This window comes from Quercus robur, chromosome 6, assembly GCF_932294415.1.
Source record: "Quercus robur chromosome 6, dhQueRobu3.1, whole genome shotgun sequence".
Classification (NCBI taxonomy): domain Eukaryota; kingdom Viridiplantae; phylum Streptophyta; class Magnoliopsida; order Fagales; family Fagaceae; genus Quercus; species Quercus robur.
In genome coordinates, this window is record NC_065539.1 from 21,185,347 (window position 1) to 21,257,435 (window position 72,089).

At 34.8% G+C, this 72,089-nt stretch overlaps 4 protein-coding genes and 1 long non-coding RNA gene across 5 annotated transcripts; 2 read left to right on the forward strand and 3 right to left on the reverse strand.

The window, feature by feature from the left end:
• Positions 1-407: 407 nt before the first annotated feature.
• LOC126733221 (WEB family protein At3g51220-like) lies at positions 408-3,524 on the forward strand. The gene is made up of 2 exons (XM_050436435.1): positions 408-670; positions 2,901-3,524. Exons 1-2 carry the CDS (start codon positions 524-526, stop codon positions 3,375-3,377), a joined length of 624 nt encoding a protein of 207 aa, XP_050292392.1. The 5' UTR covers positions 408-523; the 3' UTR covers positions 3,378-3,524.
• A 26,756-nt stretch (positions 3,525-30,280) lies between these two features.
• On the reverse strand, positions 30,281-37,314 carry LOC126689673 (uncharacterized). The gene is made up of 3 exons (XR_007644574.1): positions 37,169-37,314; positions 30,809-30,985; positions 30,281-30,704 (listed from the first exon to the last, which is right to left on the reverse strand). It is a non-coding gene; the product is annotated as an uncharacterized LOC126689673 (long non-coding RNA).
• A 9,317-nt stretch (positions 37,315-46,631) lies between these two features.
• LOC126733222 (protein ANTHESIS POMOTING FACTOR 1) lies at positions 46,632-51,626 on the forward strand. Its single transcript, XM_050436436.1, has 11 exons — positions 46,632-46,812; positions 46,919-47,010; positions 47,498-47,598; positions 48,417-48,517; positions 48,593-48,659; positions 48,770-48,869; positions 48,949-49,062; positions 49,158-49,295; positions 49,491-49,575; positions 50,561-50,610; positions 51,017-51,626. Exons 1-11 carry the CDS (start codon positions 46,806-46,808, stop codon positions 51,158-51,160), a joined length of 999 nt encoding a protein of 332 aa, XP_050292393.1. The 5' UTR covers positions 46,632-46,805; the 3' UTR covers positions 51,161-51,626.
• A 3,214-nt stretch (positions 51,627-54,840) lies between these two features.
• Positions 54,841-56,719, reverse strand: LOC126733223 (protein WUSCHEL). Its single transcript, XM_050436437.1, has 3 exons — positions 56,142-56,719; positions 55,895-55,989; positions 54,841-55,329 (listed from the first exon to the last, which is right to left on the reverse strand). The coding sequence occupies exons 1-3, from the start codon at positions 56,527-56,529 to the stop codon at positions 54,967-54,969; spliced, it is 846 nt and encodes a 281-aa protein (XP_050292394.1). The 5' UTR covers positions 56,530-56,719; the 3' UTR covers positions 54,841-54,966.
• A 10,695-nt stretch (positions 56,720-67,414) lies between these two features.
• On the reverse strand, positions 67,415-71,742 carry LOC126733224 (RNA demethylase ALKBH9B). Its single transcript, XM_050436439.1, has 6 exons — positions 71,399-71,742; positions 70,662-71,237; positions 69,186-69,271; positions 68,734-69,044; positions 68,508-68,579; positions 67,415-68,401 (listed from the first exon to the last, which is right to left on the reverse strand). Exons 1-6 carry the CDS (start codon positions 71,574-71,576, stop codon positions 68,110-68,112), a joined length of 1,515 nt encoding a protein of 504 aa, XP_050292396.1. The 5' UTR covers positions 71,577-71,742; the 3' UTR covers positions 67,415-68,109.
• Between the last annotated feature and the right edge of the window lie 347 nt (positions 71,743-72,089).

Below are 72,089 nucleotides of genomic sequence, written 5' to 3' on the forward strand. Positions count from 1 at the left end.
TGATGTTGGGTCTGTTGATTGGGCTGTTGTTATGACAAACCTTGTTGCCGTTGAGACCTTTTTGAGCCTTCATTGATTTGGGCCTACTAATTTGATATAACCCAAAACAAATGAGGTCGGACCTATGTTCACAGTTCTTGACACGATAATCACGAAGCTGAGCCCCACTTGAGCTGTGATGGAGCCCATGGGCATGGGGTGAGTGTCCACTACAAAGTAGGCAAGTCTTAATCAAGCCACGGGGTGCTTTCACATAGAACTAACGGAATCAAGATAGTTCCAACAACTCATGTCAACTTCAATTAACAGCATTCTAGTGAAGTGGACGCGAAGATAACGAAGCCCCATGTTTTGATTAAGCAAGCAAATTAAGAAAAACCACACCAGCCCCCATTAGCAACGACCACTAAGTCGAGCTAGCTCATAATCTTAACTTTTAGTAACTCTGTTGTACACTATTAAAAGGAGAACCTTATCACTGCTACTTCATTCATTCATAGCGAAGAGAGTGGAGTGCTAAAAAATGGATCATAGCGAAGAGAGTGGAGTAGTGGTCATGGGACGAGCAGAGATTGACACGCGAGCGCCTTTCAAGTCAGTTAAAGAAGCAGTAATGTTGTTCGGGGAAAGAGTTTTAGCTGGGGAAATCTACGCCAACAAGCTCAAAGAGGTCCGCTCTACTCATCTCCTCCTCTAATATTTGTTTTAGTAATCTATATGAATGAATTATTTATTGAAATTAAAACTTTTAATTAGGAGCTTGACCCTTCAAAAACTATAAATTCATCTCCAAATGTAAAGTCAGATAATAAAGTGTATTGATTTTGTACTGCCTTACCAAAATATACAGTGAAGGTCCTTTGAATTTATTTGATTGAACTCATTTGTACATATGAAGCGTTTTAGATAAACATAAAGAGTTTGAAATTCTAAATATAAACAGAAGTTAATTTTTTTAGAGAAAAATAAACAGAAGTTATTGATATTTTTATTTGAATTAGTTGCTATAAATTATGATGCTATATGTTGCTGTACTTATCATTATCCATTGGATCCTTTGAAAAAACTTTATTTTTTAAGAAATAAATATGCACACATTCAAGGGAGAATGAAAGAGGTTATAATATAAAAGTACACTACAAGCTCCACTCAAATGTCATGATAACTTTTAAGGGAGGGTGAAGCAAATTAGACTTTTAAAAAACTTAGTAGTTACGTATAAAATTATATTCAAGGCATGAGGCTAAACTTTTCTTTTCTTTTTTTTGTGAAATCCAAAATAAAATACATATTTTGTATAAGTATTAAAATGTTGTTTAGCGAATTTTAGGTTTTGTTGTATGTGTTCAATATGCTTAGTTTTTGTAATTTTATTGAGTAATCAATTTTTTTTTCTTTAATATATTTATTGATTTCCCCTTATTTTCTAGTATTTTGTTGATATTTGGAGTAGGAAGTAATGCAAATTCACAAATATGTCAATTACGAAGAGTTGAATTTTTTAAGAGATTGATTGAAATGATAATTTTCTAAAACGATTCTTGGTTAGTATATTATTTTATTACTTGTGGGTCTAATAATTGTTGTACTCCAATATGCTAGGCATCTAATGTATTTCACAAGGTTTTTAGTGCGGTAATTGAAGTTATTATTTGAAGTAAAAATTCAAATAAGAGGTCAAAAGATTTAATCAAGCAAAAAATTATCTCATAAAACGTGAATAGAGCTAAATGTTATATTACACATATCATATAAATACTCAATTTAAATTCAAATTTTTATATAAATTTATAAAATTTTCAATTACACATATATAACTAATTTCAATTTTATATGAAAGATAGTATTTAATTAATATTTATGATCAAATCTATAAAATTAATTGAATCAGCCAATCAGGAACATTTTCTTCGTGATATTATTTTAATCATATATCATAAAATCTAAAAAATTTCACTTACTTTTCAAGCAAAATGAAAAACATTCTGCCTTACCCCAATCAAAAATAAAATAATTAAAAGTGGTTTTGAAAAATGGGCCCCTTCCATGCGTTAATGATTTCTCCTTGCAATCACATTGTGAAGCAAGTGAAAGAAGCTACATTTTGAACATAAAAACATGATTCTATAGAATATATACCCTACAAAAGGAATTACAAAAAAAAATAAAAATGTTTTAGCTAGTGACGTGCTTAGAATGCTATCACCATTCAATAAAAGAGGTCTTAAATTCGCACTCACTGTCTCACAAAGTGGAAATCTCCTCTAGATGAAAGGAAATTCACAAAGTAAAAACCAACCTTAGATGGATCGGAAACAAACTTTTCTGGTCTCTTCCTTTCATTAGTAACTTTGAGATCAAAGATGAGAATTGGACTACTTGTGCCTTTTAACTCTCTTTTAAATTTTTTTTTTTTTTTTGAGAAACATAACTCGTTTTTAAATTGAAATAAGGAAACTGTGTTAAATTTATAATAATACATACATAGGTCAAATTACACTTTACTACTTTAAACTTTTATATAATTTACAATATCCCTTTAAACTATTAATTTACTTGATTGATACCTAAATTGGAAATAATTGTATCGATATATCCTAGATACTCTAAATTGACAGTTAAATTAGTGGGAATTGTATTTTTTATTGCAACTGATGAGTGATGAATGTAATTTCATAATTATACTCAAGTTTTATCTCATTTAACATTCGATTTAGACAGCATGTGGCACATTGATATTATTCTTTCAAATTGATGTGTCAATCAGAGCAAATTGATTGTTGTGAATATTATGAATGGGATGAATGTTTAGAGTGAAAAGGGGGGACTGAAAATTTGAAGTATCATTCTTCAAAATGAAAAATATGCACTTTGCACTTTAATGTACATTACTCTTTTAGATGCAAGCTGGAGCACGTGAAACTGGGCAAGCTCAATCCAGAATTGGGGCCTTAACAGCTGAGCTTGAAGAAACAAAGCAAAGCCTTCAAAAAGCCAAAGAAGAAGGTAGCTTAATGGCAAATTGCATAAATTCTCTTAGAGAAGAGCTTGAGCAATCAAAGAAAGAGCTACAAGAGTTGAAGACATTAGAATTCCAAAAAGAGCCAGTTGATCCTAACCTCGAAGACCTCAAATTCATTGAAAATGCAACAAAAGTGGACATCAATATACAAAATGAAGAAGCAAAGGAGTTTCAAAAAAAGAGATACGTGAAGTTTGCCAGCCCTCCTTCATTGGCTCAAGTTATTATCAATAAAGATGAAGTACCAGAGAGATCTCCTTCTGTTAAGAAGACAAAGAAGAAGAAGCCATTAATACCACTTATAGGATGGCTTTTTTCAAAAAAGAAGGGAGCCCACGAAGGTGAGTCTCCCTGAATAAGCAAAATTCTAAACAAATTTCATTCACAGATGTTATTTGAGTTGGAGTATGGAGCATTTTTGCTACGTTAAAGCGATTTAAGCTTGTCATGTTAGTATACAAAAGAATTATAGTCTATAGAAAAATATTATTTTTTGTTTTTACCTAGTCTTTTTTTTTTTTGGGAAGATTTTACTAAGTAATTTGATTGAAAGGAAATAATCAGAGATCTCTATATTCCACAATGTACTTCTTCTTGTTGCATACTTCTCTCTCCTTTGTTGTTCCTTTTTTTTTTTTTTGAATCATGTTAATGGGTGTCCTTAAAACAATTGTTAATTAACCATATTATGAAAGTTTTAACACTACTTTCATGAGAAATATAAAAAGCTTTCAGAAAAATTAATTACTTTATTATTTTCCTGTAATATGTTTCTAAAAATAGTTCCTAAACCAATGCTTTTAGCACTTCATTTAAATATTGTTTTTTTTATTATATGTTTCTCCCTTTCTCTGAAAACCACCACTTTCTTTGCAAACCCACACCCACGGCTAGCTGCTGCCGGCCACCACCATCGAAAACAAAAAAATAAATAAAACCACCCGCTGGTGCCACCACAGCTACAACAACTGCCATTGTCACCACCACCCACAACCATGACCACCAACCACCAAAATCATAACCAATTCACAAATCCAAACCCACAACCTTATCACCATTCGCCACTAACAACTGGAAAAAGAAAAGGAAAAACAACCCTCCAAAATCACAACCAAATCACAAACCCACAACCTCATCACCACCAAAATCGGAAAAGGAAAAAGAAAAACAACCATCGAGAGAGACCAAAAGCACATCAACTTGATGACCCACGTCGAACTCTTAACCGATGACCCACGCCAATCTACCCTCAACGCTGATGCCCACGCTGGTCAAAGACCCGTGAACCCAGACCCACAAACCCAATCACCCCATCGTCAAGCTCTACCTCCATATCGATGGCAACACTCCGAAGGCGAAGAGGATTTATTCTCCAGTGGCATTTAGGTTTTGAAGTTCTGACCGACGAACCTTGGAGGGGAGGAGCTCAAACTGTGAAATTGAGAGAAACAGAAGCTACGAGGAAAGAGAGAAGAGGAAAGTGAGAGAGGAGAGAGAAGAAAGAAGAGAAAAATAAAAGAAGAAAGGGAAAAGTGACCGTTGGAATAAAATATAATTTTTTCGTTTAAGATTTATGCTACAGTTTATTGATAACAGCTCACTGTAGCTGTGTGTCAAAAATTTTACCATTTGAAATCTTTGATGCAGTGGCTTTTTTTGTGTGTTGATGGTAAAATTTAGCATATACCATTTTTCGCATCCTTAATGGGAATGCTTTTAAGGCATTTGTTAACATTTTCCTTTTATTTTCTTGTTCCCTCATATTTTGTAGAAATACCAAAAACTTTGCCCAATTTTTAGTATAGGTATAAAGGATGGGATTTTTTTTTTTTTTTTTTTTTTTTTTTTTTTTTTTTTTTTGTGGGGAAGGGGACTAGCTAGGATAGTTATTTGTTGAGTCTTTAATAAAATATTGAAGGGTACTAGTTAGCATAGTCATTTGTTGTGTTTTTAATACAAGTATAGGCATAAAGGATGAGAGGATGACTTTTTTTTTTTTTGGTAATTTGTTATGTCTTTATGCTTTGTTTGAATTGAGGGGAGTAGATTAAAGGGAGGGAGAATAATTTAATTTACCCTGTTTGGATTTTTTTCAAGGGAGGAGGAGGAGAGATTTGGAGGGTTTCTAACCCCATATTTTTAATTCCCCAAATTGTAGAGATTTGGAGTGAGAGTAGAGGTGAGTAATTTTGGACCTAATTAAACATTTTGAATTATTTATTTTACCCTTCATCATTTATAACAATTACAAAATATACACTTGCACAAATCATTCTCTTTCACGCTCTCTCCTCTCTCTCCTGCTATTCTCTGCCTCTTTCTTCTCTCTCTCATGCTACTCTCTGCCTCTTTCTCTTCTCTCTCACGCTATGCTCTTTGCCCCTCTCTCTTATGCTCTTTCACTCTTCTTTCTCACACCCTCAAATATCTATATTGTAGGTTGTTAATTAGAATGGACTTAGGAAAATATTTTCTTTTCTACATTAAGAAAAATTAAATTCATGATATGAGCAAAAAAAAAAAAAAAAATTATAAATGAAAGAAACACTCAACATAAAATATTTTGTTGATTTTTTGAGTAAACAAACAAACCAAACATTTTTTCTTACTTTAATTATTATCAGTTAAGGATGGATTTTTTTAGAATTGAAAAAAAAAAAAAATGAGGTTTTTTAAATTTTACAGTGTGCTTTTAATAGAGAGTTAAAACCACTTGAGACAATTACTTGAACAACAAAGCTAGTGATCCATGTTTGAGAAGTTGTATTCTATAATTAATTCCTAAAAATATTACACGTTATAGTCATAATTATTTAATCTAACAAATTAATCATTTTAATCATAGATCAATGTTGCAAGTCCATTTTCAAATAGGGGTAAATTTGCTTATTTAAATATATTTAATCATTTCCTCTCCTTCTCATCCTAATTTTTTAAAAATCCCAATCAAATAAAAGACTAATTATTCCCTTCTCCTTAATTTTAAAAACATTCAAATAAGATAAAGGGTAACCATTCTCCTCTATTCTCCTCTCCACTACTCTCCTCTACTCTCCTCTCCCTCCAAACTTCCAAAAATAGCATTAATAAAATATGGGAGTGAACTAGCAAGTCCAAATCATCTGTCCCATTCTTCCTGTCTCACTCTATACTCCACCAATAGAAATTTGCCATATGTCCACCTATTTAAATTAAATCTAATTTTCCAACTTTACTTATTTCAAAATTTAAAAAAAAAAAAAAAAAAAAAAAAAACTCAAATAACCCTAACCACCCACACCATCCCATCCTTACCAGCAACCACCACTTGCCTTTGTCAGCATCAATATCCAACCACCACCTTCAACCAACCATCCACCACTTCCGGCCAGTGACCCAAAGAAAACCCAAACTCCTATTATAATAATAATAATAAAACCCAAACACCTCCCTACCACCACCACCAAAACTTGGCTGGTACCAGTAGACGACACCCTCATCATTGTCGGTCATGGAAACCACTAAAGCTCGATCCCCACCATCGGCCAACAGATCTAGAAGCAACATCGACGAAGGTACTATTGACAATGGCGTAGGAGGAATGGGTTTTGGGGAATTACAAAAAGGCACACAGCCATGCGGTTTTGGCTTGGAAACTTGACCCATATTTTGGTGGTGTTCTTAGAAATTGCACCGCCTTGCATGTTCACTATATGGCTCAGTGAAGAAGGACAAGTTTGGGCGCGTTGATCTTTATGCACTCCCTAGCTTCAAGGCTAAAGTCAACAACTACCCATCACTCACTTAGGACTTCATCAATCAGAAGTATTGCTGATATGTATAGGAGAGAAGTTTATCATGAATGTGTGGGTCTGCCTCTTCCAATTCCCCATCAACGAAGGCTGGTGGTGGTCGTGGTCAGTGGGGATAGGCTGCTAGGGTGGCTAGGGTTATTTGAGTTTATATTTCATTTATTTAAAAAACTGAAATGAGTAAAGTTGGAAAATTAGATTTAATTTAAATAGGTGGACATGTGGCAAGTTTCTATTGATGGAGTATAGAGTAAGACAGCAAAAATGGGATAGATGATTTGGACTCTAAACTAGCAAGCATAGTCATTTTTTGTGTCTTTAATAAAAGTATAGGTATAAAGGATGAGAGAATTTCTTGTTCTTATGGTAGGGGACTAGCTAGCATACGCATTTGTTGTGTCTTTAGATAGCATAGTCGTATAAAGGATGAGAGGATGTCTCATTTGTTGTGTCTTTAATATAAAAGTATAGGTATAAAAGATGAGAGGTTTTTTTTTTTTTTTTTTTTTGTGGGGAATAATAAAATATGAGAGTAGTATAGTCATTTGTCGAGAAGATGGATTAGTTGAAGTGTATTTCATTGAGATTCATTATCTATTAGTAGGGGCGGCAAAATAAGCCCAAACTCATTTAACCACCCAAACCGACTCACTCTAATTGATCACAAACCTACCTAATTATTACTTGGGTCAAATAGACACTAACCAATTAAACCTAGTAAACTCAAGTAATAATTGGGTTTTAACTAAAAACCCAATTAGACCCAAACCTAACATTGAATAAGAAAAATCTTTGAAGAGGAACAAGACTAACTTATTACTAAAATTTTTATGATATCATGATTTTGTTTAGCTGTTTTATAGAGTTATCTTAGGATTTTTATCGTATCATGTTTATATTATTAGATTATGATAGCAGTGGATTTTAGCAATAAGTGAAAATTGTAATACCATACTAATAGAAATTCTTTATAATTCTTAGATTTTATACCTATAATTAAAGGATTTTAAATATTTTATCATAATTAATTTTTTCCCATGTTATATGCTTAATAATCAATGTTGTTTAGTTCTCTAGAATTGGTTTTTTCTTTGCTATCTCTTTCATTGTATTTGATAGATAGTATACGTACAAACAACATAAAAGAGTGTCTTATGTTAAATTTATTGTCTTCTCATACATAAAATAATCTCGTGCATTGTGCAGGTTAAACACTAGTTAATATAATATATAAAGACATATTTTAATCCAAAAGGCCTCGCCCAGTGGTATGTATTCAATTATGTTATATTAATCATACATTATTATCATCATTATTTAATATGAGACTTCACTCACACACCCAATATATTTATTTTATGTATATTTTGTTTAATTTTAGGTAATAGTGATCACCACATTCATATTTCATATATCTTTATCTTAGTGCAACCTTAAAAAATGTGGTTAATAGTGATCACTATGTCTATATGTATATTTCACATATCCTAATTAATATTTAATAGTGATCACTACCTGCATATTTCACGTCTCTATCCAAGTGCAAGCTAAAATAAAGTGGAAGAAAAACATTTTATGTTTGTTGCATTGAGGTGGGGTTTGGATCCACGTTACGCATCTGCGTTTTCTTATTTGCGCGTTTTCTCTCTCTTTTTTTTTTTTTTTTTCCCTAGCCGCAGATTTTGACTTTTCTCCCGTGAACAGTGCATCCATGCACTGTTCATGAGGCCCACAAACTCCAATTTTCAATCACTTTTTTATTAAAAATGGGTCTCACGGCACTATTTACACATTTAAAAATTATTTTGCTACAGTATTTTCAGTTTTTAGTTTCAGCAAAATAAGTTCTATCCAAACGAACCCTGAGAGATTTTTTATTATTTTTTGGATACAAGTACAACACGCGGAGAAAAACGATAACTAGTTTTTTTTTTAATGGTCGGTAAGTCCGCAGAATTGAATAATTTGGTTAAAGCAAAAATTAGTGCATTAAAAATAATTAGGCAGAAATCACATTTTCGTCCCTATATTTTCAGGCGATTCCTACTTTGGTCCCTAGATTTTATTTTTACCGTTTTTAGTCCCTATTCTGAAAAACGTTTCTCGTTTTGGTCCCTGCCGTTACATCAGAGATGGAAAATGCACACGTGGCAAACGACAGAATTAAAAAAATATTAAAAATAAGTTCTTCATGTTCTTCCCCCAAGAACATGATTGCCCAGAAAAAAAAAAAACATAGTCAGATCAAAAATAAAATACCAACACTCAAAGCCAATCCTCATCAATAAAATACACCAAAACACAATTATGAGCTAGTCAGATCAAACCACGGTGACCATCTGGGTTGAGAGAGAGAAGATCAGATCTCAGAAAGAACGTTGGCAACTGATGTTCTGTTTGGACTCTGAAGCAAGTGTTGACAAATAGACCTGATCTGAAACTAGTTGTAATGAGTGCTACTCTTGAGGTTGAAAAATTTTAGAGTTATTTTGATGCGCCACTTATGAAAGTTCCTGGGAGGCTTTCTCTCTCTCTCTCTCTCTCTCACATAAATCACCATCACCCTTACCGTCGTGGGTTTGAATCTGGTAGACAGCGGTTTATTTACTGTTGTGGGTTGCTTTGGTTCCGATTTGTTGTGTTTTGGGTTTGAAATTGTGGTTTTTAATAGATGTTGATTCAGTGATTTTGGGTTTGAATCAGTGGTGGTCTAGCTTGATTTCGGTGGTGCTGAGTTAGTTTCGGTGGCTAGGACTTGCTTGAATCGGTGTGGTTTAGCTTGATTTCGGTGTTGCTGGGTTAGTTTCGGTGGTTGGGGCTTGTTCGACTTTGAATCGGTGTGGGTTTTCAGTGGTGCTATGTTGTTTTAGTGGCTGGAGCTTCTTTGAATCGGTGTGGGTTGGTTGTTTCAGTGGTGCTAGGATGTGTGCGATGGCTGGGGCTTCTTTGAATTGGCGTGGGACCTGTTAAAGTAGTGCCTTTGTATTCTTCTCTTTCTCTGGCTATGCAGCAGAAGATGTTTGAATCGGCTCCACCTCCCGTGAAAGAGAGTGAATGATGTGTTTTGGGTTTTGTTAGTTGATTGTGTTAGAGTATTTGAGTTTGATCATGATTTTGTATGTGTTTTTGCCTGTTTAGATGCTAAGAAAATGAAATAAAAGAGAAGAAAATATTGAATTTTTTATTTTTTGGGCAACCATGTTCTTGGGGGAAGAACATGAAAAACAATTATTTTTAACTAAAATTTTTAATATTTTTATTTTAAAATTATTGACAACTAAAATTTTATTTCAAAATAAAATAAAATATTTTTAATATTTTTTTAATTCTGCCGTTTGCCACATGTACATTTTCCGTCTCTGATATAACGACAGGAACCAAAACGGGAAACATTTTTCAGGATAGGGACGAAAAACGGTAAAAATAAAATCTAGGGACCAAAGTGGAAATCGCTTGAAAATGTAAGGACGAAAATGTGATTTCCGCCAAATAATTAACCATGCACAATTGCACGTGTAACCATGTGAGCCATAGTACAACATTGACAAACTGCCCTGTTTGGTACAGGAGTTCAAACACATGTTTTCAGTTTTTAAACAATATTACACATATTTTCACACACTTTTTCACCCACACGTATTTCTAAAAAAATTGAAAATTGTTATTTAAACACACGTACCAAATGAGCCCTTAAGCTCTGTTTGGATTGGCATCTGCGTTCATCATGTCTGCGTTTTTTTTTTTTTTTAAGTCCAGCGCCTCTTGCATTGTTCATTAATGAACAGTAACCGAAAATTAATTTTTTATTATTTTCAATTTTCAGCAAATAAGCGATATCCAAACGCACACTTAGGTTAGATTGGTATTGGCTTAAAAAACTAGCTTTTTTATTGTTTAACTTATTTATGTTATTTTTCAGCTTATTTTTACTATTATTTATGAGTCTCAGTGCACTTTCTGGAACTATTTATGAGTCTCACTGTACTATTTCAGCTACTTTTTATCTTTATTTACAGTATTTTCAGTAAAAAAATTCAATTTTAACAAATAAACTGTACCCAAACGGACTCTTAGTACGCTAGTGTTTTTTTTTTTTTTTTTTTTTTTTTTAATATAATTTATATATAACTCTTGGTAAGATAGCTCAGTAATATTGATTGTTATCATTTATAAGGAAAATCAAGGTTTGAAACCCCATTTTCCCATTATTGAACCTACCAACTTATAAAAAATAAAATTTATATAATAATTTATAATTAATCTGTGCATCATACTACTTGTACTTGAAGTCATGGTTGCAATCAAGTGGTTATTTTCTGTTTGTGACAAGTGGTTATATTCTTCTTGCGTCAAGTAACTACCCTTTATAACTTCATCAAAGACTCTGGAAAACTACATAATTCCTCCCAGTTTGGAGTCTTTTCAATTTAAATTCTAAAATTGTAAGAGCAAGTGTAGCATCTAGAATCGAATCTCCTTCACACACTGATTGTCAAAGAAAATATATTCAAAATTAAATAAAATACTATATAAGTTCATGTTTAAATCATATCATATCATATCATGTATGATGTAATAAAAATTATGTCCTACCATTTGTGATTGCACCAAGTAGACACCATTTCATTTTGTTCTCTCTTTTTTACCCCTTATGTCATGCAAAGCATATAAGTACATTAAATAATTAACATAGTTACTAACTAAAATTCTAATGTTAAAATTTCAAAAAAATTAAAATTAAAATACTATTCTTATTAAAATTTTACTGGCAAGAGTTTATAACATTTAAAAGAAGTTTTATAAACTATTTTATACCATTTTAATATTTTACCATAATTTTTTTATTTTAATAAGAAAATTCAAGTCTTACACGTTGTGCTTGCACTATGTAACTTTCTGTAAAAGTGTTACAGTATGACATAATTTCGTCATGTTACTCACTGTAAGTCCAATGGAGATTATTAAGGTATTTTACCCTTAGTGGTATATTATTATTATTGAAGTTTTAGAGAATTAAAGTACTATCTCAATTAAAATTCAATTATTAAAAGTTTCAAGAAATTCAAAAATATTTCATTATTTGTTTATATCATTTTATAATATATTGTAATTTTTAAAAATAAAATTTGGTCTTATACAATGTGCTTTTCACCATGTATCTTGAAGTAATCTTTGTTCTTTTGTTTTTATTATTCAATTTAATTATTATATTATTCAATATTTTCTTAGTGTACGTATCATTTTTATTAAGACCATCAAATTTTTAAATCATTTTAATGCATGGGAGTATTTTAAAAGTTTAAAAAAAAAAAAAATTAAAACCATAAAAAATTTAAATTGTTTCAATACATATCCTCAAAGATTCTCTGTTAACTAAAAGCAACAAAAATTCACATAAATTGTAAAAACAAATGAATCAATCATTTAAAATTGATAACATATAAGAGTATGAGTTTAGGGGTGTAATGGACTTTAGGATTTTTCCTAATACTTCTCTTCTGAATTTTTGAGATGCCAAGCATTCATGGCCTTTAATTTTTATAGTCTGACGATATTAATTTCTATTTAGTGGCCTACGAAATTTACAGCAATTGGGAAAATTGTAATTACAATTTTCTAATAATAGCCAAAAAAAAATCACTGGCGGTGATTGGAACTTGAAGGTATATTGGCATCTCTGTCCTAGGGATGACAATTTTGCCCCGCCCCGCTTGACCCGCCCCTCCCCGCTTCGTCCCGTGTGGGTTTTCCCTACCCTGCAAAGGTGGTGGGTTGGGGATGGGGCAAGATTTTAGACTCGCACCATGGGGCGGGGCGGGGATGGGTTTACATTTTTTAGACCCACCCCGCCCCATCCTCGCCTCGCCCTGCATTAATAAAGGTTAAAAGGTAATTTTTTCATACCCTAAAACCTTACTATTTAAACAAAAATATCATCATCTTAATTTATTTAAGTGGAGATTCTTTTTGAAGAACTAGGCAATTTTTATTTTGTTATGTATTAGGAGTTTGGATTATTTTATTGTGTCATACTATGAGATTTTTGTTGTGATATTATCTTGTTAAATATTTAGATAATATTATTTAGTATTTGCTAAAAATTAGTTTGATTCGATAGAATAAATTTATTTATAATTTCAAGTATATTTTTATCATTGAAACATGTCATTTTATTTGAAAAAATGGTAATAGTTGTAGGGAAAATTAACAAGAAATAGAGTTTTACAGTGTAGGGCGGAGCTTCGCGGGTCTTCGTGGGGCCTTAAGGGGCGGGGATGGGGCAAGAAATTTTCCCTGTCATGCGGGGCGGGGCGGGGATGGGGCAAGAAAAATCCATGCGGGGCGGGGGTGAAGATCCCATCCTTCGGCCCCGCCCCGCCCCGCCCCATTGCCATCCATACTGTCCTAATATCTAGTAGGTTCTAATTAGAAGCTTTTGTTACTTGTTCACGGGGTTTTGCTTGAATTGGCAAGATTTTAACATGAAAAATCAGGGACAATTATAAATACAAAGGAACCTTGGACACATTTGCAATTAGTTTTCTAGAATAAAAAAGCCAACTGTGAATATAATTGTTATATTTGCTTATTTGCTATTTTATAAATTAAAAAAAAAAAGAAGTGAAATTCATGTTCATCTTGCACCTACAATATATAGAAGGACATTGTGAATGCTAAAGGTTTGTGTACTCCCTACGTTTGCTTAGTATGGAAACAATATCATAGCAATATAGCATAATATAGATTGTCATAATATGAATTGTAATATTTGAAAATTTGAGTAATAAATATTCTCACATTTGCTGAAGCCTATATAAACCCAACTTATGCAACCAATTTCTAGCATGTTCAAAAGCAAAAGAGAGAAAAAAAAGAAAAGAAAAAATGATGATATACAACGTTTCATTCCTTGACCACGTGATCAGGATGGTGAATGGTCTTCTATATTGGAGGATATTTGTGCGCAAGGACTTCTGTCTCTAGGACTAGGGGTGACAAAGTGTTGTTGTCTGTGGTATATCACCAGGGTGATGGTGGTTGCTAAAATAAATCATGGTTTGTTTGTTGATTTTTTTTCCTTATTTTGTTTCACATTTGTTTTCTTTCTTTTTAAATTTGGTACTGAATGTAGTTTACACATTTCATTGAAATAAGAATATAATTTCTTCATCTCTCTCTCTGCAGTTTTTTGTGTTTCAATTCGTCAAAACTTATTGTTTTTGTTTTTTCACGCCTAGCAGATTCCTTGTCAATTTTGTACCATCATGAATCATGATCTCTCTGCTTAGAAGGTGCGCACCAAAATTCGTCAGTTTAATTGGACTTTTTTGACTAATATCTTTATTCTTTTAAGAGTTTTTTTTTGGAGACTTTTAGATAAACCAAAATAAATCATATGTATAGTTATTTAGGTGCCGTATAATAGGTTTCCCAACTAAATTTAACCATATAATTAAATTAATCAATTTATAAGTCATATAATTGAATTTATTAATGACCCATCATATAATTATGCCAAAGTCTAATTCTCACATGCTTATAAATTAGAACTATTTGTTGAGTTGAACACTTCTTCCTTGTCATTTTTCCCCCTGTTAAGTAATGCCTCTTAGTCAGCAATGGAATTGTTACAATTTAATTTTTCTGCTTAAATTTGGAGGAATATCATCAGGAAAGTACAATAATTTACATGGATATGTCTTCACTTGCAGTTTCTCTTTAAACTTAGTTTGTCATTTCCAACAATCAGAGAATTCACAATTTTCCCTGCTCTTACCAATGGAAAAAAATGCCATAAATTAATATGAGAAAAGTACATAAATGACTTGGATAATAGCTGAATTTTCGTATATTTGTCTTGCTTATGAAGTAAGCACATCAAGAAAGTTTTTCTTATTAGTTCTTTGTTTTCAATTAAAATAATAAATTTTGAAATAAAAGATATATAATGTTGAGGACCAAGTCTTAGACAAGCTTATAAGATTAGTGTAGAGGACCATAGTCTAGAAGTATGTTTTGCAAAACGTAACTAAGGCTAGCCTTACCATTTGTTATTTCCAGCCGGAAACATAAAACCAAATTCACAATGGTAAAACTCTCCACAGCACTCCAGGTATCATTCATACTTTATAGGAATGTAAGTAAACTTTGTTGATATTCATGCACATGGACATTGGTAAGCCCAGAATGCTTATGAATAATTATGATGATATAAGCCAAAGCTAGATCATAATTTTGATAATCGATATCTGTATAAGGCTGTGGAACTATTTCAATTGCATATATAATAGTAATATAAATTAAGTTCATGTTAACGAGTGTTCTTAGGACAATTATTAATCATTTTAAGAAATTTTTGTCACTACTTTAATGGAGAATATAAAAAGCTATCAAAAATATCAATTACAAATATGACAGTAATATAAATTAGGGTCATATTCATAGTTGTCAAAATCGCGATCTGGATCGTAAGATCGCACAATTTTATGATCTCATCTCATCAAAACGTTTAGGATCGCACTAGGATCGTAAAAATGGTAGGATCATACGTAGGATCGCGTAGGATCGTATAAGATCCTACCGATCCTACCAAAAACATAAATTTTTGGTTTTTTATTTTTATTTTTTATGGGATAATTTTTTGGTTTTGATGAAACTTTGAAGTTTTTATTTTTTCATGTTGTGATGGTATGACTTTTTATTTTTATTTTTAAAAATTATGTAACCTAAGCAAATGTTTTCTAGTTTCTAGTTCACTTGTAATCAAAATGAAGGAATGCTTCATCATTTCTATATGAAGAATTTGATGTTGGCTTTGCTGTCTTTTAAGCTATAATGTCATTAAATTTGTTTGATCAATATACTAATTTGTGTTATAATATTACTAAAATATTTTTTATAATATAATTTTATCAGCTATGCTTGTATTTGTATATTGATTGATTGATTTTTTTTTTTAGCATACTTTTTAATTGTTGTTGAGTGGTATAACTTGAATAGTTGAGTGTGAAATTGTATCTTGATGTCTTTTACAGCTCTTGTATACAAATATATAATGTCTACATAGATGATGAAATGGATGATGATGATTAGGAATTTAGGACGGTAGTTATAGGAACCTTAGAATGAGAATAATTAAATGTTCACTTCACCTTAATATTCATCTTGCTTTTGAATTTCATATTGTAGTTAGCTAGTTTCCATTTGCTAATTTATTTTGGATTTCAAACTTGGAACTTAGAACTTGAAAAATATTTTCCATATGTTTTGATAAATATTTTGGTATTTGGTTGCTAATTAAACATTTAATGAACTTTTTAGAAACATTGGGTCAAAACTTAAATATATTTGTTTCGTTAGTATAGATTTAGCAATGTATGACATGCAAATTACATCATATGACGCAAATCATAGTTTTTTTTTATATATTTTTTTTATTTTTATTTTTTTTATGGATGAATTTATAATTTATGTGATTATTCAACATACAAAGTAATTAAACATTTATTGAACTTTTTAGAAACATTGGGTCAAAACTTAAATATATTTGTTTCGTTAGTATAGATTTAGCAATGTATGACATGCAAATTACATCATATGACGCAAATCTTAGGTTTTTTTTTTTTTTTTTTTTTTTTTTATGGATGAATTTATAATTTACGTGATTATTCAACATACAAAGTCATTATCAATGCGTTTTTTGCTTTAAAACTAAAAATATTTAGGATCTTACGATTCACGATCCGATCCCACCTACTTTCAACGATCCTACGTAGGATCCTGATTTTGACAACCTTGGTCATATTAACGAGTGCTCTCAAAGTAATTGTTAATTATTTTAAAAAAGTTTTGCAACCATTTTCATGGAGAACATAAAAAACTATTAAAAGATTAATTGTCTTTTTTCCTCATAAAAATTTTAAAAATATTTCTTAAACCATTAACGTTTCCCGTATAAAATTAATAATATAATTAAACTTAAATAATATAATATATATTAGCTATACATGCACTAACGTGAAAGGCAAAGAGATCATTTGCTAATAATACCGGATAAAAGGGATAGAAAGAAGGTGCCAAGCAATTTGCGTGTATTGTAAGGAGAAGCTAAGCCTATATTTCGCCTGTTCGAATAAGGTTAGTCCATAACATGACGAAATTGAATATTTATCATTATATATGTGTGCACTATAAGACATAGAGAGAATTCCCCCCCCCCCCCCCCCCAAAAAAAAAGACATAGAGAGACTGTTACACATCATTTAAAATTGCTGTACACTTCTATCTTTTTTTGGAAAATGACAATTACAATCTTCATTGTAAATGGATAAAATAGAAAGGATCCTATTCACATCAAATCGAGTTAGATGGGAAGGATTTGGAAGCCCATAATTCCTTATGAATTCTTCTAGGGTCACCAGACTCACAACGTTCCAGTGGCGGCTCCAAGATTTTTTTCTAAGAAGTTCAATAAGAAGATAAATCTTAGATAGAAAATGAATCTTGTGATCTACAATGTTTCTTTATTACAAATTTGTCCATAATTCTAGCAAGAAAATAAAATATAAACTATTAGTTCATTTGGCATATAGTTTCATAATACAATGAACATAGTAATTATTATTGCTAAGATGAAATCTTGAAAATCATCCATAGTTTTCAAATAAAATAAAATTATTAATTATTATTGCTAAGTAAACTTTAATTATTATTGCTCGGAATACTTCTATCTATTAGTTTGTTTTAACTCTTTACAATTCTTATATTTAACAATTCAACTCAACTTTGACAGCTATTGTTCTTTGTAACCATATTAAGTGTGTTTGGGTTGTGATTGTAAACCAACTTATTACTTCATCTTTTTTCCTACTATTTGCGGGTCTTATATGATTTTCTATTTATTTTATATTTTAAGCAAAAAGTTAGATAAACTATTCCCAAATAGATGTTGAGAAAATTTTTATTGTGTTAATATTTGTTTTTGTCTTCATTCAATCACTCTTGGCCTGTCCCACGCCCCTAATCCCTACTCAACAAATAACAAATTAAAAGCACTTCAGATTCAGTTACTAATTTTTATTTTCAAGGTTTTAGATTAAATTAACTTGTTGTTGGACTCTCTTTTTTTGGTTTAAAAATGCCAAAATATTGGTAAAAGGATTATATTTAAGGTTATTTTAGTTGTGATTAAAAAAATAAGGGTTAAATTGTTCAAAATTTTATTTTAGAAGGTCAAAATAAAATAAATATATTATATATTATATATTCTTTCTTGCCAAGTTAGGGGGTTCATTTGAACCCCCTGGACCATGGCTAGTGCCGCCCGTGCAACATTCATGCCGTAACTTTTGTCTTAACTCTAATGTCGTCAATTATCAATAGTTACCGCTCATAGTTGACTATATTAAAGTTGTGGTACAAAAGTTATGTCCATAGACTTTTTCATTCTTTACATATAAATTTTGAGAACGCATATTTTTTAGATAATTGAGTTGTCCAAAGACATTCTGAAACAAACGAATTGCCAAACTTTCTTTATTTCTTAATAGCCTTATTCTGATTAGTGTTGACTAATTACTGATTCGGAGCATTTCCAGCAAAATTTCTGAGAATTTATGATTATTTTTGCAGGTTCTAGGTTCCATTACAGTTTAAATTAACACCACATTATTAATATTTGCCTTATTATATGGATGTTAGCATTATTTTACCGGATCCTTGAAGGCTCGGTTACCATGCGCATGTGGTAGCAACTGACCAGCCAACTTCTAGTCCCACATTCAAAGTACGACCCATATATTATAACATATAATCTTGTCTTATTTATTAGATTCTCATATAAAGAATGTTCCACCCCATGTTAGCCAACATTAACCAGACCAAAGCAAAGATGGAGATTCAGAAAACTAAAGCAAGCCCCAAAAAATTGAAGACCAGCCTATGCATCCCAAGGCTGCAGAGAGGCAATAACAACTGCACCAACAAGAGCAAGAGATTATCACCAGTGACCTTGCTGGAGCGTTTTCGCGAGGCTGTGTTTCGCTTGATCATGTTGTCTGCAATGTCCAAGGACACAAACAACACCAGTGGATCCATAGACAATATTCAAAGGTGTCACTACCCCAATGACCCTCACCACAGCGAAGCTGTCGCGGATTGCATAGAGTTTATCAAGAAAAAAGCATCAACATATGAGAACCGCGACTCTTCTGCAAGTAGTTCTTCTATTCATGCCTCGCCCGAGGTGATCTTACCAGTTTCGGTTATGTAATAATTCTACATGATTTAGTTCTGAGTTTATATGTTTAGTTGTAATTGTGCCATTTCCTTTTCCTTTTTTTTTTTTGGGGTGCCTTTGCTTGAGGAGTACTTGAGGTGTGAGATAGAGATACATATTTGTAAATTTATGTGCACGAAATATTCACAGAAAGTGTAGATTTTCTTCCCTCTTTTTTTACTGTATTTTCCTCAACATGTTTTTGGGTTATTTTTCGAATCAAGTAATTCTGTAATTGTCAACATGTATGGAAAGTTTGTTAAATAAGCTTTTCTTTTCGCATATTAAACATGAATGTGTACTTATTTGATAAAAGAAAAATGGACACAATCTGGTCCAGTCCTAATTAGATCATATATCATGCAATTGGAATATAATATTTGTGGTAACTAGGTGAAATATTCCATAGGTAAATAAATTCCCAGAAGTCCCACACTCAAACCATCTGCAGAATGCATGATCAAGATCTGTGCATCCTAGTCTGGGCTTGGAAATATTCTGGGAAGTAAGAATGGCCCAAAAAATAAAACAAGGTTTTTTAGGCCTTAAAACTTCAGGACATTGACAGGCCAAGAGAACCGCGAAAAATCAAGTACCATATTGTATTGCCCTAATAGGGAACTATACAAAAGGGCTTTGCAGTGGCTCATTCCAGAATAATTCAATGACATTATCTAGAAGGGGACACTCAAATCTACTTTGATGCCATCAATGATCCAAAAAAGAGTGTCCCACACTCTCACTGGTCTATTGTAAATGTTCTGCAGAATATTTTAGAATTCAATGTATTTTTTCTCTCATTGTTCATTTAGTTGGGTCAAAAGGGATCTAAATTTTGTGGTTCATGCTCTTTCTAAATGTTCGTGTAATATTGGTAGTTTTCTTTACTGTAATAATTCTTCGCACTCATATTCTGTTTGGAATGGTTGAAACAGAGACCTTATTTTTACCCTTGTTGTGCAGTGGCAATGACACCAGAGGATTTTTTTATTCTTTTTCTACACTTTCTAATTTCTTAATTGATAAATTAATAAAAAAAAAAAAAAATCCAAATGTAATTATTTTCACTTAGAGAAATCCAACTGCGGCTCCAAGTGTAAAAAAAACCCAACTGCGGCTCCAAATTTTTTTCAAAATGGTCAATAAGAAACTTAGAGAAATCACTCACCGATGGACAAGGGAGAAGATGTGTTGAAAATTATACAAAATCTAATAAAAAGAAAATCTCATATATTGACAAAAAAGATGCAAGTATAAAAGAATTTACAATTTCCTTTTACAAATTTTTATATTTTGAAATTGTTATATGTTAATCTCGTCATATAATTTTCAATATTCACAATCAATCAATCATTCATCGATTGATCTCCCATTTGATTGTAATTTTTTTATTTAATAATTCAACTCAACTTATTTGTTCTTGTAATTGCACTAAGAATATAATATATATATATATATATATATATTTTATATATACTCTATTAAATATTCAACTCAACAATTCAATAACAAATATATATTTTGTTTATTTAACAATTCAACTCAATTTAGTGGTCTTTGTAATTTATTAAGAAGAACTTTTCTTGTGTCCATAGCATTAATTTATTAAGATTTAAGAATTCAACTTAATAATTTAATAAAAAAATTTTATCTATCACTACTCACTGTACCGCACCCAGTTCCCATGACCACTTGTCTAATTTTCTTACATAGGGTCCGTTTGGATATAACTTATTTTTGTTGAAACTGAAAACTGAAAACACTGTAACAAAATAATTTTTTAATGTGTGAATAGTGCCGTGGGGCCCATGAATAGTGCGTGAACAGTGCATTTTGTCTCTTGCACAATGAATTCATGTGATGTTACTGTTCACGCACTGGGGGGAAAAAAAAAAGCTAGAAAACGCAAACATTAAACACAAACGTGTATCCAAACCCTCACATAGTGTTATTTATTATATATCAAAGTGTAATTATCTATGCACTTATATTTGTCTTTACCCTTTAGTCTTTTACTGCCCACATAGGCACACACGCCCTATAACATATAGCCACTCAACTCTTACAGCAAATAATAATTGGTGAAAATGGTCAAATACCACCCTTTCATAAAATTTGTAGCAAAAAAACACGGCTTTGGAACTAAATGGGGATCTACCACTTTTTTAAGTACTTGAGTTCACTAAACTCGAGTTTCCTATTTTCTATTCCACCGTGGCACGTCTGACATGGCATTTGGGTATTTAAAAATACCACTTGGTACTCAAGTTTCTTGGACTTGAGTACTGTATAGTGTGGTACCTAAGTCCACTAAACTCAGGTATCAATATATATTGGCCCCAATTTCTTAAGTGCAATCATGCCCATTGATACTCGAGTCCATGAAACTCGAGTACTGTGTTAGCAGTACCCGAATCCAATAAACTCGGGTATCAATCTGTATTGGCCCTTGGAGTGCAAAATCATGCCCATCATGCCAATTGATACTCGAGTCCATTAAACTCGAGTACTATGTTAGCAGTACCCGATTGCATTAAACTCAAGTATCAATCTGTATGTGGCCCTAATTTCTGGAGTGTAAAAATCATGCACTTAAAATCTTTACGTCCATTTGATTTTTACGTCCATTTGCATGAAGTTCTTGCTTATTGCTGTACTCTTAAAATCTTTACATCCATTTGATTTTTTAGTTAACATTTTTTTTTTGTTTGATAAGTTGATTTTGGTGAATAAAGCCAAAACTTCATGCAATTGGATAAGAGTCACAAGACACTGCCAAAACCCATGAAATAATGCACAAGGTTTCCTCCATAACTAAAGATGGCTTATATTGAAACAATCAAAGCGACCACCATTTTAACAATTGTAGATTTGCAACAAACAATTTCAAAGTTGGTACAACTAACTTCAAATTAATACTAAAAGGTATAAAAGTCATTTGTAGCAAAATTCTTTAATCCATCGATTTGAACTTGGCATGATACAATTATTTGTGAACAACATTATCAATTTGTAGTCATCACCCATGCTTTCCCATGCTTTTCTGAAATTGGAGACCCCCACTTTCAACATGTAATCAGCTACTACAACCTCCAGGTCCTCTAGATAGTATTCATCTTCAACACCATCATCCTCTGCCTCACTAGTGGTTGGATCAACCTAATAGTATCGCCAAATGCATAAGTTAATAAAACAACTATGATATGTTCATGATTGACATAAATTTTCCATATATGTTCATGATTGATCATGATAACTTAAAGAATCTATGCATGGAAACAACCTCAAACACTGCACAAGTTGTTGTTTTAACCAAACAAAGTAGGATACTGAGACTAAAGATCTACAACTATCAACAACCATTAGAAAATAAGCTTCTTGAGTCTTCACAAAGCAAAATTTATGAGATCGTTTTCTATGTTTTTGCCTAAATGAAATTAGCACATAAAGCCCATAAATTCTACATGGAAAGAAAATAAAACCAATATGATATTACTAGATAATAAATATCAGACTTAATTTTAGAGGCAACAATAATATTTTTTAAAGCACCAAGAGAGGGAGAGAGACGTCAAGCATCTCCATGAGTAATGGGAGTACTTATACCTCTTTAACAATGAATTTTAACATATTTGAAAATTTGCCAACAACTGGGACTCCCTCTAGCTTCTTAAACGCCATGAAGGTCTGTCCAGGTGTATCATATGGAAGAGATCTAATAGGCTTGGATAAAACTTCAGTGAATTCCTCTACTTCCGAAGAATCCACGATGACAATTGATATTAAAATAATGGACAGTTGATGTTTTGAATGCTTAACTTAACTTAAAGTAGCATATGCCATCAAGACTAGCTTACTTATTGTACAGCTACACAATAGCTCTATCAAGAATTACCAGGAAGTGTACTATCGCTATACAACTAATACATAGCAAAAGAAACCCCTATGCATTTCTGCATTACACCTACTGCATGTATGAATGAACAGTAAATATGTGGCAGATTTAGCATATCTACCGCAACTTCAATGATGAATTGTGAAAGCAAAATAAAGAATTGAAAGGAGATTGTTAAGAGTCCATAAAGAAAATACCATAATCACTTATAAGCAACCTCACTCAAAAGCTTAGAACACTTTTTTTTAACAATTAATGCATAAGTTTCTTTCCATACAAACAACAGTAAATTAAGATTTAAAAACCGATCATATCATAGCAATGTTTAGAACAAGTCAGAAGTCAGAACTTCTATGATCAGCATTAAAAAAATGGAAAAATTTTACATACTAGTATATTGATGAAAAGTATTACATCTCGTAACAATGCTTTTAGAATACGAAAAAGGAAACAATTGACGAAATCCCATTAGAACCCTATAATTGATAGATTTTGCAGGCTTGAAGGAGTAGACAAAGAAAATTCTCCTGGTACAAATTTTGATGGTTGATTCTTAGAAGGTGAATGCTGAACAAGGCCAAAGTTAATTAAACACATTAATGAGGATTGAGAAGTGTAAAACAAAAGGCAACAAACTATAGGTGACAGATAGAAGCACTAGTAAGAAATTTATTGAGAAAGAAAATCACTAAGAGCAAATTACCTCTCTTAGGGACTCCAAAGAAGGAAGAGCTGAGACTCCTTGGTGATAAAATGCATTGTTTAATCTTAGGTGAACCAATGAGGAACATTGACTAATAGACAAAGAAAGGAGCAGCTTTAATATCATGAGTTTTATATCCCAAACCTACCAACCACTAAGAGTATAAAATATAGTGTTTAACTTTGTGAGGCCACAAAGGTCCATATTCCATCATCCATCATTGATGTGTAATATCAAAAAGGAAAATCATTTCCAGGAGTTTGTCATAAGTAGTAAACAGCTGGCAATAATTCTTTGCACTAAACAGAAGCAGAAAAACCATGCATCATTAACACAATGTTTAAATAATTAATTTTAAGTTGTTTGTACCAAAGGTGACTTCTGTTTTGGCTTCTGCATACATAAGTATGAAATATACTAAACGTGAACAAATCTTGCTTTCTTGTGTAAAAGTCTTTTTGCTTCTTGGAAAAATTTAAAGAAAAGAATATGCTTAGTAATTCATTGAGAAAAAAAGATATCTCAAAGACTATTATTTATTTATTTTCCTTCTAATATCCCAAATGGCAATGCTAATAACTTTTTGTATGCATCCTATAGGGAAAGTAGCTTATAGTATACATGCCATATTTGGTTCTTAACATTTTATCCAATTTTTCTTAAGTTTTAAAAATACATAATTGAATGGCATATAGCATGCATTTTGAGTTAATGGCATATATCATGCATTTTGTTTCAAGTTGCATTTAAAAGGATGCCACGGTTCAAACTTAGCGCACCTAGTCTCTGAGACTACCACTCATCGATACCTTGTTCTGCTTAGGGCATGTTTTTCAGTTATGCCCCTCTTGGTCACACAACCTGCATTGCAACTTCCTCCCCCCCTCCTTCAATGGTGTGGTTCTTGGCCGTTTCCTGCCCTTGTCCATCTCATTCTTGATTCGTGTTGAGACAGGGCGACCTTTCTCTCAGATTAATCGGGGGTTAGGGAGGACCTTTCAAGTTTGTTTAGGATCCGGCCATGATAATCTATCTTTCAACATAGGGAAAATGGGAGCATAGCTCCGGAATAGTGCATCCACGCTATAGCATAGGTCAATGTACTACTATGCATCATGTCGATACCTAATACAAACGGCAATGATGTGAACATGGTATCTTGTACAGTTTCCATTTCTAACGTGTGCAAGTTCTTTGCAGCAGATTAACTCCATGTGTGTGATCCCCATGTCTAGCAGTCCCTGGATTATGCAGTGTATCTACTTGATATGATTGTTGTTGCACGCTCAATCTCGTCACCCTATAATGCTCCGCCTTCGCCTTATTTCTTATGAAGATATCCAAGGCATATTTAGTCCATTTTTTTCCCGAATTCCACTGCGCTATGTTCTTACTGCGACTATCATTGAAGTAAGCATTCAGTTTGAACCATGTGTATTTCACTATTCCCGTAATGGCCCGGCTACAAGCACCCTTTAGAACACCATTGAAGCACTCGGAGATGTTTGTAGTCATTGCCCCATAGCGATAACCCTTGTCAAAAGTTAGAGCCCATTTCTCTTTGGGCATATCCTTCAGATATTGGTGCGCATCCCGGTTGACATTCTCAATTAAATCGAAGGTGGCATTAAACTTTCGCTCCTGGGTAGCAAGTGCTACCCTCCATACTAGATTCTTAAAAGTTTCATTGTTCCATCTAGAGTTGACATTACTACATAGATGATGAAGGCAGTAACGATGTTCTGTCATGGGAGGTTACAAAAAGTCTCGATTAGTGTCTCTGAAGATAGCTTGTATCCCATGGTGTCTATCAGATATGACACATAGGTGTCTCCGGTCGATAACATACCTTCTTATACAAGCTAAGAACCAACCCCAAGTCTCTGTGCTCTCGCTCTCGACAATGGCGAAGGCTGGTAGATAAATCTTATTATTAGTATTTATCACCATTGCAATCATCAATTTCCCTTTATATTTTCCATAGAGGTGGGTTGCATTAATGCTAATCACAGGCCTACACTTCTTAAACCCAACAATACATGGACGAAACACCTAAAATACGGACTTGAATGTATAGGTTCCCTGCTCATAATTATCATCCACTAATAACTTATACTTTGTACTCGTACTTGCATCCTTAAGTCATGCCAAAAAACGCGGCAACTTTACATAAGACTCCTTAAAATCCCAGTATATAGCTGCAACGGCCTTTTGTTTGGCATCCCATACTTTGTATGTGAACCATAATGATTAAATTAGAATGAATACAAGTTAAATAATTATAGTTGAAGAAAACAAATCAAGACTTGTAAGGCTATATGATGAAGATAATATTTCTTTCTCTTTATTCCTTTTTTTCTTTTTCTTTTTCAATTTCAATTTTCATAATATAAAGTATTCATGGGTTTTGGGAAAAAATATCATGCTTATACTTCACAGAAAACTGATGTCTCTACATTGTATTGAAAAAAGAATGCAAGTTAAAGAATACCTTGTAGTGAGATACTTCGTGTATGCAACGTGGCATAAGTTTTCTATCTTATACGCAGGGTCTTCTCGTATATAGTGCTCAAGTACGTATGCTAGGAACGCCGAATCAATCATCCGACCATCATGAGCATTCTGAATTTTTTCGCATGTGTGGTGGCCCTTGCATTTTGCAATCTTCCAGACATTGTCTCCTTTGCAACAAATCACATGGATTGACCATGGACAGGAATCATCCTCACAACTCACCATAAGCCTCTCTGAGTCTGAATGCTCAGTTTTGAAGCTAAAATTCTCTCGCACTGCATACTAGGTCAAGCATGTCGCACCACCAATTTAGTCGCGAATACCATCCCTTTCATTAGCTGCTCCCCAAGCGTCCAACTTGATACTTCCGCTTGCATAACTGGTGATGGATAAAACATATTATCCCAAGTGTTTTTGGTGAACCATTCCAACATAGGATCAGGATCGGGGCATGTGTCTCTATTCTCTTCTACAACCACATCTTCGATATGATCAACATCCTCAAGTTCACCCATGGTATCTAGGAACTCCTCGAAGTCATCCCTGGTAACATCAATATGGGTTGCATCATCACCAAGTCCGTGATCATCTTCATTTTTAGATGTGACCCCATGCAGCTCATCATGAGATAAATGCTCTTCTTCATGCACTTCCTGAGGCTTTTCCTCCTCCTCGGTTGAGTTCACTTGGGGAAATGTCTGCCATGGTTCACTGTCATACTCATCTCATGTGTTCTCTGCACACCCTTGATAAGACTGTAATGGTATTGAGTCGATGTGCTCATCTACAGTTCCATCCAAAACAGTATGTTGTGAACCCTCTCCAACCTCCACTATGGCGGGCTCAACAATGACATAAAGCTTTGAAGCAATGAATCCTTTCACCACCATTTGTTCAACAACTTCCCACATTTTCTTTCGACGCCACCTGATAACTATAGTGAATTGTAGAAAACCTAGGTGCCTACAACTAGTTGAGGTGCTTGATACACGATGGAAATGTTATGCCTAGACCGGTCTAACCCCGTCGCCTTTAATATTCTTCGTTGCAAGTTCATAAGGCCTATCCCACACTTCACTTTAACACATTTTTGCTTTTGGTTTGAGCCTTGGTATGACAACCCATGCAACTCATGATAATACGTCTCTCCATCGTAGTACACATAGAAAAAGTGAAAATCCATCACCGACCTGTTATTAACAATATTAAAAGTTGTCATAATCTATAAATAGTTACATAAATTTGGTGTATTATAAAAACAATTTATATTCAAACTCAACCTCCTCGACTTTGCGTATAGACATATAAATAATTGAATCTCGATCATAATATGCACTTAACCATATATATATATATATATATATTATACACATATAAAATAATAAAAGGTCAACCATTTCGACTTTATTTCATTTAGCCAATTTCTTTGTTAAGTAATGAATTCATATTATTATGAACACCCTTATTACTGTAAAAGTCAACAAAATATCTTATTATCTCTATCTATCAACCCATGAGTTTTATACAATTAAGCCACATGGCCAGAGGGGGGGCACCTGCCCCTCTTGACTCCTCCTAAAAATTCTATTATATATATGCTTATGTAAAGTGAGTTAGCTTCTGGCATAGAATAGAAAAACAAGGAAATAGTTTTCCTAAAAAAACTATACAAACATCACATGAAATAAATAATAAAATAACAAATCTTCCAATTGAGAAAGTTTAGAGATACAACAAAATCTCACAATATTTTCACAATACTCTTGTTTTTTGTTGAGATGAATCTTAAAATAATTTATTTTATTTTATTCTGACCAATGATGTACTAATACCTTAATTTATTGTAAAAATATTGTGAGATTTTGTGGTGTTACGAAAACCACTCCTCTCACTTTATAAAATCTGACACAATAAATGCCACCAAACTGAAATTGTTAAAGTTGATTACACTTTTGACCAATATTAACTCTTTCTATCTTTTTCTTTTTTCACTTACCTAAATTTACTTCTTTTCTCGTTTGAAGTTTTGCCCGTGGAGCTCTAATTACACATAATAATAATAATAATAATAATGTCTTGTATGGTACTAAAGCATTAAAATGTCTATTACTTTTTTCTCCTTCATCTCTTGCATCTTCATAGTTTCAAAATTTGAGTTTTTACCATAAATCCAAAATTTTAAATAATTAAAAGAATAGAGAAAAGTTGAAATTTATTTTCTCAATTTATTTTGAGGAATCAAATTAGATCTCTAAACTTTATGTATATAGATTAATCTCTTACTTTGATAATTCATTGTCAATAACTATGAAATAGATGTTTTACCATTGTTTATTTATTTTACAATTTTTTTTTTAAATTTTAATAGGCTTTGTATGACAATTATTGTTTGTTTATAATTTTATTATTAATATCAATTAATAATTTTAGGTTATTTTGTTATTATTGTCTTTTGATTTTGCCCCCCCGTAAACTAAAATCCTAGCTCCGCCACTGGCCACATGTGAACTATACTTGTTACTAATTGAGAATTCAACTAACTTTTACTAGTTCTAGCACTTACTTATTCTGAAGGCGTTGTTGAATTGAATATTTTCAAAGGATTTGCTTAATTTTATTGTGTTTACACCACTACGTGTATGTGTGTAACTTACAAAATAATCTTACTATGCATGCTCTCTATTTGCTATCATATGGTCAAGCTTGATTCTTTTATATTTGTGCTCTATTTATTTTGACCAAAAAGTTATATATATATATATATATATCAGCAGTTGTACACAGTTAATATTGCAAAACTCATGCATAAAAATCTCATACTAACACGATCTAAAAACTAAGCATTTAACTCATGCATAAAAATCTCATATTGTAAACACAATCTTAAAACTAAGCATTTAACTATTACCTCTATGTACTGGTCACAATAGGGTTGGCCCAAAGGTTAAATGGACAGCACGTTGGTGGATGGAGACATTGACACTGAGAGTAGACTTGCAGATAGGGACCCAACGGTAAAGTTTCTGCTTCTAGTTTTTGACTCGCACATGGACTTGGAATGAGAGAGATACTGAAAATAGCTTAAAGTTGGTGAGGGGTTATTTTGTTAAAAGGTACTCGAGCTTAAAGAATTCGAGTACCATTCATTATGCATTTACTACAATGGTTGGCGCCAGTCTAGGTGTGCAATAAGTGTGCCATATGGTACTTGAGTTTTTAGGACTTGAGTACTATGTTAGAAGTACCTGAGTCCAATAAACTTGAGTATGGCTTGGGTATAATATGCAAAAGAATGAAAATCATCCAAATTCATACTCGAGTTTCTAGAACTTGAGTACTGTAGAGGTACTCGAGTGCACCAAACTCGAGTATGGCTTGGGTATAATAGCCACAATATGTGTTAACCATGCAGATTGATACTCGTGCTTGTTGGACTCGAGTGCTGAGCAGTATCCGAGTCCACTAAACTCGAGTATGGCTTGGCTATGTCCAGCAATGTAATAGAATTTTGAATATTATTTTTTACTAGTAACTTTGGATGGTAGGAATTAAAGTAATAGAATTTTCAATATTATTTTTTACTAGTAACTTTGGATGGTAGGAATTAAAGTACAAGCAAGTGATGGCTGTGCGAATCTAATTAGATAGTTTCTTATGGTTCCTCAAATATTTTTGTTTTCCTTTCTTTCTTTCTTGTAGGTGGATTTGTAGTTGTAGATAAAAAAATTGTGTGATTTCTTTCCTTCTTGGCAACATATTAACCACATATTAGTGATTTTGACACTTATTTTCTCTCTTTTAAAAAACACTCACTATTGTCCTCCTCTTCCTATTTCATGTCTACCTTATTAATTTTTAAGCCACCTCTTTAGCTGACAAATACCTTTAACCCCATAGCTGACCTTTCCCATTGCTAATAGATTTCTTAGAGTTCGGTAATCAAGTTAATGTTTGGGTATTGCCAAGCCCTTTGTAATTCAATGCTGCTTCCCACTTTATAACAAATATGATATTGAAAAAAAATCATTACACAAGACAGCTTTCTACAATCATCACTTAACATAGTAGTAAACAAAAAATTAAACAAATTAAAGAAAGCATCCAAAAATAGGCATTACTGGTGGTCAAGTCAACCACAATTTGAAAAGAGACACAACGTGGGGATGCTGGGTATTAGGTTGGTAATAAGATAAAACCTAACTTTTTCCACTGCAAATGCTATCACCCAAATTTCAGAATCTCCAGCACATGTATGGCCCCAAACTATTTTTTATGTTAAAAGCATATAAGTCAAAATCTTTTGACAGAGCTTTGGTTGACCAAAGCTGCAGATTGATAGTGGTTTTAGTTTTATATCCTGGAATGGGAGCATCACAAGCAACAGCCTTTATATCTTCTCCTCCAATCTAGTGTCTTTTACCATCTGATCCAGAAGCAACCTTGCCATAGAATTTCATAGGATATGAGACATCATTTCTCACAATTTCCCAAGGGTTGCCCATCTACAAGGAGAAACCACATTAAAATAATGAACCAGTAAGACATAATGCTAATGTGCTAAATTAAGCACTTGGAAGGGGAAGAAAAGAAAGGGTAATCAACATACCTCAAGCCAATCTTCAGGAACTTCCTCCTGCCCATCTTTTGTAATTCGCTGCTTAAACAAACCATACTTGTATTTAAGTCCATAACCCCAGGCTGGGTAATTTAATGTTGCCAAAGAGTCCTAAAAACAGGAGTCAAGCTGCCCAAGACCCCCATTACCAAGTGCAGCATCAGGCTCCTACAATTAGTCAACCAAAGAAAATTAGCTGACATGAAACAAACACAAAGATTCACTAGTTTTCATGAAAATGCTTTTACATAAATAATGACAGACAAGGTAATATTCAAGATTAGTAGCTACGGTAGGTGGTAGAGTCTTCAAAGCAATTAGGAAATGCTTTGCAAATGCAAGAAAATCTTGTAGGACAGGAACAAGGATTAGAATCAAAATCACATTCATTAAAAATTATCCATGAAATTTCTAATTGATAAGGTAAACAATTTTAAAAATCGTCACCATAACTATATTCCTATTTTAAACAACTACACTTGTAAGTTTTATTAGAAAATAATATTGTTCTTCTGTTATAATCATCATCTATTTTCTAATACTGGGAACCCAAGATTGAGGAGCCTGTTGCTAAAATTTCAGATTCTCTTTGGTTGGTTTCAGTCGGATATTGATTAACAAGAATTGGTGAAATCAAACTTAAACAAACATCTAAACTAATATGAAATTTCTTTTGCTGAAGTCACACTTCCAGGCTATGAAATTAGAGGTTTAATCCCAGAAGTTATCATTATATTTACACTTTGTGATCTTAAGCTTGTCTACAAAGACTTTGTTAGACCCCATTTATTTTAATCCCGTAAAATGATAGTTGATATGTAGTCCTGGTTTCCATATACATTAGAGTACTTAGGCATAGTAATTTTAGTGACTTTTTTTATTTTTATTTTTGACTATGAAGATAGGAATTTTATTGTATTGAAAAAATGGGCTTTGACACCCAATATGTATACAGTAACTGAGGCCCAAAAACAAAAACCTCATGGTATGAGCCATTACATGCATTACGTCAAGTGGATGGTATTGTCCCTTTCATTGGAAAAATAAAAACATGCGTACGTAAACTGGATGGTATTGTCCAGTGTAAAAAACGTTGGCCTCCCATGTGCTCATGTGCTTAATCCAGTTCTACCGTGGACCCATTTAGGCGTTGGAAGTCCTGCACCAGAGACATAGCGCCCTGCAAGATGTCCGTTGGGTGGGATTGTTTGCCTTCAAAAACATACCTGTTCCTGGCATTCCAAATGGCCCATGCCACCGTCGCCCAAGCTTCCAACTCCGTTCCTTTGAGCTTCATTTCCAGGTCTCGGGCTAGGAGAAAGAAACATTGCGCCGATGCCACACACTTTTGAAGTCTACCCCTAGCCACCGCCCACACGTTACTGGCTAGAGGGCATTCCCAGAGTGCATGCTCCACCGTTTCATCTTTCTATCCACAGATAGAGCACAGCGGGTCAATTGGAATTTTTCTCCGATAAAGGTTGGCTCGGGTAGGTAATATGTCTGTGCATGCTCTCCAAACAAAATTCCGGACTTTTGGTGGTACGTTCAACTTCCAAATCCTGCTCCAAAACCTCTTCTCATCCCTCACGCTTGAGTGTTCAGCCCCTGTCCCGCGGTGCATACGGAGTGCCACCTGGTAGGCTGTTTTGACCGTGAAGTGTTGCATTTTATTTTTTTCCTTGCTAAGTTGGCTCGGGTAGGTAATATGTCTGTGCATGCTCTCCAAACAAAATTCCGGACTTTTGGTGGTACGTTTAACTTCCAAATCCTGCTCCAAAACCTCTTCTCATCCCTTACGCCATACAAATGAGGGATTGTGTCCTAACTCTGCCTCATGAAAGAACACCTAGGGAAATATCTTGCTTTGTATACCCTAAAGAAGAGGGAGTGTGTGCCGGTAACAAGACACCAAGCTTGCTTTGCTAATATAGCAAGATTGAAAGCATGAATATCTCTAAACCCCATACCTCCCTTCTTTTTAGGTGTGCACAATTTTTTCCAATTTATCTAATGGATCTTCTTTTCATTCCTAGTTTGTCCCCACCAATATTTAGCCAAGATTGAGTTGATACCATATCACACCCTTCTAGGAAATTGGAAGATGCTCATGGAGTAAGTGGGGATTGCTTGGGCCACTGACTTGATCAAGGTCTCTCTACCCGCTTTCGATATAGTTTTTTCTTTCCACCCCATCACCTTTTTTGTTATCCTCTCTTGGATCTCCTTAAAGGTGCCAACCTTTGATTTACCCCCAACCATGGGCACACCAAGATATTTTTCACAATTATTCATGACTTGTGCTCCCATCAAGTTTCTGATCTCCTCCTTTTCCCTATGGCTTGTATTTTGGCTGAAAAAGAGTGTGGTTTTTGACCTATTTATGGCTTGCCCCGAGGCTTCCTCATACTGTGTAAGTATATCAAGTAATTGGCGGCATTCCCCAACCTTTGCTTCACAGAACAATAGGTTGTCGTCAGCAAAGAGAATGTGAGAAATACGTACCCCACCCCGGCAAGAATAAATGCCCTTCAGTCGATTTGTATCTGCTGCTTTCCGGATCAAAGAGGATAGCCCCTCGGCACAAAGCAGGAAGAGATATGGAGATAAGGGTTCACCTTGTCTAATGCCTCAAGTTGGTGTGATAAAGCCCTTTGGTTCCCCATTGATGAGTATGGAATATGAGGGAGTTTCTACTGTATCCATTGCCAGGTTTATCCATTTTTCAGGCAACCCAATCTTCATCATGATCCGCCGTAGGAATTCCCACTCCACTCTATCATATGCCTTGCTTATGTCTAGCTTGACTGCCATATGGCCCGTCCTCCCTTTCCTCATATTCCTCTTCCTATGAAGCATCTCAAATGCCACAGTAGTATTATCTGTAATGAGTCTATTAGGGATAAAAGCACTTTGAGCATCAGAAATAACAGTTGGTAAAATAGATTTTATCCGGTTAGCTAGAACTTTGGATATAATCCGTGATACAACATTACTCAGGCTAATGGGACGGAACTCCGTGATAGATTGTGGGTCATTCTTTTTGGGAATGAGCACAATGTGTGTGAAATTCATTTTCTTTAATGATCTACCAGAGTGTAGAACAGAGAGTACCGCACCAGTTACATTTGGTCCAACAATATGCCAGTATTTTTGAAAAAGGAAGGGAGACATACCATCCGGTCCCCGTGCTTTTGATGGGTGCATGCTGAACAGAGCCACTCGCACCTCTTCCTCAGAGTATGGTTGGGTCAGTGAGTTTGCCATATCCTCCGTGACTACCTTATTTACTGCCTCCAAAACCCTTTCCATGCTCCTAGGGTGAGATGCAGTGAAAAGTTCAGTATAGTATTCCTCTACAATGCCACTGACTCTGCTCGGGTCCGACTGCCATACCTCATCCCTATCCTTTAACCCTTCTATCATGTTTTTTTATGTGTCTCTGGCTTGCCCTATGATGGAAGAAATGGGTATTTTTATCCCCTGCCTTGAGCCATAATGATCTGGAGCGTTGCCTCCAGTACACTTCTTCATAGTGCAACAGGGTGTTAATGTCCCTCTTCAACTCGGTTATGCGGTGCAAGTTTTGCCCATATCCATGCCCAACCAAGTCCTCCAGTTCCTGCTGTTTTTCATTAAGCCTATGTCTTGTGTTACCAAAAGCAATCTGACTCCAGGCAACCAAGTCTGCTCGGCATTGCTTAATCTTTTCAAACAGTCGGTTCATGTGACTACCTGAGGCTAGAGATTGGGTCCATGAGTTTCGGATCACTTGCTCGCACTCCGGGTGAGACGCCCACCTTTCTTCAAACCTGTGTAGTTTGTGTCAACGTCGGGGAGTAGGAATAGAGGCCGGTGTTGTATCCAACAGTATCGGATCATGATCAGAATATGAGGCTGACAAATGGGTCACCTTCGCCCTTGGGTGTATCTCTGACCACTCGACTGTTGCACACACTCTATCAAACCTTTCCTCCACGAATGCCTCCTCATCTCGCTAATTTCGCCAAGTATACTTGTACCCACTATATCCAAGGTCAATCAATCCACAAAAAAGTTGGGCACTACGAAATTCAAGCATGGGAGGCAGTGGCTTTCGTAGTCCTCCATTTTTTTCCTCAGAGCTCAAAATCTCATTATAATCTCCCAGGCACACCCAGGGAAGTGTTGACCGACTACGTAGATGACGAAGCAACCTCCATGTTTCTGATTTCTGTTACTCCTCGGCATATCCATAAATACCCATCAGTCTCCACGGTTGGCCCGAATAAGGGATGACCTTTGCATCAATGTGGTGAGGGGAGTATGTGTTTGTATCAACAACCACCTCTGTTTTCCAAAGCAATGCCAAACCTCCCCGTCTTCCTTCACTAGATATCGCCAGCATAGATTGAAAACCCAACTCGGTCTTTATTGGTTCCATCTCTCGAACATTCAGTTTTGTTTCCATGAGAAACAAAATTGTGGGAGCTTTTATTCTCACCAATTCCGTGAGAACTTCAATTGCCCGACAATTCCTAAGCTCCCGGCAGTTCCATCCTATAATGATCATTGTGGCCGGCGGGGCTGTGTCGTAGCCTCCACCGTTTGGACATTAGGTTGTGTTTGGTCGGCCACCACCTTGAGCCGTTTGGTCTTTTCTTTGTCACCTTGAACATCATCTAGGCCTACCTGGGTTGCTTGTCTCTTTTTTCCTACTGGGTTGGTCTCCACTGAGGTGTCTTGTGAGGTATTGGTGTTTAGTTTTTGTCTTGGGATTTTTTTCCACATGGCATTGGTTTTTACGTGTGGGTCTACTCCATGTGCACGTGGGACTACAGTGAGGCACGTGTTTGTGTCTTTATTCTCCCCATACATAATAGGAACGTAATAAAGTTCCTCCCCAAGTTTTTCGGAAACCATGCTGGTGGGGCTTTTGGTTGGCGGATTATTCCCTGTCATAAATCCTTGGTCAAATGGTAACATGTTTGAAGATGGAGGTGGAGTGATTGTGGGCTTTAAATTTTGTAACGTATCAGGTGAGGATATTGGTGTGATTACAGGCTTTAAGGTCTGAAACGTATTTGTCGGGCTGGGCAAAACAGTTTCCGGATTTTTCGGCTTTTCTGTAGCAGCATTTAATGTTTCTGGAGGTACAACTGGCGTATGTGGCGATGGAATCGCTGCTTCGGGATGTCGCAGTGGAGTCGCTGCTTTGGGTTCACGCTGGTGCTAGTCTGGGATTTTCTGGTTGCTTCTCAGTGTGTCAGGTCTGCCGTGAGTGCCTGCTTTCAACCATTCTCCATATGGCTTAACCCTCCTTTCTTCCTCGCTCGCCGACCTACACTCTTTAACGTTGTGGCCTACCCTCCCACATGCGAAACACTAGCCGACTAGCCTCTCATATCGGAAAGCTACTCTAGCTTCATCACCTTCTGGACTAACCACTGGTCCACCTCGCCTCAATGGTTTTTCCAGCGGCACCTCTACCTTGATTTGGAGGAACCGAGCTTGGTCTGTTTTGAGAGCTTTACAGTCCACCTCAATGACCTTGCCCAGCCCTTGCCCGATATCGTGCGCAGCTTCTTCAGTGATTAAATCAAATGGCAGCCCCCAAACTTGGACCCAAATCGGCATGTGAGTGAAGGTCACAGAACGGGCAATCATACCTTTTTCCCATCTCCACAAAACAAGGATTTGGTTATCAAAACACCAAGGCCCGTTGTTCCAAACCTAATTCAATTGGCACTCCATTGAAAATTTGAACTATACTAGACCGTCACCCAGTTCCACCATCTTCAAGTCTTCCCCCATCTTCCACATAGATCTTAGTAAATTCTTGGCTACTCTAATATTAATCGGTTTAGTTGTAAGAAACTTACCGATTAAACTCAAGGAGTATTCTTCCAGGATCTCCTTTCTTCTCAATGGACGTACTGTAATGGTTTCATCTTCATCTGTCGTAAATTGCATCCGTTGAATGCGGTCCACTATTTCAGAATCCATGGCGTTGTTACTTGTGACACAGCCAAAGCTATTGTGGCTCCAGTCCTCCAAACTCCGTGTGCTATTAGATTAGGAGAAGAAGAGTGGAAAGAAAAGCTCACTCGCGGTGAGAAGAAGCACTCCCCCTTTGAGGAGAAAAAATTTATTCCTCTGTAACTTTCAAATACCCATTTAATTTTGTTGCATATATTGGCTTTTCCTGACCCTGACAAATAAGTTGGTTAGAATCAGATTTAAAATAGAAAACAAAAGACAACAAAAAACACCATGGAAAAACACAGAATTTAACTTCTACAGAATCGACAATGAACAACCCATAGCAAAGTATTTTAAAGTGAAAGGAAATTCCATAAAAAAGCACCTAACCTGGATAGCCACATGTTCTAATTTGTGTCCTAGGTTTCTCAAAGCCTCTGCATAAGCACCAGTGAGCTCTAAATTACCAATTGCATTTAACAGTGCTCTACCCTGCAAAAATAAAATGTTAGGGAACAAAAAAAAAAAAAAAAAAAAAAAGATAAAAATGAACAATAAATTGAGCATTTTTGGTTCAGACATGGCCAAAAACCATAATAAATAATAAGGCGACTTGAGGGAGGTTGATAATTTCCACCATATGCATTGCTGGGTCCACTAGGTTGCATTTGTGGTGATGCAGTTTGCTAAATGCTTTAAGGTTCTAATTTCATCTGCAGATATGTCAACATGCTTGAGCTGGTTTTTGTATATAAAAAGAAAAAACACATATGCAGCTTCATAGGATAAATGTGTAACAGGCTAAGCTTTTGAGCAGGTACCAATATATGCTATTAAGGAAAATAAAGCAACTAGAACTCCCAAGCCAGAAGAAAATATTCTTCTTCTTCTTCTTTTCAATTTTATTTTACTTGTTTTATAAGTGACAATAGTTTTATTGAAAGGAAGAAGATACTTTATCCACACAGAGTTCATACAAAGTGTGCCACAAAGAATACAATTACCAATCTTTACTAATGAAAAGAGAGCACAAATGAACAAAATCTAAAATAGATTGCAAACCACTCTTTTACTTCTATTATCCTTTTTGATAAATATTTTACTTCTATTATCCTTTTGTCATTCACATTAAAAATAATGTTCTCTAATGGCCAGTTGCTTGTCAAGAAAAGTTTGCAAACCCTAATCAAATTTCTATAATCTAGTGAAACATATATCAATAATAAATTAAGCTAGATGCAGATGAGTGTGGTAGCTGGATGATCTCTATTAAGGAGATACTTACAAAGCGAAGGAAAATCACAACTGTTGAGCATGGATGCCTCCAAGGAGAATATGAAGACCAATTCTGGCAGTTTTCTGCACATCAGAGTTTTATTTATCAAATAAAGCATATAATTAAGACATTTTAAACACAAAAAGAACAGATGAACTCAAAAAGAATGAATATCCTTAATATATATATATATATATATAAATATTTAAAGCATTCTGTTTAGTTTCTGATAATTTATGCAGATAGGTGTGAACCTTGTTTCAATCATTTGATAGGTGTCAAGCTACTAAAATACTCAAGACTCAAACTTTATGTTCATGTTTTGTCAACCAACATAACATGGACCTAACAGTCATGGTAGGGATTAAGCCTTTGATTTTGAAGCATAAAAAGAAAAGTAAAGAAAAGAGATTAGGCTTTTAAGACTCATTTATTTATTTATTTTGTTCTGTTTAGGGTGCTACTAATTTGAAGTCCATAAGCAATAAGGAGAAGTTTTTAAACATGGACTAATGTATCATTAATCACCAAGCCGACAAGCACAAAAAGTCTCCTCCACTTTTTTGACCTTTTCCAACCTGATCTTATCCTGAGACACCTAAGGGCTCATTGGGACCTTTGGTCCAGCTACACTATGTTCTAATTCCAAAACATTGATGTTAGAACTTAGAACAAGTCTACTTACACAAGAAATTAGTAATTTATAGTTGATTCCATACTAAGTGAAGAGAAATCATAATTTACCATCTTAACAAATTATTAAGAAAGTTGTGAAATTTATCATTTTTTTTTTGGGTGGTTAATATGCAGCAAAAGAAAGTAACTTTATAATTAGGCATGAGATAATCTAAGCTGGCAAGGACAACAAAGATTGATTAGACCAATCTTTTCGGGACCAAGGGGTCTTGGACCAGTAAATGTTCACATCACCTTATGGACATCTTTCATTTTCCTTTTTTTGGGTGGTTCATTTTCCTTTTTTGGTCAAGATAGCTTTATCAGAATTGTTCATAAATTAATACAAAAGCTAAAAGAGCAATTCAGCTCAGCTTGACTAAAACAGTAAAACATAGAGATAAGCTATTTTTGCCTTTTTATCCTATACCCTTAATAAATGGGTTATCAAAAGAAAGGAAAAGGTTCATTTCTATTATGGTAACTTCAAAAAGTTTACTCATTTTAGGTTTCTTACCCTGATTCAGGTTGTTCATTTCCTAACATTTCAAAATGGGTGACATTAGCCACCACCATTTTCCTCAAGGACTAAAAGGTAGTGCACACATTAATGTGCTTCATTGGATTTTCAACATCCTTCCCACCAGCATGCTTGACAAATGCCACTGGAGAAAGAAAGTTGTCATGGCAAACACATACTATACTCATTTGACCTTTTGTGTACCTGTATAAAAACCCTTCAATTCTCTTCCCATTGGGGCCATCGCCGGTAGTAGTCACACTAGGCACTTGTTTAATCACATCCATCCCATTGTCTTGAAAGTGGCCATTAGAAACTTTAACCTTCTTGGGTTGATTCTCCAGCTTAGTCTCACCAAGTTTTATTGATTTTCCATCTGTTATTGCTCCAGGGATGTCCGCAAGCTCATTGTCCTTTGGATTAGGCAATGACTGAGAACTGGTACGACGATGGAAGAAGCGGATTTGACTAATTCAAAAATCTTGAAATATTATTTTTAGTTGTGCAATGAAATAGGTAGATATTGTGAACAAATACAGAGAGTTGACAAAAAAATGGGTAGATATTGTGAACAAATACAGAGATATTCATTACAAGTGACAAATTTGGGAAAAATTTATTAAGAATAAAGAATTCATCTTAGCCCTCCCCTGTACAGCAAACGTTATGTCCCCTCCATTTACTTCCTACTCTACCCCCAAAACTCTTACAATAGTAGGTACACAACACATTCAAAATGTAAAAGCAACCTCCAAATACGCCGACATCATGTTTACAATATTTTTATAGTAAATAATAATAGTATGTTGTTATTAATTTTAACCTGTACTCATTAGTAAAATTATTATTTTTTCCTTAATAATAATTTGTCACGTAGATATTGCAGTGTCTCCTTTTAGATGCCTCTCTCTTTCTCTCTCTGCTATATAGCACGATAGGCCTCCTTGTTCCAAAGCCGATTTTCCTACGATTCTCTTTATGCAGCACTTTTGGGTCCAAAACCCAACATGACCCTTCTCTAACTCCCTAACCCTACCCATGGTTTGGGCTAACTGGTGTTGGTTCCTTAGGAAACACCAAAAACAAAGTATGGGGGTGAATGACATCGCGGGTTTAATGAGGGGGAAGCTTGGGGGGGGTGTGGAAGGTGGGGTTGGGTCTCTCGTTTGCAGGGCTCGAGGCAAAACCTCGGCATGTGCATGTGTCTCCTATTAGATGCCTCTCTCGTTCTCTCTCTCTCTCTCTCTCTCTCTCTCTGCTATATAGCATGATAGGCCTCCTTGTTCCAAAGCCGATTTTCTTACGCCATTTTTTAGATTCAAGAAATAGTTGAGACATGAGCAATTGCATGCGGATTTCAATCCATGTCCCTTCTCTACAACTGCACCTTCCAGTCCTTCATGGGCCAATGCCATTCAAATAAAAAATATTTGAGGAATAAATCAGCAAAGAGAAATTGAAAGAAAAAGATACAAGTTAGTGCTACCAAAAATTTCATCAAGGCTTTCCATTGTAGGGATCTTTAGATAATTTTATGCTGAAATTTCTTGCTTAAAGTGTTTACCAAAAAAATAGCAAACAGCCTCAAAATTTTCCACTTTTTTCCCATAGCAATATTGGGAGGAAGTAGTACTTGCTGCAATTACTCATTCTAAAGTAAGCTAGTTGTTTCATAAAGTTATAAATGTTGGCGTTTTACACACAATAGAGTAATAGATAGGAAGAAGTAGTATTGTAGAAGTTAACCATGAGATATATCATGAACTACTTATGGTTAAACTTCATCTTAGTACTAAGACCTTTGTGTACTAAGACTTTAGAATTTGATACTTACTCTACTTTACTTGTGTGTTACTCATAGCGAAATATGAGTACCTTGTTATATTTAATGTACCAATACTTGAAGTAATTTTTTGGGAAGTTATTAAGAAATGGTTTGACAAATAATTTTTTGGGAAGTTATTATATTCAACGTTTTTTTTGCCTTCAAGGGTGCCAAATAATTTACAGTATTTGTAATTGCTTCTTTTTAGTCTTAATATAACTGGTTGGGGGTACTTGCTTTGATCCTGCAATCACACTTACAAAAGAAAAAAAGAAGAAGATATACTAGTACTATCTTTTCCCTAGTAAGATAGTCATCCAGATATCAAAAATGTTAGTGAGATATGATTCTCTTGAGTCTTTCTATAGAAATCATTATATTCCTTATGCTTTCACACATAACCTTTGCCCATCAAGAATGGAAAGCATCCTTTAAATAAAAATAAAAAAATAAAAAAAGAACGAGTTGCCTATGACAACTCACTGTGTTAAAAAGATGAGTTCCTTTTAACGATATTAATCATTTTAACATAATGGACTGTATAATTATATTTTAAAAATAAAAAAATTCAAAAGGAGAAAGAAACATTTGCTAAATATAAACAATCAGAAAGTAAGGCAAAAGGATTTTAATAATAATAAGAGTTAAAACTAACAAAGAGTACCAACAATACTAGGCACCTGAGCGAATGTTATAAACACAAGACTATTGCAGGCTTTGTATGTCAGCACTGATTCTTGACCATCGAAAATCATCCCCATTTTCTTCTTCTCACTGGTTCCTTGACTAGTTTCACCTTGCCTGAAAAGAACATAAGCAAATACTAATATGCAAATCATTTAACTATAAAGAGATGTATATGTAATCAGTATTGAATCGAAGTATAGTACCATGTCCAATCCCACAGTCAGAAGGATGTGTTCATGTCCGTTGCGGCCTTCATGGTCGATCCTCAATGTGTGAAGCCTTTGGGGGGGGGGGGTATCTGTGTCTGGATGAACTCGGTATGCACAAACTTAGGGGGGACAGCACCAGGGGTGGGTCGCCCAAGGGTGGGCATGAATCCCATCTCATCTCTACCATGTACATTTGTGGGGGGTAGTGTCAGTAGTTAGTGAGGGAGACGTATCGGTGGTGGGCAACGGAGATGTAGTAGGGGATGTGGGTGGGCAAGTATTATTGCTTCTCATGGATGGGGACTGAGATGTGTCCCCATGGGTAAATGTATGGGATGGACCTGCATCATCGTGTGCCATGGAGCCCATGTCATAACCAGTGTCTAAACACATCTTATCAGCTGTCTGACTTGCCTCCTCCATGGTATGGTCATCCACGGGTGTGTGACGCCAACTAGATGTGGACATGGGTGTGTGATGCCGACCAGATGTGGGACACTAACCAGATGTGAGACGCCGACTAGATATGGGCACGAGTGTGTGACGCTGACCAGATGTGGGACGCCGACTAGATGTATGACGCTGACTAGATTGATGGCTTCCCTACCCTTAACGTCCACCTGCTTGCCAACCACGCCCTACAGCCGGTTCACTTGTGTTGCCCGCATCGCATGCATCGTCCAAGGTCAACCAACCAATCTCTTCAATAGATTACAAGGCATTAATACAGTCGGTGTAGATCTCAGACCCTAGTTCGCACTTCGCCATAATCCTCAATTGTGATTCAACCTGTCACAAATATATAAGAGTAGTGTTAGTAGGTTGAACTAAACTATTCAACGAGAGGTACATTTATAACAAAACAGTGTTTGTAAACTTACCAAAGTGTCCCAGTACGAGGTCTCTTTTGTAATATGGCGAACAGTGCGGGTACAAAACCATTCCATATACTCATCGTTGTAGCTCATTTCCCCATGAAAGGGCAGTGCATCGGCAATTGTGGTGTGCGCAGCCCATTTAGCAATATGCGTGGCATGTTCTTGGGCCCATTTTTTTGCTACTTGCCCTGAAGTGTTATCTTGTGAAGTTTAGTTGAAGTATCGACATCGACTGGTATGCCTTGCTTCATCCCAAACTGTCGGAGAACAAGTTTGGGGTTATGCCCTTTAACTACCAAAAAATATATGAGTGGCACGATAGACCTCCATATGTGTTGGCCTGCCATACAATATGCGGGTAGGGAACCCAAATAATTCATGTATGGCTCCCAGACAATTTGCAATGATCCAACAGATGCAAATAACCATATTAACAATATAATTAGAAAAAATGTGTAACGAATGTGAACAATACATGTAACTTTGAAATAAAAAATGTTTATTCATTTCAAAGCGAATTGTAAGTATAACAACTACATGCCAAAGCGGTTCCCACTTGTAAGGCACGATACCTGATTTGGCTGTAGTGAAGCAAGCGACACACGATAGGCATGTACGACATGCATTGCATGTTCAGTTGTTATCTTAGCCCCTTTCCATCTAGTAAACAACACATACATAACCTTCATATTAGTTACTTACATAATTCCCATGTGAAAAAAGTTAATGCAGAAATGTAAAACGGTAACTATCTAAGATCCTACATACCTGATAGCAAGTGGACCTGGGGGCAGTGCCTGGTGTGGATGCCTCATCACAGGACATATGTGTGGAAACCTCGCCCATGCCCACAACTGCACCAATAGCAGTGCACCGCCAATCTGCTTGGCTGCCTTTTCTGATGCCTTACAGAGGTGTTTATATAGCTAACTTAGTGCTACACTACCCCAACTATAATTCTTTCTGTTGCTGATTAGATTGAAAAATTGCAGATACATGAGACCAGTTCGCCAGACTTGTCCATAAACAGCGTACCACCCAACATCTCCAGTATGTAAAACCGAGCATACTGCTGCACAAGCACCTCAATGGCGTTAGCCAGGAGAGGGTTGCTAAATCGCTTCTCAAGCCATTTGGCTTTTACCCTCGGCCTTTCCATCACTGCAGTGTTCTTATTAGCACCGACTTCTCTGTTCAGCGGCCTATGCCCTAGCAAGTCGGCGCAGAGTTCGCCCCAATCGTCCATATGGGTATATCCCACCACCAGCAAGCCATCTACAAGTACCCCCATTATAACCTCTATATCTTGTAGCATAATGGTCATCTCACCATGGGGCAAGTGGAATGAGTGCATCTCCGACCGCCATCTCTCCACCAATGTTGTGATCAATGCATGGTCAAGGTCCATATGTGGGACCCGAAGTAGCCCATCTAACCCCGCATTTGTGATATAGGTGGCAATCCGTGGATCTAACCCATCTAACCCACCTTCAAGCAGACCTTTCTCTCAGTGATGACAAGTCAGTACACCTGGCACTTCCTGCAAATAGAGCAGCTTAGTATTAATAATAATTAGAGTAGCACGTAATAATTACGCTTCAAACTTAAATGCTAAAAATCTTTCTACTACATATATTGACTATGATTTTGGACAAGTGCATACCTCGCCTTCCAAAGGAGCATCCCAAAGCAAACTTGAACGATGCATAGCCTACCTTGTCAAGACAATCTATATAGAGGGTCCCGCTTGATGTGGGTCCATATCTGGCATTTGGTGACAATAGCATTCAGGGGAAAATTCACTTCAAATACATAAACTTTCTTCTTCTTCTTATTTATTTATTTTTAATTATAAACATATTTGACTGAAAATGGCAATAATATATATCTAATGCAGCCTTCACTGATTTCATGAAAAAAAAATGAATTAAACTTTAGAATGTTAAGTAGATTACAACATATTCAGCTAATAGAAATAGAATACATCAGCATACAAGATAAAACATTTTCACCCCTAAATAAATAAATGAGAAAGCCACAAGTTTCAGATGGAAGAAATTTCTAAAATGAAAGTCTCTCTACATTATTAAAATCAACCCTCACTTTAATAGTCCAAGCATCCTACTCATTATTCAACAACATCAAGCCCCAAAAATTACACCACAAAATACCCACAAATCAAATATGGCCTCAATGAGAACGCTAACTGTGTCTTACAATGACTGATTGCTCTAATAACACATGAAAATGTTCATTAAAAAAAAATCAAAAATTACATCACAAAATACCCACAAATACTCAATGCTCAAATAAATATTGAGATAAGGAGACATTCCTTGTGATTCCAAACTGAAGATGCAGTCCAACAATGAGAGTAGAAAGCGTGAGCAAGAGGGAGAGTACAAAGCGAGATTGAGACTGAGAGGGAGACCGAGAGTAAGGGGGAGACTGAGAATGAGAGGGAGATTGAGAGCGTGTGGGAGAGTTAGAGTGAGATGATAGTGAGATTGAGAAAGTGAGACTGAGTTGATAGTGAGATTGAGAGAGTGAGAAGGAGATTGAGAAAGTGAGTGATGAGAGAGTAAGCTGAGTGTGCTCTAAGTGTGGGTAACAGGGGCCATACTCGAGTTTAATGGATGTGGGTAGTAGGCTAGAACAGTACTTGAGCCCATGAAGCTCGAGTACCAAGCGGAATTTTTAAATACCCAAATGCCATGTCATCGTGCCACGTTGGAATAGAAAATAGGGAACTCAAGTTTAGTGAGCTCGAGTACTAGAAAAAGTAGTAGATCCCCATTTAGTTTCGAAACAGTGTTTTTTTGCTACAAATTTTATGAAAGGATGGTATTTGGCCCTTTTCACCAATAATAATTCATACCACTAAACTCTATCATAAAGATGTCATACGCTTATAAGACTGTGTTATCCTAAATTATAAATTCATAGTAGTCTATCACAATCCACAGAGTAAGACACTCAAAACAGTTTCAAACAGAGTGAGAGAGAGCAGATGAAATATTGAGAGCAACGAGTAAAATAGTAGCCAATCTAGATTGATGGACTTAGGGAAGGAGGCAAATGTTGTCTCTTTAAAACTCTTAGGTTTGTGTTATTTTATTTTATTTTAATTATGTTGTGCCAATTTTTTAATTTGAGTGAAGGAGTGAGGACGGATCGAAATGGGCTTCTTTGTATGTTTTTCTGAGATTGTTTTTGGGCTTCCTAGTTTTTTTTTTCAAAGTCCTAATGATATATTTAAGAGGACAAAGTTTAGTTTTGTTGGGCTTAAATAAAACTTTTGGATGTTCAAATTTTCAGGGTAGTCAATTTTTTAAGGGTGGTCAAAATAAAATATTTATAAAAAATATTATATATAATATCAGTGTATTTACTTGAACACCTTACTTTTTTTTTTTTTTTTTTGGGTTAAAAACACCCTTATTGTTCTTCAACATATAGTTGCCCCTGATTAAACCTCAATTCATTAAAATGAAACTACGTTGTATCTTTTATCTGAATTTTAATAATATAAGCTGAGGTCCTAAATCCTAAGGTTTTAATTTATTATTTTTAAAATATTGAAGTTTGATTTGTCAATTTCAAAACTATAGGATTTAATTTATTATAGTTTGAAAATTTAAGATTTAATTAAATTTTTCTTGAATTATAAGATTTATATATATTTTTTCAAAAAAAGAAAAAAGAAAAACATCACACGGCCACACCCACCCTCGAAAATCGAATAAAAAAGAAGAAGCAAATAAACGAAAACTATATATATAAGTAAAAAAGAAATGAAAAGAAAGGCAGTAAGGGCCAAGGCACCCAATAGCCAATATCTTGTGCATCTGATTCTTAAGAGTTTTCCGGCGGTTGGTACTTAGGAGTTAGGAATTCCAAGCTTGCTTCGGAGCCAATTTTTGGGGATTTCTGACACTCATACAAAAAAAAAAAAAAATGGGTGGTACGTATAATTGCTCTTTTTCTTGTGTGCAATATTGTTGATTTCTTTCTGCTTAACCACTTCCTAATATTTTTTTTTTCAAAATTATTTTAATAAATAAATGCAGGCTCTCAATCCGAAAGAGAAGACAAGGTTTCATTGGAGCTGAATGAAGAGATTATTCAAAGCATGGAAGTCGGCATGGCCTTCAGAGACTATGTAAAATTCTCTCACTCACCATTTTTTTTTTTTTTAATTAATTTGCTTTGGCTTTAGCAGAATTCTATGGTCTTCGATTTACTTTGTGTGAAATTTTATGTTTCATATCAACACAAGCAGCAACGGATAGTGTCTGGTCTATGTGTGTGTGTGTGTTTGTCGTTGGAACCCTAATCCTCTGTTTGGTTGCTGAGAAAGCTGAATGGCCGTCCTATGTCTAGCAAAATTTAATTTTTATGTTGGGTACAGTATCTTAGGTGCAGTACATTAGGTCCCAAATTAAATTTAAATTGAATATAATTGGGAGACCTAATGTACTGCATCTAAGGTACTGTTTTGAAGTTTTACACTTCTATGTTTGTATGTTATCAACGTGTTGTTGGAGATGGCTTACTTTATGTTTACAGTTTTTGCTCTGTGTTTTTGTTTTCCTTTTCGTATATTGACTTACTGAAGTTTTTATGCATATTTGTATTGTTATCTACAGAATGGTAGAATTAGTTCGATGGATTTTCATAAGACTTCAAGTTATCTAGTAACAGCTAGTGATGACGAATCCATTCGCCTTTATGATGTTGCCAGTGCAAGGTCAGTGCCTTTCTTTTTTGTCTTATCCCTCAAATTTTCCCCCTTTCTAAGCACCATTTTTGTTTGTTTTGTTGTTGTTCATTTTATTTTGTTGGGAACATTTAAATCACAGAAAATTTTCTGGTTATGTATATTAGTCATACCCTGGTGCTCTCAATCATAGTGGTGATAGGGAATTGTTGGTTTCACAAGACTCACAGCAAATTTTTCTTTTTTGGTTGAGTTGAGCACTTCTTGAAAGGGATTGTGAGCAAATTGATTAACTCGTAGACTATTTGAAGAAAAAAGGAAAAAAAACAATTGACGATTATCTAAAGTTTGTCATGCTTGATATTCTGTGAAGATGTAAAATATGTGCTCATATGGGCAAAGACTCGATGCCTTTTGTGAAGCCTTGGCCCACCTGTTTGTGAGATGTGAAAGTTGATTTTTCGTTTAAATGTTATTCCTTTTAAGAAGGTCAAAGAACTATATGCTCAAGACAATTCTTCATTTTCTAGAATTTAAAATAGTCCTGATATTGAGATTGAAAACCATGGGCTTAACTGATAAATTTCTTTATTTGTGGGTGACTTCAGTTGGTTTTATCAAGAGGAACTATAGGGAACTGTAATAAGCCATCCTTGGTCTATGTTTTAGATTTCACTTTCGGTACTAGAGTTGATTGTGACTAACACTTAATCAATCATGCCTATTAAATTCTCCTGTTGCCTTGAAAAACTCTTGTTTTTGGTTGTGCATTATTTTAATTTTTAGGCTACTTGTTTTGGTAGTGGCAAGATTCATTGAGACACTTTTTTTTTTCTGCTAATTGCCAGCTGTTTGAAGACAATTAACAGCAAAAAGTATGGGGTTGATCTGGTTTGCTTTACTTCTCACCCTACAACAGTCATCTACTCTTCAAAAAATGGCTGGGATGGTATGTTAATCCCAAATATGTTTGTGTGTGCATGGTTTATTTAGAATCATCTATTTATTTGTTCAATATAATCAGAATCCCTGAGGTTACTATCATTGCACGACAACAAGTATTTGCGGTATTTTAAAGGTCACCATGACAGGTTTGGTTTCTCACACTAACGATATTGGCAATTTTTTTTCTCATTCTCAAGTGACTACTTGTCTGAACATATCTGTGTAATAATAGGATGTCTTCTACTCTTGTTTCTAGGGTTGTGTCACTCAGCTTGTGCTCTCGCAAAGAATGCTTTATCTCTGGTTCTCTTGATCGAACTGTTTTGCTTTGGGATCAACGAGCTGAGAAGTGTCAGGTGGAGGCATTTGCATATTGATGCTCCTTTTCAAAATATGTTTTATATATTACTAAGATATCTATCACCTGCAAATTAGGGTCTTTTACGTGCACAAGGAAGGCCTGCTACGGCATATGATGAACAAGGACTAGTCTTTGCAATTGCCTTTGGAGGATACATTAGAATGTTTGATGCCCGCAAGTATGAAAAGGTTAGTGTTGATGTTCAAGAGCAGGGGAGTATTAAGTTTGTCTAGATTGTTAAATCTGTGAATTACAATTATTTAGTGAAATTGATTCCTTCTAGGGCCCTTTTGACATCTTTTCTGTTGGGGGAGATACATCTGATGCAAATGTTGTAAAGTTCAGTAATGATGGGAGACTTATGCTTTTAACAACTATGGATGGACATATTCATGTGCTTGATTCATTCCGTGGCACACTTGTGAGTTATCTATCTCTTACACTTATATTTCCATGAACTTTTCTGTTAACTGAAAAAAGAAAAAGGTCATTACTCAGTGCTGGTCCCCCTTAGGTGATTCATGGCAAAACTTTACTGATGGAGATCTCAAATTGGTAGCATTTATAGAGATGATTTAATCCCTAAGATGTGCTTTTATGTTCTCTGTTAATTCAGTTATCCACATATAATGTCAAGCCTGTTTCAAGCAATTCCACATTAGAGGCATCATTCAGCCCTGAGGGAATGTTTGTTATATCAGGTACTGCTCATATCCTGTCACTTTTCTCAGGATTAATAATTTGGATAAATTTATTCAGAATTTGTTCATTTTGGATGATTGCGACCTGTTTGTATGTTTACATTTTCAGTCTATGGAGTTTTTCAATTTTTTTGTTACCTAAAACTCTGATCTCAACCTTTGGAAGGATGCTGCAAGATCTGATCTTGCTGGTGCTATAAATAGCTTGGCTTTAAATACAGAGCTTTTTGGTGGCTCTGTTTTCATGGACTAGTTTCATTGGGATAAAATTTATCTTCAATTATGTCCTGATTGTGGAGATTTATCGTTGTGGAAGTTTTGCCAGAATAATAAATTTAACACTCAAGATGAAAGTATCTAATACTTTGCAATAAATCTCACCATGCTCAAATAGAATATACAAAGGAGTTCTCAATAAAAGAGAAATCTTATTGATACTTGAAACATTACACACACCTTGCTACACACCACACGCCACTCTCTTTTCTATTTCCTTACACATATTTGCTTTGTTGCTATCTTACACTTTGTTGGATACTGCACTTTTGGATGCCTTAATACATTCCTTGGAAAGCTTTATATAAAGAATGAATACTAAACTAAGGAGACAAAGGAGAGACAAGCCATTAACTCCTATCACCTAAAAATTGACAATGTTGCATGCATGGAAGTAGAAAAGTCAAGGAAAGAAGCTCTTTCCTTACTAGAACTCTAAGCTTCCCACATTGCTCATGTTTTACTTATTTTCTTCATACCTTGCTTGTAGTCACACATACAAAATGTTTGAAACCAAATCACTGTCCAATTGAGTCAGCGATGAATCTTACACTGATTACCTTTGCTTAACCTGTCCAAAAGGACCATATTACTGGACTTGCTGTTTCCCCCACTCCACTCTCCCAAAAATAAAAAATACTTCTAATTAATCTCTTTTGCTGCCCCTTTTATGGTAATTATTGACTTTCTTCATTCTGATTTCTGGCAGGTTCAGGTGATGGAAGTGTTTATTCTTGGAGTGTACGAAGTGGGAAAGAAGTATGTTCCATGATTCTCAAGCAGTTCTGAAGTTGCTTTCATTCTTTCTTTATTTCGTACACTTTTTCTTACTGTTATTTATCTGACATATAGTAGGGTTCTGCATTCTCCATAGGTAGATGTAATGTAATATGCACAAACAAATGCACTCACGATTGAAGATAAAAAATAGATGATTGTGTTGACACACCAGGGTCATTGTTTAGGTTTTTGTTAGGGTTCTTCTCACTAAGAACATATATTAAGACATACATAACGGCCCCCCTAGACATTTGGTCAGATGGTAAATGGTGGTGAGCTCACAATCATAATGCAACATTATTATATTTATGAACGGCAAATGTATGTCTGTATGTGTACCTTGTTATGTTGCTGACTTGGTATTGCTTATTATTAAACTATCTAGGTTGCGAGTTGGATGAGTACTGAAACTGAGCCTCCTGTCATAAAATGGGCTCCTGGAAGTCTGATGTTCGTCACTGGCTCTTCTGAACTGTCATTCTGGATACCGGACTTGTCTAAGTTGGGATCTTATGCTGGAAGGAAGTAGAAATTCAGTCATCAACACACTTACAATTTCACGTAGGAAGCAGTTGAAAGGTTTACCATTTCTGCCAATCTATTTATTGTTAAAGCTTGAAATCAAAGGCAAATTTATTGTTTCCTCTGTAGAGTTGTTTGCTATGCAGTGACAGTTAATTGAACAGAGGATAGGCAAATGTGTTCTGTACTGCAACTCACAATTAAAAAAAAAAAAAAAAGAAGCAATCTGAGTAGCTCCTTTTCAGAGCATCATAGAAGCTCCAGTTGCTTACTTCCTGGATGTGTATTACGTGAATTTTTTTGAAGGAAATGGCCATAGATCTGAAGTTTAGGTATCAGAAAGTCATTTATCAAAAAAATGTTTAGCTATTGGATGATCATTTTTGAAAGTCTTCGAACTATGATTGTACAGTTTACCTTGTTGTGAATCTAATTAGAGGAGCCATCAAGAGCACTTCAGTGTAGATTTTTAATTGACGTGTGTACAAACACCACTCTTCTAATATAGTAAATTATATATCTTGTAACCAAAAATTTGGGGGGGGGGGGGGGGGGGGGTGGAATTTGATATTAAACAATGATTTGTAATTTTGTATAGCTTATTTAGAGAATATATTTCTCCAAGGAAGTGAATGGCTTCAAATGAGAAATTGAAGGTAGAATAGTAGTGTTTAAACATTGGGACATATATCTTTCTCAGTCTGTTGGACCAATGTTAAAAGGTGTTCATGCTACAAAAGGTGTCAAATGTGGGGTCTAAAGACCGTGAATAAATCAAGCTATCAGCAATATAGAACTTCCCAAAAAAGCTGTGCCCTGTTTCTATCTGTGATAGTCTTCTTTCTTAGGGCTAGTCTACCTCTTGGAATTCTTATGCATGTGCCAGTCAACAACAAAATATCTTCTTGTCCAGTTTGAAAGAAAGATCTGCTCAATTTTTCTACTCTATCGCCTACCTACTTGTAATGAGGATGACAAATTAGAATTGGATTCACACTCCCAGGTCCCACCACCAAAACAAAGATACAGCTCAAATGGTAGCCCCCAACCTTTTCGAGTTCTCTCCACCCAAGAGAGAACCCAAAAATCAATGATTTGCATGAACAAGAGAAAAATGTTGAATATGCCTCCAGACAATAGTATAACTACGTAGATGGCATGCACATGGAAACTTTTAAATGTAGTTTAGCAAGTTCTAATCAAAATGGAAAGAAAAAAAATAAAAATAAAATAAATATGAGACTTTACAACACTGTAAAGGGGTTCAAAAAGCATGATGCATGCAATCCCTCATATTACTGGTAAAGGACATTGCGTACTTGAAGTCTCAAAAAGCTTCAAAGATCTTGTTGGATCCACAGCTAAATCTTCATAAAATATCCTTGAACCAGGAATAGAAGCATTGTCTATAGTGAAAAGTCCCCTCTATTTGTCTACCCCTCTATAATAAAAGGCTAAATTTCCCAAACAGACATTAGGGCCATTTCCAGCCATAAAGTTTGAAAAACTTGTCAATCGAATTAATGGAATGCATCCATTCAAAATCTTGTTGATGGGGACCTTTTTCAATATCGAATCTGTTCATTGGGCGCTAACAGAGTAGAGAGAGCGAACAGAAAGTAAACTATTTTTGTTCCTTGAATGTCCATGTGTATGTCGTCACAACACTAGGTCTGCAGTCTGTACCATCCAAATGCATTTATATCTTTAGTGTGAGCCCAAAAGTACTTGACATAAGGTTTTGCTTATAGATATGTATAAAAATAGTAAAACTTACCCACAATTCTTTTAGGTGTTGTGCATTAAGTTTTTTAATTAAATTCAAATACATAATTGTTTTAACCAATAAAACACAGTAAAACTTAATGTAATATATTTAAGGAATTAGATCTAAATTTTATCCATAATTTATATATAAGAATACATTATGATGGTTAGTGGCTGTATGAGGATAAAGTGAGTCATTCCCTCCCATAAAAAAAAGTGAGTCATTACCGAATGTAGTTGGAGTGTGTGGTTATTATTATTATGGACAAATAAAGTGTTGTGAACCTTCATATAAAAAGACAACCAAGGACTTCTTGATTTGTTGATACATTCATTTGTGTAGTACCTGTGTTCATCCTTTAAACAAAGATTCATTTGTCTAGAATCTGTACTTTCTATATAGCTTATAGGCAGTAAGAACAAGCTAGTTGGTGGTCAGATTAACATTCTAGTTGACAAAAAAGAAAAAAAAATTGGTGTACATTGTTGAAAGAATAAATAGGTAAGGAAATTTGGCACTCTCAAGCCCATTTGGTTCACGTGGAAAACAAGTTTCAATCTTGCATTCATTCCACGTAAATTCCTTTTTCAAAAGTTGGCAGTGTCAATTGACCTCAGGATGAGGGCCGAAAATATTGAAATAATACTCGAAAAGAGTCAAATATTATTCTCATTTTTTTCCCCTCAAGAAAAATCATTCTCGTCTTAGAAGATAGAGCGGGGTTCATTTTGTGATTCTATAGGTAGAAGTGAATAATTAGGATAGTTTTTAGAGGAAATTATACATGGTCAGTGGCATGGTGTATTTCTAAGGTTCAATCCAAAGTCTTCACGTTAATAAAATATAAGGGTAAGTGGAAGGGTGTATTAAGTTATTGGCAACAAAGTTATAAATGTCAAAATATTTAAATTAGTAAGTAGTCCGATATACACTTAATCCTTGAAAACACATAAATTTAAATATCAAATTGTTTACCAACCATCTTGACCAGTATAAAATCATAAACTTATAAGTTATAATAATGAGTTTTGTATATTCTTAATATCATATATGTTAGTAACTTCAAAACGGTACATTGATAATAACCAATATTAAACTATTTTGTGCCAAATTAAACTAATGAGTGTAATATTTATAACTTTGAGATGGTAGTGGTACTACCGTACTAGTGAGATAAATCAAGGGTTGTGCCAATGTGCAACTTGGCTTGGGCACCATAAAACCCACTGCCCATTTGATAGTTTTGAGAGGAAAACATACGAAATAGCATTGCGGTTTCTACGATTATACCAGTTTCCTATGCTTGTAGACGCATATATATGTGCTTTCACGTTCTCTTACTTTCATCATACTTCCTCTAACAGTCCCTTCCCATTCTCATACTAGAGTATTTCTTTATGCCATTGGATTGGATATCATTGGCAAATCTTTTCACACTGTACAAAGCACCATATGATACCCAGAAAACCTTTGCACTGTAGATTTGGAGCACCAGCACCAGCCCCACCTAAAATCTCTGTCGAGAATTCACTTTTCCACGCAATGTGCATGCGCGTGAAAGCTACTGAAGCATTAATCAATTCAGTGAAGGTGACAGAATGCCATTTTTAAGTTTAACCTCCACAAATCTTGCACTCTATCTGATAATGTGCAAGCTAAAACTTAACAAAACACGTGATCTTCTAGGAGCTCACAAAATGTATAAACTACAAAATAGATCTTAATAAATATCCTAATCATTACTATCATTGTTTGTGCCCTTAATCCATCCATTTTAGCAGATTATCATGGAATATTCTTTCAAAAGAGACCAAGGAAAAGCTAAATTAATCACCCTTTAAGTTCTTTTGCATTTCACATGTCAACTTCACAACTAGTACATTGAACTAATTATAAAAAGAGCGTCAAATTAGGCCCAGTTGGCAAGCTACCCTTAATTAGCAATTTAGCATAGACATAGGCAAGCCAAGTTACGTACATGGTGGCTAATTAAGAAAACAAACATTAATTTCTATGGTGGGTCTAATCTAATGGTAGGTTGAAGCTCAGTGAGAGTAGGAGTTGAGGCTAAGTTCGAGGGAAGTGCGAGAAACATTGATTCCATCATCTGCAGAGCGATAACAGCTGGGGTAGTACCCACTGGTGGTGTAAGGGTTCATGTTGCAGAAGCCATTGATGTCTTCAGCATGCATGGGGAACAGTGAGAGAGTTTCTTTCTCACCAGCTTCCACTTCTTCTTCTTCTTCATCTTCATCTTCTTGTACTCCTAAGTTTTCTTCCATTAATCTTTTCTTATCAAAGAGAGTACTGTAGGATGAAGAATAGGGATCAACCCCTACACATCCAGAGTTGTGCCCAATAGATCCACCAACTCCACCATTGTTACCTCCATTTGATATTGAGCAGTTCTGTTTGAGACAAACAAGCATTAAAGAGAGAGTAAAGGCTAGCAAGAAAGATATAAGATTATAAAAGGACTCAAATAAATAGAAAAATTACTACTTTTTGCACATTATATTTACCATTTTAACTATAGTCTTAGTGCGCTGCATGGTGTTTTCCTCTAATTAGTTTCGCCCAAAATAAAATGGGTTTCTCTTCTTGAAAGCTTTAATTTTTGACTGTTTTATAAGAAGGAAATCGAATGGATATACTTCTTTTTATAGATATTTTAAGGGTCTGAAGAAGGATTGTCTAGCTTGTCTCTCCCTTCATTGAAATCAGATACCAAAAGATGCGGTCTTTGTATAGTAATTGCAGTAGATCAAGCTTGCACTATATATGATCACGTACATGGTTTCAAGTTTTATGTCGGTTTCTTGCTATTTCTTATGTTGCAACTTGCAAAAGAGATGGTTTTAACTACAAGAATTTATATAACTCTGAAAAAAAAAAAAACTTTTAATAACTCAGTAAACCAATTTCATCATAACTCTTTTAGAGCGCTTAAGTGCCAAACCTATAGATACTTACCCTCAAGCCTTTCTCCGTAGTCACCGATCCATATCCATAATTCCCCATATGCCCAAAAGATATCACCCCAGATGATGAAGATGAAGCAGAGACCCCTGCAAACCACAGACACCCACATCACAAAAAATCAACCACAAATGACTAGTCAGAAAGGTACACCCACGAAAAAAAGAGACCTTTCAAACTATAGAATGAATAATAAAAATAAAAATATGGAGAATAATATATTAAGGAGTAGTCTGTTCACCAGAGGTTATGTTGGGCAAGGGGTACTTGGTGTGAATGGATTCTTCAGGTGTACTATTCCATTTAGTGTTACCAACCCCGACCCCTCTTTGCATGGGCACATCAGAATTTAACCTTTTCTTCTGCCTTTCACGAGCTTTGTGGTTCTGAAACCAATAAAAGACATTCTTGCCTTCAATCTTGCCGTACTTTCTGAGTCTAGCTGAGATCCTCTGAATCTGCTCAGCACTTGGGGACCTAACTCCATTGTTGTAGTAAAGGTCCTTTAGAATTCTTATCTGGTCAGTTGTGGGAGTCCAGCGTGTAATGCTTGGCCTGCATAGATATCCCCCTTTTCCACTGCCACCATCCTCGTTTAGTGCTTGTTGTTGTTGATTTTGAGGTTCCATTAGATTGCAAACAAAGAACAAAACAAGGAGAAGCAAACAAAAGAAAGAGTGTAGACTGCAGAGAGAGAGAGAGAGAGAGAGAGAGAGAGAGAAGGGTTGGTGAGAATGAGAGTGAGAGTAAGTGCATGAAATGGTTAGATGGGGTGATGGGGTTTTAATAGTGAAGAAAGCAAAGGTGGGCACATGGAGAGGAAATCAGACTATCAGAGTAATATCTGGGAGAGAAGGACTGAAGTTGACAGACATGGGTTCATAAAAAGGATAGGGACAAAAGAGAGCTTAGAAAGGGAGGGTATCAGTGGATTACTTCGATGAAAAGGTATGTCAAGGTATGAAAATTAATTATATTATGCAGTGTGTCAAGGTATGAAAATTAATTATATTTTGCAGAGAGAGAGAGAGAGAGAGAGAGAGAGAGAGGTGAAATAGAATGAAATGATATATTGGATGGAAAGAAAGAAAGAAGATATATATATATATATATATAGACTTTTGAATGAATGATATTGAAAATTAATGTATGTTATTTAAGGCTATTTGGTAGTGTATTTTAAACAACAGTTTTTAATATTTAACCAACATTATATGTATTTTCACATATTTTTTTACCTACACATATTTATAAAAAATACAAATAACGTTATTAGAACAACATTATCAGATAGGCTCTTAGACTTATGAGGCGTTCTTCTTTTAATGGAGATGTACTCTATTTTTGACCAGATCTAAAAGCCAGATATTCTTGTACTTAAATTTTTTGTTTTTATTTTTTCTGAATTAATTTTGTACTTACCTATGAGTGATATGGGCAGAACAGTAAACGACTTTGATGATGAACTCCCTTTACTTACATGGGTCCCAAACTATGCATGAGGCTTCTCTATTAGGATTTCTGTTTTTTTGTTCAGTTACCCTATCTTAAGCTCGCATCCTCTCTAGGAATTTCAGGAATTTGAGCTTTTTCCTGGTTTTACTATTGAGGCAATTGGGGGATAACTTAGCGGTAGGTGCAGTGGAAGGCATGGAAAGTACAGCCTTGAAATTAAATAATGGTATAGTGAGCTTTCCTTTGCAGAAAAATGAAGTAACTTTGACTAACCCTAGGGCCATTTATTCCTGAACAAGCAGTTCTGGAATACCATGCTCAATGTCTAGAAAAAATAACAGAATTCCATCAATTAACAAATCTAAATTTGAAAGAAAACTCAAGATCAATTCCGTGAGGACCATGGCATACATGTTATATCCACCTGGTCAAATTCAATATGTGTCCACTGATTGAAGCTAAATTACTAGTCTTCAATGGAATTTAATTTATGACAATATGCTCTAAAGTAAGCAGAACTTCTATTGAGATTCAAGGTACCACGGTAAGTGCACTCAAAAAACAAAAAACAAAAAACAAAAAAAAGTTGCCACGGCAAGTGTGGAGTATGCCAGTTTGGGACATAGGTTATGACAAAGATTTTTTTGGGAAATTAAAGTCACGATTTCAGTTGCTTTTTTGCATGTGTGTAAAGGTATGTGCATTAAAATGTGTGTAATAAATGCACTTCGTATATTATACTCTAGGTTCATTCTATGATGTTTGATTGTTTTCTTTTTTAAACAAAATCTTAAGCCAAAGTTATTATAGACAAGACTTCTTATTTAAGGAGAAAAACCGTTACTAGTTAATTTAATTGAAATCTACTAACCATCTTCCGTGGTATATAATTGTAAATTCCAAATTTATTGTGATGCAATGAAAGATTTTATTATCAAATTATTTGACATTCACGCATAATTACCAACTTTCACTAGTAATATAAATATTTTTTTTTCCATAGTAGCTTACACATGAACATCATCACATTATATTTTGAAATTTTGGATGTTCAAACGAAGATACATAAAAAATAGATAATTGTTGCAGTTGTTCCAAATTTCTAATTTTGACTTCAATAATTTTTGTTGGCGCAAAAGGATATGAATTTTCCTTGGTGTGGAAGAAATATTTTTCCTAGGTATGAAACAAAAGTTCATTCTTGAAGAAGTAATTATGTGAATACGTGGGTTTGTGATGTTTGGTTGAGATTAATTGAAACTCATATCATTAATAGTGAATTTTAAGTCACATTAACCATAAACATAGACTTAGAATTGCCGAACCACGAAAAATATTGATATCCCATGTAATTTTTTTTTAATTGTTTGGCAAAATTAAGTTTCACCAATACCAAATCAAAATCACATTTAACTAGTATAAGAATTCAAGATTGATCTTGGTAAGAAGGTGACGTTTTTTCCATTTATGCAATTGATTGGAGACCAAAATTAAGTTTGGTCATGAAACAACAATTGTCTTCCTCAAGGAAAGCTGTTTGTTTGGATTAGTTCTAACTTCTAATTTAGTAAAATGACAATCAAACTTGGATCGTGATCTAACATTAATGCTAGGAACTCTACTTTGATTCTCATCTCAGATTCGATTCCTAATTATGAATTATCACCTTTAATCTCTCCTCCCGATTTCATGATTCATGATCTCATAAAACAGTTTTCATTCATTAATAATTAAGAATTTCCTCAAATTATAGGGAGTGAAACTGAGATACACCAAAAATTGAGGGTAAAAGTGCAATAAGAAAAATCAGAGTCTTTTTTGTCTTTAGCCCTTTCTGCTAAGAGCACGCGTCCCAAAAATAAATGCGAAAGCCTTTAATAGGGGTTGCCACGGTTTGTGGAAGTTCTATCTGTGTTTGAGATCAATCATCAAAAGCTTCATCATTCTTTGCCCTTTACCACTGCCGCTTTGAATTGTACCCTTTCCAATTCCCAAACAAGCACACAGATTGCTCCAATGACCCACGTCTTCCATAATTCTTTCTTTCTTTTTTAATTTTAACTTTTCCCCTCTATAATTCAGTGAGACAACAAATCAGCAGCTTTGAAAGCAAAGGCTATAAACCTGCCAGGGGTATTTTACGCGTGTGTGTGAGAAGCTTCCAAGCAAGATTGGACACCAATTTAATCAAATGAAAGATTTATAACAGTTATCCTATCCCTAGTTGCTAGTGCTATACTACAAATAATGAGCCTAGGTGCTAGAGATAAATTCTAAAGTTGTGGAGCAAAAAGCATATATATTTTAAAATAAAAGATAGAGTAATGGCAGAAATGTTTCCAATCAAAAAGAAAATAAGTCGGTCAAGAGTTTTATAATTTAATTGGTATCCCTCATGTATGTACAAAGTATTTGAGGGTTTAGGAGAGAAAATGTTTGAGTTGTAGAATTAGCAACATAAAATAACTATCTTAAAAAAAAAAAAATGAAGTAAGTTGAACATTAATTTTATAAGTGTTTAAGTCATCTTAAGAGTTACTCCAAAGATTCATGAAAAAAGTGCTTAGAGGTTTAGGTAGAAAATAGTTCAAGTTGTAAAGTTAGCCGTATATTGTAACTATTTCAAAAGATAAAAGGTCAGCTTAGGGTATAAAGAAGATTCTATTTTAGACAGTCTCTTTCAAAAACATATCAAGATGACATATTTTATTTTAAATTTTTGTGTTTCAAATTCATGATTAAAGATAAGAATAATTTAAATATCCTAGTTCATTATGAAACCACACTTCCTTTGTTAAAGTATAAGAGCATTCACATTGGAAATGCTAAAATAGCTAAAATGTTGCTTTAGCACTTCAAACACCAAAGTACATGCTCATTAGAGGTGCTAAAACTAAAAAAAAGAGTTAACAACTAGCTACAATAATCTACTACTAGTGTCTAGTAGCAAGTTGCTAATATTTTTTATTTCTCTCTCTCTCTCTCTCTCTCTCTCTCTCATCACCTCCTTACCGTTGCAGAGCTAAGGCTGTCATGTTCTACTTTAAATCGAGTTTCAAAAAAGCAAACTCATCTCTCCACCGTATTGGAATTCATCTTTGCTCCATGCTTGATTCAATTTGCTTGGCATTGGTTGTTGCAATTTTGGGGGTGGGTTTGCGGTGATGACCAGAGTGTTGGGTTTGTGGTGCTATGACTTGTGGGTATGGTTTTGGGTTGATCGGCAGGATTGTCAATGGTGGGTTGAGATCGTTTTTGGGTATGTGTTGTTTGTTATTGGGTTTTTGTTTGTGACAGTTATGAATTTTTTGGGTGTATGTTCATATGGGTTTGTGTTTAATATGGTTGTGGGTTTGGGGTATGTGGTGGTGGTTTTGGGTCGTGGGTTTTTGATGTGGTGGGATGTGGCTTTGAGGACGATGATGATGGTGGTGGTTGATTTTGGGTGGCGGTGGTAGGTTTGGCAGTTGTTGGGGTAGCAGTTTTGGTGGTTACTAGGTTTATTCAGAGGGAGAGAGAGAGAGAGAGAGAGAGAGAGAGAGAGAGAGAGAGAGAGAGATGAATAGTGTTTGACTATGATGTGATAAATAAGACATGAGATGAAAGGTGAGTCGTGAAATAATGAGTTAAAATAGATAAAGTAGCTATTTGGATACTAAATACTAATTTTTTTAGCACCCAAATATGAATGCTCTTAGGTTAAGCTATTTATATTAAGTTTTCCATCTTAATTTTTATCGTTATCACAGCGAGCCTTTGCCATTGTAGATAATATATACATATAATTTTATCTAATTTTATGCAAGTTAGTATTCTTGGACTTTAGTCTTATAACACTACAAAAAATTGGGGCTATCCTAACATTTTTAAACCGTGGCTATAACTTCAAAAAGTGCCGATATAGGCCAAAATGCCCTATCCTGGCGCTTTTTTTTCTTGGTTTTTTGTAGCGCTGCCCAAGGAGTGTGACAATAGGTCCTGCGGACCTACACTAGCAATTTCAAAACCGCCGCTATAGGTCTTTTTTTTTTTTTTTTTCTCAAGGCCCATAAGGTTCCCCTGCATTTTGCTTTCGCATCCTATTTATAGCTAAACAAAGTAACATACTAGATACAAGAGAGGATCTAGTTTAAACAGCCAAATTTTTAAGTACATAATATTAATATACATTACCAACTTAAGGTTAGGATAATTATTCTCAATTTCTTTTAATTCTTTTTTTTGGGAAAGAATTATTCTCACAATTCTTAACACGTGATGTTGAGATTTGAGACCATCAGATTTGAAACTCAAAAAAAGGGAAAAAAATGTAGCACCTAGCTACAAAATACCAATAATTGAGTTCATTAGAATTGATACCTGTACTTCCAAATTTTTTGGGTGCGTCATGACAATAATTTAATTTTTTTTCCCAAGACATTAAGGAACGCTTATAACAAATTATTGTAGTCTCAAGACTCATGTCACCTATCAAATCATTGGATTCTTCCTTCCCACTAACTTTGATTTAAAGCCGTGTTAAAAATGTAATCTTTATTATTCTTCTTCCTAATATAATTATGTATAATACAAACATGCATGTCACTCAACAAGTAGAGTTAAAAAAATTTCACCAAAAAAAAAAAAAAAACATTCATAATAGTTGTTCTCAATTAATTGTAGGATGTGCGTGAGACAGAAAAAGGGGATAGAAAGATGCATACCTTCCTCCACTTTGTATTGCTTTAATCCCCCACAAGTTGATTTTAGTGAATTCTAAACCATTAAAAACAAGAAAGAAGAAGAAATAGTCAGGAATTTGTTGTGGGGGTGAGTAAGTGGGGAAGAAGGGAGGAAGAGAGACTGCATGAGCATTAAAGATGAAAGTCCAATATATGTAGGAGAAAATTTTAATTTAAGAACTTTTAAATGATAAGTAAGCAAATTTTGAATATAATTTCAGCAAGAATATGTACGAGAAAATATGAAATTTAAAATTGATTGTTAGCAGGGGCGGAGCTATGTACAAGGGTGGGGGCCATGGCCTCCCTAAAATTTTGAAATTCTTTTTAATATATATATATATATATTGATACAAGATATAAATTATACTATATATAATCTAAATATATATGAGTGTAAAACTTCCTCCTAGAAACTTGAATCCTACCCCTTGGCCCCCACACCTCACACTTCACATCCCACAAGCACTTATACTTGTGGAGTAACCACCGCACCAAGGTTGTGCGGCGGTAGTCCTCTCAAATATTTGAATTAGTCCAATGATGCTCTTAAAAAAAAAATTGGTCTAGTAGTAATAGAGACATGATGTTATTTTTCACAATTCTATTTTTTTTTTTGTAAAATGTGCTATTATATCTATTAAATATTTAATAAAGTTTAGCACTAAATATGTTTGAATCTATTTTTTCAACCTATTATGTGACGATTAACAAGTCATTGACTCATTAGAAAAATCTTGTCACTAAAACTACACATAAAATGTTTCTTTAGTTGCCACATAATTGGTTAGAGTAAGATAACTTCAAATATGTTTGAAACCTAACTTATTTCTTCAATTTTTGGACCATTCATGTTTTTGAAAATTTCATTAATTCAATTGAAAGATTTGTTTACTTATAATATAAAATTTTATCATTTGTATTGAAAATGAAACTTTTTAAGAATTTCACTATGAAAATGGTAAAAATGCATTTTATTTTATGAAAGATAGCTATCAAACATAATTTTGATTGAAAATACTAAACTTTTTGTTGTTGTTAGGTGTGTGTATATGTATAACTTATCAAATAAAAAAGTGTGTGTGTATATAATAAAAAAGCGTGTGTATACATATATATATGTGTGTGGAGGTTTGTCTCGATAAATATATTAGTGCCGCCACTTGGTCCCCCCAAATAAAAACTCCTGGCTCCACTCCTGGTTGCTAGTGAGAACATGCATGTTTACATTTGTGGAGTATAGAGTGAAACATGAAGAATGAGACAAAAGATACTCAAACCAACAAAAGATTCAAAATTTAGAAGTAGATTATGAAGTACTGTTAATATAATACTGACTATAGTAAGTTTCAACTTTAACAACATGCACAAAAATATATATTGACACCGAGATATAGGAGGGAAGCGGCTTGAAGTGATTTAAGAAAGGAAAGTCGAGTGAGGGAAGCGGCTTGAAGTGTTTTAAGAAAGGAAAGTAAAGCGAGATTCATGGCTTGGTGACAGTTCAGTAGGAAAATCTCAGTTTGTCCCACGTTGCTGGAAAAAAAGAAGCCATACTCAGCTTTATGTGTTGTGATTTTGTTTGTTGTTCTTGTAAGATTTTTTTTTTTTTTTTTTTTTAAAGAGGATACGATAGTTGACTTTATTAATTTAATAACACATTATATAATGGGAAAGAGAAAAAGGGAGCATTCTCCTCATTCTCTTTTGCAACAATAGCAAAAACTAGAGCAACTTGAATACATCATAAAGAAATAATAACAAAGAATATACTAACAAAATATTCCTATATTAACTTAATATCCTCGTGAATCCAAGCCACTTCCAACGACACAAATCCTATTTTGAGTTCAAAAGATCCACTAATTCAGCAATAATCACATTCCACAAACTCCATTATGTAAGTAGCTGCTCCATTATGTAAGTAGCAGCTTGTAATCATAAGCATCAGAACAATTCCATATCATCCTTTACGCAGCGCATGATATCTTCCTAGGAGTACAATTCTTGAGGGGGCAGATCTATGACTTCCTTAAACCAAATATGTATTGGTTCAGTTTGAGAGAAATGAAAGAAAGGGAAATATTGTCTTATCAGTAAAAAAATTAAACATGTCTCTCTTATCCGGGTTCTCCCATAATTTTGCTGTGCTTTACCAAGAAATGACTCTGCTATCACATAATAAATAAAGGGTCAGGCTAACGAGTGCTCTTAGGGCACTCATTAATAATCCATTTTAGGAAAGTTTTGATACCACTTTTATGGGAAATGAAAAAAACTGTCAAAATATTAGTTACTTTTTTTTCATTTCCTATAAAAACTGTTTTTAAATGGATTATTAACCAGTGTCCTAAGAGCATTCGTTAGCATTTCCCATAAATAAATGCTTCAAAACAGTGAAATAAAAACTTGTGGCTAGGGTTTGCCTTATATTATGGTCTTTTATCTTAGACTTGGTAAGACGGCAAGCAAATGAAAATGAGACTATAGTAGCAGTAGAGAGAGAGAGAGAGAGAGAGAGAGAGAGAGAGATGGAAATGATACTGTGATGTGTTTAAAGAGATGGGAAGAAAATAAGGGCAAAGAGGACGATTAACCAAGAGAATAGGGAGTCTAGCACTGCGGCTTTGCACACTAGGGCAATCCCTTTTATGAGGTAAGTAGCTCAGGATTTTAGATAAGACGCGAGAGAGAGAGAAAAAACAAAGTCTAAAAGTTGATCAAAGATAGAAAGAAGACCATGCCTATTAGGCCAAAGAAACAAACACCTTTACGCATCCCGTATGTCTATGAGAGAGAGAGAGAGAGAGAACCAAACCCACTGCAAATGCATGATAAGGAAGGGCAAATCTCATAATGATAGTTAGGGTTGTACACGGTGCGGTGCGGCTGATTTTTGGAGGCTTGTTGCATCGCACCTATAGGGTGCAGTTTCCCCTCAACCCTGACTGCACCTCACTTGTGGAGGGGTGGAAACCAGTCTACACAAGGTGTAGTTCACCATTCTAGTTCGGTGCGGTTAGTTCGGTTAAAACCAATAACCAAAAATATTTTTTTTTTAAAAACTTCAATCCACATCAAACAACCCATTTAGAATCATCAAACAATTCAAGTATTCATTAAAAAAAAAAAAAGCATATTCACAATATTTCTTAAATACCCACACAAAATATCTCAAATAAATTCACAATCTTTCTAAAAATCATAGTAAGGCAAAGCATAGTTAGTATCCTAGGTATTGAGCATCAAATAAATTCACATACCAAGTAGCAAGGAGAAGCATAGTAGCCCTAGGTATTGACCATCAAAACCTTCTCTTGAAACTTCCAAAGAATAGCTATGAGAAAAAAAGATAGAGGAGAAAAAGATGCTTGGAGAATGGAGGCATCAGAGTGGCAGATTAAGAAATGGGAAATTAAGAAATTTAACCTAACATAAACCAACGTTGTTCCATAGTTTCATTTTATTTTTTTAAATCCAAAACGACGTCGTTTTAGCATCAAAAATTTTAAAAATAAAACCCAAAAATGACTTCGTTTTAGCAGCTGAAATTTTAAAAAATAAAACCAAAATGACTTCGTTTTATATACGTATAACCTAACTCAACCCTAACATCAATTTCTTTTTCTTCTTCTACCTTTAGATTTAATCTCTCTCTCTCTCTCTCTCTCTCTCTCTCTCTCTCTCTCTCTCTCTCTCTCTCTCTCTCTCTCTCTCTCTCTCTCTCTCTCTCTCTCTCTCTCTCTCGGAGCTTTCTCTATCTCACTCAAACATTATATATATAGAGAGGTGGTGTGGTTCGGTCTTTGTCGGTGGGCTAAACTCACCACTACTTGCCGCACCTAGTTGCGAAGTACTTGGAAAACGTTGCCAACCACCGCACCAAACACCTGGGGTGGAGCTCTAAGGCAGGTGGCTTGGTGCGGTGAGGGGCGGTTCCATTGGCAGTGGGCGGTGGCTGAACAGGCCTAATGATAGTGTCAAAAATCAAACAAATTGCACAATCTGGAAAAGTTAAAACTAAGAGAGAGAGACACACACACACAGTCTAAAAACGTTAGAAGTTATAAAAAAGGAATGAGACTGTTACAGGTTGAATTCAAGGAAATATTGAGAGGCTGTTAATTGAAAAAATGATTATTTTTTGTTTTCTTTTTCAATTTTTAGTGGGATCTATAACAAATTTGATTTAAGAATTCTTACCTAGTTTTCATTTTTAGTATTCTAAATATTGGATTTGAATACAAAAAATGAAAATAGATCATAAAAGCCAATAAAGTGGAAATTCCGTAAATATTGTGAAAACACAAAGGACCCCACCTAACTTATGTGAGCGTGTAAGTGAAAAAGAAGAAGTAATTTTTCTTAAAAAAGTAGAAAACAATACTAAATCCATGTATGATGTATTTTATATCCAAATTATGTATTTAAAACAATTTACCAAACACTCTCAAATGTGAAAATGAGTCCTTTTTTTTTTTTTTTTTTCGATATTCAATTTTAGGATTTGACTAAATTGGTTTGGTTTTGTTATTTGTACTAAGTTTTCAATTTCAGTATCCAAAAAATTGAGTTTGAATACAAAAAATAAATACACCTTTTGCCGTTTTTATTTTCATTGAAAATGAATATGTTGGCATTTTCGTTATATATATATATATATATATATATATATAACTCAAAGTTTGTGATGAATTTTTAATTAAAAAGTGAAAACAAAAAAATGTAGACAAGAAAAATTGTGCCAAACATAAAATGAGTTGGAAATAGAAAACAAGTATAAAATTTGAGAAAAAAAAAAGAGTATAAAAAATTGAAAATGAACAACACGTACCAAACTACACCTCTTTCTAACAAACTCAGAAGCAATACTGTTACTAGTAAGTTTCAAACTCATTTCAAATGCAGCAACCTGTATCATTTCAACCTCATCTCAAATATTAATTACAAAGAAATTGTTTCCAAATTTTAATTGCTGAACTCGCCAGCACATGTACTAAATCTCAACCTGCCAGATTTAATAAGCTTGAATTCAATCAAGAAATAGACAATGAAGAACTCAATCGAAATGTCCAATTCCTAGTTTTATCAATAGAAAGTGCATTGAAAAGCCATTAAAGTGAATCTCACAGTTTACAAATGAAATACTCACGCCAGAGATTTAACAAGAAGTTTGAATGCAAATAGACAATGAAGAATTCAATCAAAATCTCCAATTCCTAGTTTTATCAATAGAAAGTCCATTGAAAAGCCATTAAAGTGAATCTCACAGTTTACAAATGAAATACTCACGCCAGAGATTTAATAAGAAGTTTGAATGCAAATAGACAATGAAGAATTCAATCAAAATCTCCAAATCCTAGTTTTATTAATAGAAAGTGCATTGAAAAGCAATTAAAGTGATTCTCACAGTTTACAAATGAAATACTCACGCACATGCCGGGAAAAAAAATGGAAAAAAATACTTCATAATATCATATCAGTAAAATTATACAAACATTTAATTATTGCACCATAGGAATCTAAAAAAAAAAAAAAAAAAAAAAACGATCTGTCACAAGCAAGCAGTTTCAATCCAGCCACGCTTCAAGCTAAAAATCCAATAACACTACCCTAGCTAGCTCACAACCCGGTCATTCATCAGGATGACTGTGTTATCAATCCAGACAATCCAGAGATTCCGGCTGCATAACTTCTAACGGCATGTCCAATGCATTTCTGATTTAATTAATCAAACCAACTTTATGACCTTCACAAACTTGCCCCTCACTTGAACTTCCAATTTCAGTCAAAAATATATCCACACAATTACTTGTATAAGAATCATAATAAGACAGCCTTTGACACAACTACAAAGCAGTCAAATCCTCTCCATAGCTCTTTCAAACACCAAACAGTGGAAATAGCAGGATTCAAACTCATCTGTAGAAAACCACTGCACACAATTGATGATCAGCTTTCCACAGCAGAAAATGACCAAAGAAAAATAACACAAAACCAACAGGGGTTTGGCTCTTTGTAATGCTGCACTCATCAGCTGCTCAGATTCAACCCAACTCTCCGCCTATTTGCAGGCCCTCGTCGACTCCAAGTTGATTCACGAGGCTCTGTATAGGTGTAACTTCTCTCAGCAGATCCCCTTGCTTCCATGTTAACTGCTCTCCTAACTGACTGTTTTTTCATATGGTGCTCAGGTTTTGTAGCATTTAACTTCTGTGCTTTGTCATCTTCATATGACAATGGTTGAATCCCCTGCAAATCAGGTTCTGGAACAAACCCAGTTGGTCGTTTGGATTCATCCATTCTTCTAAATGTGATTGATATCCTAAGAAAATTATAACAATAAAATGTAAGTGGATTGAAAAAAACAATGCCATCTGTAGAAGAAGTTAAAGTAAACAAGAATGGTGATTTACATTTCAAACCAATACCTCTTTGAAGGAACGGCAGGCACACAATGCTTAGCCACATCAGCCCCATTTCCATTCAAGACAAGAACAGATCTGGAGTAAAAAACCAACTAATTTATTCCAATTCAAAAACAAAGGAATAATAAAACTTAAAAAAAAGAAAATGTTATGACAAGTAACAAGCTGCAGAAAATAATAGTAGGAGGGACATAAAACGCAGGAAAAAAATTCAGCTCATCATACTTACCCCAATGGCAGGGAGATGGAATAGGGACCCGCAAAGTCACCAGCACCCACAATCTTCAAGTTTGATCCAAAAAGAATATCACACTCACTTAGAAATGACACAGTGCAGAAAGGCCGCATAAAATCATGGTTGTCAATGTGTGGAGGTATACAATCCCCTTCTTCATAGATATTGACAATGCAACTATCAGGTACACAGGTTGGAGGAAGTACATGCCATCTGACCAGCCTCCTAATGATCACCTTGAAAAGAGGAGGTATAGGATCTACAAGTTCATCCAGGAGGATGCCAGGTGGATTACCATTTTTATCCTGCCACAAAAAGAGTGGAAGTTTTAACATTCTATTATTTATTAGAATTCTTTCTGTGATTACTGATGCTGTCGGAGTATAATAATTACTGAGACCCATAATAAAACATGATTGATAGGTCAAGTAGTCAAAAGGACTTACTATTGCATAATTGTAACAGCACCCAAATTGGAGGGTTACACGCCCCTTGCCCTTCATCCACTTACTGGGTGCTGAATATGTCCGCTCTGCAAAAAGTTTAGAAATACATAAATAATGTTTAAATATATATATATATATATTTATATTTCCCAATTATTACACAACAACAAAACCTTAGTTCCAAAACATTGGGGTTGACCATATTAAAAAAGAAGTTTTAAAGAAAGAATAAAAAGAAATTCCCACCCAAACCAATTCATGGATAAATCAAAATTTGATCATTGCTTATTTATAGCATCCAGGTCAACAATCAAAATGTATACCTTAACCATAGTATTAACCAAATAATTAACAAATGAAAGGAGAAGAACTAACAGAAGAACATAGGAAGTCAGGATATAAAACACTGGCACTACCAATCAAATGACTGTTTAGTTCATCCAAATAAGTATCATGTCAAACCAAGGTATAGACCATTAACACAGGTTACACCAATGCTTGCGTCTGCCAAAGAGTATGGACTACAGGGTGAATCCCTATTGCTTTTACAATAACAAAACAAAGACAAACCAATTTAACATACTGCATAGGCAAACGGTATATGGTTTTTGAAAAGTTTTAGATCCTTTACCACTTGACCATTAATTGGGCACATGTGAACCTCGGGTCATATTATCAAATAATTACTAGGGAAAGGACATTAAACCAGAAATATGTAGTGTCTTATAATCTTGGACCTTGACCATATGTTTTGATCCAAAGCCCATTCAAGACTTCTTGGTCCAAGCCTCTTACCTACCCTATGATTCCAAACGAACAAAAACAAGAACATTCTCATTGATCACTAAACTGACAATCACATAGACTAAACAGTTGGATGATGATAATCAACCACAACCAGGTCAACACTTACGTGGGTTAGAAAGTACTATGATAAAACCAAATCAAATAACGAATGAGCTATATAGCTCAGCAGGCATGGATGAGCAATTTGTAAATACAATAAGAACTTAATCATTAAGACAAAATATCTTTACGTGGCAAGAGTTTGGTCTGTAATTCAGCCGCTACCAGGTTTAACACGATTAGAGTAGCTGACTACAATTTAAGTTGGAGACAATTATTGAAACAGGACACCAGAGACATCTCTAAATTATATAAAACAATGTTCAACACAAATTGCCATGAGCCTTATAGCTCAGTGGTACCACCTAGTTCTTCCCATGGGCAGAACTTGGGTTTGAATTCCCTCTCCCCTCGCTTGTTGTAAGCAAAGGAATCAACGACTCTTATGCTTCTGACCTAATCTAATGCCTAATTCCCATAAACATTTTTTGGTCATCCGCATAGCAGGCAGTGCAATAACAATGACATACAACCTTCAATACCATCAGAATTACTCAAAAAAGATCCAAAACAAGAAAGCAAGCGAAAAAAATAGCTAAAAACAAGCAGACCCCGTAAGGCCGAACTAACCTTTCAATTCTCCCTTTGCCCCCATCGCCTGAAGTTGATAAACATGATCCACAATCCTCTTCTGCTCCACGGCGCTAAAAACACCAGTGTGAAGCTCCAGTCCATCGAGAATATTAACAAACTTTCCCTTAACTCTTTCCAAGCAAATAAAGTCTTTCTTTCGCTGCAAATTCATGAACCGAATGTACTCTCTCTGTTCCCTCGGCAGCTTTGGCTTCTCCACCACAACCTTAGATATCCTCAATTCTCCAGTGGCAGCATTCAAATCAACAACCCGTTTGCTGGTCTTAGAGTCCTCCTCCTCCTCCTCCTCCTCCTCCTCCTCGAACTCGTCTTCCTCCTCCTCCATGTCGGCCCAGGACTTCTTTTGTTGGCTTGGGGGAGTTTCAAGCCGTGGCGAGCCACTCGTAGAAGGCCCCACAACGGGTTCAGAGCCCCCGCTCCAGCCATCTTTCCAACTACCAATCGAATTGGTGTCACAGTTATCATCATGATCGTCACTCACCCTGGGGCTATTTGATTTCTCAGCATTCGAATTCTCTTCTGGGTGTTCTTGCTCAGCATGGGAGTCAAGTTCTACAATCCCAATTATACAAATTCAGAAACAAGAAAAAAAAAAAAAAAAACCCTAACCGAAATCCAACCAAACCCACAAAACCTACAAAGCAAAATCGATAACAAAGAAAAAGTAAACAAAAAGTAGAAGAAAATAGAGTTGAAGTTGAAAAGAGAGTTACCAAGGTCGAGGGAGCGAATACGATCGGAGAGAGTTTGAGTACAGTGTTGGCAGAGATCTTTGGAGAGGAAGGGTGCCCACGTGGACAGAAACTCCGAGGCGATTCGGAGCTCCGACGGCTTGTAGTTGAGAAGAAACGGGTCTCTGGGTCGGGGCTGCTCGGGTTGGTCGTCGCTCATGGCTTGGATCGATTGTTGTGAAGGAAGGAGGGGTTGTGACTTTTGACTTGTATATATTTTTTGTGTTCTGAATGTGGCGGTTGCGCCGTCGGTGAAGTCCTTTTTTTCGATGCGGAATGTAATTTTTCTGAGGTGAGGTCTTTGTTAAATTCGGAATCGGATACGCGTGTCGTTTATTGTGTGATGGGTGGGTCGTTGTGGAAATTAACAGTTCGATCCTTTACAAGATTCGAATCCTTTTTTTATTTCTGTATTATATATACATATATATATATATATATATATTTCTTTTTTCTTTTTTGAGAATGTTCTGTATTAGAATTTTAGTTGAATTTGAATTTTCCTAATCCAAAAAAAAAAAAAAAAAAACTTTAAAATTTTATATACATTGAATTATCTTAATAAATTATAAAAAAATTATATTTGATAATTTTTTGGGATAAATATTGATCTTCTACATTATTAATAAGAGGATTCTTTATTTGGGTTTCATCATTTTGCATACTAAAATAT

What these genes read in the sequence shown, in the direction of transcription:
- LOC126733221 (XM_050436435.1), top strand. Translation starts at nt 524, where the DNA reads ATGGATCATAGCGAAGAGAGTGGAGTAGTGGTCATGGGACGAGCAGAG. An exon ending in ACGCCAACAAGCTCAAAGAG is followed by an intron (nt 671 to 2,900) that starts GTCCGCTCTACT and finishes TTACTCTTTTAG; the next exon opens with ATGCAAGCTGGAGCACGTGA.
- LOC126733222 (XM_050436436.1), top strand. An exon ending in GGGAATGTTTGTTATATCAG is followed by an intron (nt 49,576 to 50,560) that starts GTACTGCTCATA and finishes GATTTCTGGCAG; the next exon opens with GTTCAGGTGATGGAAGTGTT. An exon ending in GTGTACGAAGTGGGAAAGAA is followed by an intron (nt 50,611 to 51,016) that starts GTATGTTCCATG and finishes TAAACTATCTAG; the next exon opens with GTTGCGAGTTGGATGAGTAC.
- LOC126733223 (XM_050436437.1), bottom strand. Translation starts at nt 56,529, where the DNA reads ATGGAACCTCAAAATCAACAACAACAAGCACTAAACGAGGATGGTGGC. An exon ending in CTTGCCCAACATAACCTCTG is followed by an intron (nt 55,990 to 56,141) that starts GTGAACAGACTA and finishes TGTGGTTTGCAG; the next exon opens with GGGTCTCTGCTTCATCTTCA. An exon ending in CTACGGAGAAAGGCTTGAGG is followed by an intron (nt 55,330 to 55,894) that starts GTAAGTATCTAT and finishes TGTCTCAAACAG; the next exon opens with AACTGCTCAATATCAAATGG.
- LOC126733224 (XM_050436439.1), bottom strand. Translation starts at nt 71,576, where the DNA reads ATGAGCGACGACCAACCCGAGCAGCCCCGACCCAGAGACCCGTTTCTT. An exon ending in TATTCGCTCCCTCGACCTTG is followed by an intron (nt 71,238 to 71,398) that starts GTAACTCTCTTT and finishes TTGGGATTGTAG; the next exon opens with AACTTGACTCCCATGCTGAG. An exon ending in CCTGCCGTTCCTTCAAAGAG is followed by an intron (nt 68,402 to 68,507) that starts GTATTGGTTTGA and finishes TAATTTTCTTAG; the next exon opens with GATATCAATCACATTTAGAA.